General features: G+C 42.3%; 3 protein-coding genes across 3 annotated transcripts; 2 read left to right on the top strand and 1 right to left on the bottom strand.

The window, feature by feature from the left end:
* Window positions 1-19,013: 19,013 nt before the first annotated feature.
* On the top strand, window positions 19,014-21,851 carry pnp5a (purine nucleoside phosphorylase 5a; the record flags this gene model as incomplete). Its single annotated transcript, XM_079214612.1, has 6 exons — window positions 19,014-19,036; window positions 19,774-19,943; window positions 20,038-20,141; window positions 20,315-20,490; window positions 20,922-21,112; window positions 21,453-21,851. 6 exons carry the CDS (start codon window positions 19,014-19,016, stop codon window positions 21,668-21,670), a joined length of 882 nt encoding a protein of 293 aa, XP_079070738.1. The 3' UTR covers window positions 21,671-21,851.
* Window positions 21,852-22,604: 753 nt separating this feature from the next.
* On the bottom strand, window positions 22,605-43,311 carry capn1 (calpain 1; the record flags this gene model as incomplete). Its single annotated transcript, XM_079215959.1, has 21 exons — window positions 22,605-24,482; window positions 24,612-24,670; window positions 24,778-24,894; window positions 25,010-25,088; window positions 25,244-25,312; window positions 25,865-25,929; window positions 26,055-26,112; window positions 26,248-26,313; window positions 26,406-26,445; window positions 26,692-26,903; window positions 27,053-27,064; window positions 27,433-27,593; window positions 27,899-28,059; window positions 28,442-28,516; window positions 29,088-29,173; window positions 29,996-30,079; window positions 31,957-32,125; window positions 33,257-33,390; window positions 38,666-38,784; window positions 40,714-40,783; window positions 43,057-43,311. The coding sequence occupies 21 exons, from the start codon at window positions 43,309-43,311 to the stop codon at window positions 24,456-24,458; spliced, it is 2,118 nt and encodes a 705-aa protein (XP_079072085.1). The 3' UTR covers window positions 22,605-24,455.
* A 4,600-nt stretch (window positions 43,312-47,911) lies between these two features.
* On the top strand, window positions 47,912-56,496 carry sf3b2 (splicing factor 3b, subunit 2; the record flags this gene model as incomplete). Its single annotated transcript, XM_079214719.1, has 21 exons — window positions 47,912-48,041; window positions 48,492-48,538; window positions 48,787-48,837; window positions 49,165-49,395; window positions 49,979-50,069; window positions 50,520-50,614; window positions 51,020-51,128; window positions 51,238-51,335; window positions 51,577-51,834; window positions 51,956-52,078; window positions 52,168-52,248; window positions 52,359-52,586; window positions 52,700-52,849; window positions 53,003-53,092; window positions 53,495-53,602; window positions 53,707-53,814; window positions 54,124-54,266; window positions 54,645-54,746; window positions 55,390-55,489; window positions 55,584-55,775; window positions 56,196-56,496. 21 exons carry the CDS (start codon window positions 47,912-47,914, stop codon window positions 56,265-56,267), a joined length of 2,607 nt encoding a protein of 868 aa, XP_079070845.1. The 3' UTR covers window positions 56,268-56,496.
* Window positions 56,497-57,156: the final 660 nt, after the last annotated feature.

The raw sequence follows: 57,156 nt of genomic DNA, 5'->3' as shown, positions 1-57,156 counted from the left end.
GCAAATCTCTTGCAGCCAGGTTCCAAAATCTTGGAGAAGACTTTCATTGAAGGGCCATAGCAGCATATTTACGCATGTGGTTTTGGAATTAGATCTTCATTAATTAATAAAACATGCATGTCATGTTTTGGTGTCCAAATACATTTGGAAATGTTGTACTCCCACTGGATGACAGCAGCACTTATTACTCAACAACTGCTAAGTGAATGCCTATATGTCAAACAATGGTGATGTAATGGGATGGGATGGATCTGTACATAAGTGTTTGTGGGTCTCAAAGTGTCATAATGAGAAGTCCCCCACCCCACCCCTGGGTGCCATGGACACTTATTCTCACTGTATGGGTTGTCCCCTGTACACTCTTAACAGCTTTACCCTCATCGGGGCTGCAGTTTCTCCAAATCCTTCTATTTCTTTCCTTCTCTATGGCTCACACTCACTGTTCACCAAATGGCCCTTTTGTCTCAAACTGCCTCGGTTTTCCGGAGCGAATACGACAAAACCTAAAACAAAACAACACAAACAAAAGCCTAAGAAACACGACAATCTGATACGCTCTGTCCTTTCTGACCCTTCTCTCTCCCCTCTCCATGCTGGAGCTCACACTGAGTGAATGAATAGAGATCTGTGTTGATGTCTGTGCTCTGAATACTAACATGTGGAGGGGGAGCGGGGAGAGGGAGGCGGGGTCAAGAGGAGGCCCATGTGATTGGCCGTGTACATCTCCAGCTGAACTCTGAACCCTGCGTGGCTCCTTCCTACACATACAGTAAACACACACTCGTGTATTGAACATATAGACCTTTTGAACAGTTTGAGCACAACACAATACCATTGATTGTCCAAAGGAATGTTTGGTTTGCAGAGTCAGGGCTTTATACACAATAATTACAGCAACCAGCAAGAGAACATTAATCCACCTCGTATTAACAGATCTGTTTGGCCACTTGGGGGCAGCACCACAAGATGTGAACACAGCAATGACATGGAAAGCGGCAAACGTGTTGCCTATTTGCACATTCAGCAGACACTGAGCAACATTAACATTTCTTTTGAGTCACGTTTCTGGCCACTTGATGAAAGAATGTCCAACATGCTCCTTTTAGCTTTGTTTTGGTCTCCACCAACAAGCTGCTAAATGCTCCATTATGCTAACCAACTTGTCGCTAACTTTGTCTGCCTGCTGTTTGGTTCTGGGCCAGTTTATCAAAGTTTTTTGGCGGGAAAACGGCCACCTTGTTTGGCTATAAACAAGTTTGATGAGATCGGCAAACTGCATAGTCTAATTAATAGATTACAAGATAATAACCTCTGTGGATACATGGAGACTCTTTTCACGTTATACATTGTCATTTGATTCATTGTTTATATAAAAAAATACTCAGCCTGGTCTCAGATCAAGTTGAAATGTTGATGAGCACAGCTTTTTTGTTTGTTTTTAAACAAACAGCAGGTATAAAAAGGTATTGTTTCATTTAAAAATGGCTATTACACATTTGGTGCAGTAGTGGGTATTTCTGACAGAAGAGCAGTGTACGTGGGAAACTACAGGTTCATTGTAATAAAGGGACATTTCACCAAGTGCAATGTTTTGGTTAATTTTTAAGATTGTTTTCTACAACAGTAGAATATTTGCCCAATTTAGCTTAAATGAATTGTTGGTTTTGTTCTTTTCTGTGTTTATCACCCTTATCCTTTGACAGTATTTACAGCCACCACTCTTATCAATTATATAAAGCAACTTATATCAATATTAGTAGGGGCAAAATATTTAGGAAGTGTATCAGTCTCACTGACAATGTGTATTCCCTCTCTTGTGAAATGACTTTTTCCACTCAAGGTTAGGATCTCTTCCTCTCCATCCCTCTCCTTCCCTCTGTCCGGTGCGCACAAGAATCCTTTGTTTTCGAGGAGATGAAAGGGACAAAAGCCACCATTGAAAAATACCACTGGGTGAGCGAGTGAGTGAAAGAGAGAGAGAGCAAGTTAGACAGGGAGAGGAGAGCGGTACGGAGGGTTAAAGTTTTCGTGTGTGTGCGACTGCGTTTGATCGTGTGTGAGTGTGCGGTGCTTGACATTGTGAGGGGGAAGAAGGGAGAGAATAATTGGTTTTGAGGGGAGGAATGAGAAAGAATTGAGCATCGGGTGACAAAGAGAGTGAAAGAGGAAGAGGGAGGGAAATGGATGGTGTGGGAGAGAGAGGAAGGGCTATGTGGAGTGAAGGTGGAGGAAACAGATCGGTGACAAAAGACGGTCATTAGTATTCCAGAGGAGAGAGTAATCCCTTCCACTCAGTGCCCCTGTCCAGTGTCCACAGCCATAAAGAACCCCTAGCAGCCAGTACACTGCACTGAAAAGACTCAATGCAACACGGGCTGAATGGCTCGGACCACTGTCCACGGCGGAGCAGCCTCTGCACCGCGCTGAAAGGACGACCTAAATATCAACACAGGCATCACCTGACGTTAACACCACAAACTCCCCGGAGCCAAACGCAGCGCCGCACAAATGAGCCGCTGAGGTGTCAGTGTGTCTTTATTTGTATTGAAAGTATCGTGAATGATTTTAGATTCAGACTCATTAAGAGAGAGCCTCGTCTTCTAGCTGTGCTTTTGTTTGTTTTTTGTTCTATTTCCTGTTTTGTCTGTTCACTTCCGGTCATTATGATTGAGTATATGCGACAGTTCTGATTGGTTTGCACAGCCGGCTATGAGCTCTCGTCTACTGGAGACACGTCAACATGCATGTGCATGTGTGCATGGGGTGCTTAATAAACAGTAGACTGGGTTGTTGCACTGGTAGATTAGCTTGATGATGTTGGTTATTGTTGTAAGATATTAACAATATGCAGCTGCCACAAACAATCAGTAAACCAGTAGATGTTTGCTTTGTTGATTTATAAATATGAATGAAACTGCAACTTTTTACCCAGATATACAATGTTGATGGCAATGTCTATCCACACAGCCCGGCACGTCCGACCTCCAGTGCAGATGGGAAGTTAAAAGACAAAATGACAGAGTCGGAGCACTTCCTTATTGTTCAAGGTCAATATGGAAACATTGTTTAATGTAACTGTCAGGTAAGTGAGACCTACAAAAAAACCTTTTTTCAGATAATCCAATGAGTTTTTCCAATAGTTTATTTATTAAGAAGTAGAAGATGTTTCACAACCCTTTAATGAACATTTTATTGTATCTGGAAAAGTACAAATATCTACATTTGGCGAGTCACAGTTTACACTGGAGAGCCTTTCATTTCAACTAAAATAAAAAAAAAATCCCTATCTAGAGGACAGATAGATCAATACTTACAACTCTTCTGAACTGCCACGCCAAAAAGGGACAGATACAATAATCATATTGGGGATGCCGGGTCACGGATTTTGCTTGTCACACGAATAGTATTGCATATAAAAAGTGACATAATTGTGTAATAAATTAGAAATAGAGCTTGGGAGTTGAAATCCTGCTTACGTGTTTGCCTCCACACACCTGGCCAGGTGCTGCTTGAGAAAGGAGCGCACTAACACCTCAACATCCCCTGAATTGCATCTGATACTTAAAGGGAAATAAAAAAACAAGGAAAGAGTTAATTATCCTCTTTAAAATCTAACTTCTCATAAAAAGTGCAGCCGCTGTTGTAACTGAAACGTAATCATCTTGAATAGGGTTTTATACTCTGTGCGTGTTCCACGTTGACATAATTTACCTTCCCGTGCAAGTTAACAGAAGTAAAAGTAATCAGTCGCCATGGTGATCGGACGTTTGTCTCGTCTGTCCAAACCTCCATCGAAATAAATCGAAGCGCTTTGCCTCCACTTCCTCGGGCCCAGAAGTAGCAGCTGAGGAGTTACGACACCCGAAGCGAATTAAAGCACAGAGAGCAGCTGTCGGCCACCGGGCCGTGATTTAGGATTGACTTTTACCTTCTTCCTCCCAGTCAGAAGTAACCGATGCTCTGCCTCCCTGCTGTAAATCTGACCGCTCCGCCACTGCGGTGGTGCTGATGAGGGGTTCCTCAATGAGAACGTGTGATTTGTTTACACCGGATGTTTTCTGAGCCGAGACTTTCTGTGGACTCTGACTCAAAAAGCGCCATCACACCTGTATGACAACTTCTATTGTTCAGCAGAAGTTTCGGTTTTAATTGTCAGTAAACTGTTGTGAAAGCCATATGTATTAATCACGGGTTTCCGAGCAGGACAGGATGTGGAGACTCAGCTAAACGTTTCCTTTAACCCACAGCGGTACTAAATATTGTCGTATCTTATGGCTCTTTTTGCCACTAATGCTAGTAATTTGATAAAAATAGACCCAGATAATTCTGTAGTCAGATATGCACATTCGATAGTGGAACCTCCTCTATTGTTGCACACTTCCAATGTCCCTCTGCGCTGTAAACACAACACACTAGATGCAGCGAGACAGAGCACCTGTTTGAATGTTTACCTCAAGCCATGCATCGAATCCTAAAACACTTTTAGAGCTATTAATAAGATAAGGACTCAATAAAAATACCAGTGCTTACAACAGTGCTGTGTCGTAGGAAAATAACAATAAAAAATAAAGAAAAGATAAGATAAATCCATGAAGACAGACACACTTAGTACTGTAGTACTTTTAGAAATATCACACAGATGACACTATACGTAATAATCTGTCACATCTACACATTATTTCTTTTAATCAAACATTCCTTTGGTAGCTTGATAAGAAGAAGAAAAGCAACAAAAGCGACTTTAAAACATGTGTGTGTGCGTGTGTGTGTGTGTGTGTGTGTGTGTGTGTGTGTGTGTGTGTGTGTGTGTGTGTGTGTGTGTCTTACCTTTCCGTTGGCTTGTAACAGAAGTTCACTTGGACCACAGATTGGGAACTTGGAAGATTTGATTAGCTTCACTGTCCAGTATTCGATCTGTCTTGGAGGGAAAAAGAAAGTTCACGGTTTTGAACGACGCTCACTCGTTGACAGCCCCAGCATGTTTTGTACATCACCTCTCACTTTGACGTCACATTGTTTGTTTTATCTCGCGGCCCCTCTACGTCGTTGTCATCCCGTATATTTACAGAAATAGGATTTTAAAAACTCTCCGGAAGAAAAGAAAAACATGAAACCGCAGGAGAGGCCCCCCGGGATGAGGATCACAACCAGCGGTGAGTCGGTGTCTCCCAGCACACTGGCACTGGCAGTACCGGTTCTGGCTCACTGTTACTGGGTCATTATGTAATCAGACGTGCACAGTTTGCTCTTCTTCCTGCATGTGAAGCTGGGAGCCCTGTGTGTCCCGGTCAGAGAGAAGTTAAAGAAGCCTGTGCTGTCCACTCCTCCAGGACCCCCCGCCTCCACCCTGCACGCCTCTCTATATAAACCCAAAAGTCTTCAGACAGCCGCTGTTTCACGACATTTTTAATTCATTAATTCAACTCTCCTCCCAGCTTCTCCTCCTACCCTCCCTCCCCGTGTCTCTCCCTCACTGTACTCTATAAATGGGCCTCTTTGTTGCGAGGCCTCCTCCGCTGTGGCAGCCTTTGTCAACTTTCTCATGTAAATGTTTGATGGCTATAAGATACAAGCCTGGAAGTTGTTGCACTGAAACGGAGGGAATTTACAAATCAAAGACGGGGAAGGGAGGGGAGAAAAAACAACAGGGCTCTTTTCTTGTGTACTTGGCTACTTGCAGTTTTGCGTTGGCCAGCGTGCAGTGAATGGATAATGCCGGTGCACGTCTGTGAGGTTATGCCATGTCCGCCTGCGACGAGGGGGGGGGGGGTCGGTGGTGTGGAGGGCGAGAGCACATGGTCCATGGTCCTGCTGTGAATGGACAGCAAAGTAACAGTGACATGTAGTACATTTTACACAAGCACTAGGTTCCAATGTTGTACTTGTACTCTCTACTTGTACTCTGCTTCCTGTCAGAGGGAGATATTGTAGGGTTTACTCCGCTACATTTGTTTTACAGCTTTACTTACTTTGCAGATTCAAATCTTGCGTGCAACACATTTGATGAACTGAGCATCAGCATATAAAGAAGTGCAAATCAGCTCCACTTACTGACACATGAATCCATCAGTAATAAGCATACAATAAATATATACAATTACACATTCATAATCTGAATACTTTAACTTTTGTGACTCGGATTGCATTTTTCTGATAATAGTTCTGTACTTTTACTTGTAAGAGAGTTTTTCTTTACAGTGGTTGTACTACTTTTTCTTAAGTAAAGTACTCCGGTGCACCTGCAATACAAATATTATATATGCGTTTATTTTTTATTTGCAAGTCTTAAGTCCAGAGGTGCCAGGTGGGAATAAGTTACCTTTTTACATTGAAAAACAACTGTGATCAAATACATTTTAAAAAGAAGGCCAAATTATGTTGATTTCATTGAAATAAGAAAGCCATCTTGACTTTTTGATTATAGGCTACAATTACATGCGTTAAGTATAATATACAATAACATAACAAAGTCAAACCTATTGAGGTATGTACATCTCTATAGAAGCAACATTTCTTATTCTAAAGAAAGTGAAAAGGGCAGCCCATCAAAGCTCGCCTTTTAACTTTGTTTTGACGGGAGTTAAATCTACCGACTGTTCGGATGGGAGTCCCCAGGTGAGACGCAGACGCATGAATCTGCAGCCGCACAATAAACGCCGGCGCTGCACAATATTCGGCCCGGCTGCAGGTTTCACACGCACATCAATCTGCGGGGCCCCTCCAACATGCCAGCAGGGTGTTGTTCCTCCTCAGCACCCACTCCTGTCCTGCAGAGTGTGGGGCTCCCCTTTTCCCGGAGCAACGTGGCCCTGCATCCATAGGGCCCCACATTGTCTGAGTGTGTTTACCTTCTGGGTGACCATTTTTGAGAGGATTTGGCTCCTTTTAGGTCAGGGTCATCGTCGGCTTCACCTGAAGAGATGAAGCCGCTGATGAAGAGGGTGATAAAAGAGGGAAAATACATCAAGATTATTGCAACTGAGACAGATGATGAAGAACTTTTATCGCAGTTGGCAAATTGCTGCACAAACTGTGGAGGAAATTTACTGTGCTCATTTTGTCACTGACCTGAAATACCCTCCACTGTCAAAGCAACATATAACAAACAGAATTTAACCCTTGCAGCGAGAACAGGAGTGACTTGTGTCAATGCTGTATTGCTTTGTCTGTTGTCCTCATTCTCCTCTCTTAATTTAACATTTTGTTTCTTCCACACAAACTGTTTTAAGGGCAAAAATATTATCATTGGTTGATTTTAAAGGTGGAGTCAAAGTCTAACTGTGTATAAGGGATGCTGTGTGTTTCCCTGCAGCATTAACTTTTGCAAACTCGGCCTCGGATCCAAATCTTTAGACGTCAAACACTCGGGCCTACGACTAAATACTTGCAAAACTAGTGACAACCCCATCAGTCTCAGCTGCACATGTATGTTTGTGTGAAACTACCCAATGAACACTCAGGAAATCCCTGAGGACCTACCCACCCACATACGCTGCAAAGATACACTGGTTTTTATTCAGACAGAGAACACACTACCACCTGAGAAAAAAAACAACACCACTGTCCACAGAGAGACGGCAGCTCTGCTCCTCTCAGCTGTTCAGTTCTACTCTGCGCTAGACACACGACCATGCCCTGGTATAGAGTACACAGTACACACACACATGCATACAGAGTACACAGTACACACACACATGCATACAGAGTACATATGTTGTTCTTGTTCTGAAAACTGCTCTTGAAAAAACAAAACTGAAACATGCACATTGTGTAAACATTGTAAATAGTTTGTTTTTCTAGAGAACATATTTTGACTCACATATATATAGTAAATATTTTGTTTGAAAACAAAAACTGTTGTAATATTAATGTTTCATGTGCACACACCCCATGAAGCTTGATCTGCAGTATGAAGTCATTTCTCAGTCCCGAGTCTGTTGCAAATGGAATTTATTGACTTGCAGCAGAGATCTAAAAGCTAAACCAGACATATTGGACCATTTCTGAGAGAATTGCCTCCATCCTTCCCTGAAAGTGATCAGTCGGGGCATGTACCTTTTTGGAAGCATATATCTGTGAGAAACCTTTCTCCTCTATGAACTTTAATAAATGCAAGTACAGGTCCAGGCTTAGTGATGCCCATCTAAAACCTGGATCAGGATTTCACTGTGACCTGGTTCAGGGTTTATATACTATGACCTGGATCAGGGTTTCTACTGTGACCTGGATCAGGGTTTCTACTGTGACCTGGATCAGGGTTTCACTGTGACCTGGATCAGGATTTCACTGTGACCTGGATCAGGATTTCACTGTGACCTAGTTCAGGGTTTATATACTATGACCTGGTTCAGGGTTTCACTGTGACCTGGTTTAGGGTCAATGTGGCTCAGCTGTGTAAGCAGAAGCGCTGCCAGGTGTCTGGCAAGAAATAGAATAAAGTACAAATGTATTCAGGTTTTGCATTTGTTGGTTCGGTGCAGTTTCAATAAGTTATTTAAAAAAATCGAATATATTTGCACTGTTAAAAACTATTATAAAAATGTATAGAAACTGTTGGTTGCCCTTTTTATGACGAAAATATGTTATGAATGTAAAAAAAAAATTGCCGCTTTCTGTTTGGCCCTCCGATGAGATCACAATACCAGCGGTGGCCCCAAGCCAAATTGAGTTGAAGACCCCTGATGTATAGCATTTAGCCTAAAAGTTAGCCTGCATGGAAGTGAAGGAAAGCAGCCCCGTAAAATATTAAGGTACAGGAGTACAGCATTTAATATATGTTTATTCTATTTTGTTAATCATATACAGGATTTGTGACCATTTCTGTTCAACGACACCAAAATTGTGACACAAAGAAAAAGAGGAAGGAAGAGAAGGAGCAGGCGAGCGACGTTCAAGGTGGAGGAGAGAGGAGTTTGTGGAGTCTGAAAGAGGAGGTGTGGTGGAAGGAGACAAAGCAGCACATGATGCCGTAATGTGGACCGGTCAGAAGGCTCCCCTTTTTTTTCACCTCCTCCTTCCTTGTTTCCTCCCCTCTCTTTGTTGATCTGCCTCCTTGCCCGGTTTGTGTTTCCATCCCATGTTGCCCTCCCCCTTTGTTTCTTCTTTTATTCACTTTCACTTCACTGACACCTTCCCTCTTTCTGAGTGAGTCAACCTCTTCCTGCAAAGAGCAGAACAAACTTGCACACAAATGCAGACACCCAAAAAACCCACATTAACCACAGACGCACACAGAGAGACAGGTAAACAAGAAACGGGGGGGGGGGGGGGGAATTGTTATAAAACTTAATAAATTAAAATAAAAAAAATGTAATCATGTAGCATTTCATGTGCACAGATCCTTGGTTGTGATCATCCCGTTTTTGCAGAGAACATCCAGAGAGATGAAGAAGCAGATCTGAAGACAGAACTTTGGCCACCATAGAAGAAGAGGAGTTTACCAAGCTCTATTACATCAATAACTACAGAAACTTGGGGACGTCTTCTCAGAGAGCGTTTGAGGCAACAGGTTAGACAAGAGAGATGATGAACATGAGTGACGTTCATGCATGGCTGCTCATGCTTTGCATTAATGAGACACACTGTATCCAATAGGTTCTGTTTGTGTGTCTTTATTGTTAACAATTTGTCATTGGAAACCAAAATTAAAAAAAGCTGTCAAGTCCACATTAATCTCTCACGCCATCTGGTGGTTGTCTGTAACACACACACTCGTCAGAGGAACGCACAGACAGACAGAAATATAATATGCTTGTTGCAGTCAACAACAGCAGCCTCAAGAGGTCATCCTTTGCAGTTCATAAACCTGCATCGCTGGCCGGGGCCAATCCGCCACATGCATTCTTCCACCAACCCCTGTGTTCATAGACTCACACACACAGCTTTATATCTTTGAGATTCTCGAGAAGGGGTTTTTACTGACGTATATATCGTAGAACAAATTGTTGTAATATCTTAAGCTTGTGTTTACCACAGACCTTATTTCAGGCACCCAACCAAATGCAGAACACAAACTGACTTTGAGAAGAGGGAACGCCTGAATTGTCTTTCCAACTTTTTCATTTGGGGAGCCCCTATGGAGGGATGGAGGGTTGGCATCCCAAGCAATTTGCTTATACCGCCTATGTCTAAGGACGGCTCCTTAAATGAACTCTGGTCTTTTTAACCAGAAGCTGGATCTTCTTAAGACTTGATTGGGAGATTTTTTATTTTTATTCAATTATAAAGCTGTATGAAGAAAATAAAACTTCATCCTTGTGACTAAAAACTCAATGTCCACTCATGTGACATGCAGACAGGTCCCAAATTAAAAGGAAAAGCTAAAAAGAGTGTGTGTGTGTGTGTGTGTGTGTGTGTGTGTGTGTGTGTGTGTGTGTGTGTGTGTGTGTGTGTGTGTGTGTGTGTGTGTGTGTGTGTGTGTGTGTGTGTGTGTGTCAAGAAACATAATGAATGCAGATGCTTATCTATGGAGCACAAAGGCTCACATGAAAATGATGAAAATCATTTGGTACGTCCCTTCACAACATGAATATCTTGTTTTCTTTCATTTATCTGTATATATTGATATGACTTTAAAGTTTAGATTGATTCGCTTTACTTTTACTCACAAAATGTTCATTGAAATTTTGTTTTCTTCCAAAAAGTCTTTATGATAAGGTGGTAAATGATGCTAATAGGTTATGTTTCTATGGACCTCATGCAAGAACAGCTTGGTCATCTTATCTTTCTCTTCTTTTCAATATATATAGGCCTATAATTTGAATCGCAAAGTCAAACAGGATAGTGTCAACGTAATCAAGAAGTGTAATTGATATTGGGTTTTCAAACAAAAAATTGCTTCAAAGTATGAAATACATACAATCCATTGGTGAAACACTTAGGCTTGAAAAACAGCATGCTAATTGCACATGTCTCCTAAAACAGGTCTGCTCCACTAATAAATTATGTTAGTTTGTAAGAGAAAATTCAAAGGACAAGACAATTGGTCAATTTCTCCAAAATCACATGTACAAGCTAATTAAGAACAAATCTGTTTATCTAAGTGGTTCTTGCAGGAGGCCCCATATTTTCTGAAGAATTTCCACTAATCAAATAATCATGAAATGAATCACATCCGAAGAAGCATCAAATTAATGTACTGACGTGGTTCAACATATGATTTGCTAATCCTGCAGAGAAATCCCTTTTATTCACTTTTTTCACCCAAAAACTAAAACAGGAAGCTGAAAAAATGACAGGTCAAAAAGTTGACGGGCAAAACAAGATATCAAGAATATCACATCATGATTTGTCAAGTATCCTGCGGCACGTTTTCGGCACGTGCCGCAACTCCAGCTTTCAAACTGACTAACTGTGTCTTTGCTGAAAAGAACAAGCTCTTAATCTTATAACCCAGAGTTTCTAAAGAGGCTGCAGGAGGAAACAGTTATCTAAAGGGAGCACACATATACACATGCCAACAACTGATCCAGTGATTCCTCCTTCTCCATTTGTTTGACCTAATGCGCTGCAGCATGGCAGCACGCAAATAGCTTGTCTGCCTTCACAAGGTCAAGTCCCAATGATGGCAGCCTCATCTGATCTTTCCATGTCAGCACATGATTGGTGCAGACCTCAAGGCCCTCAAAAAGATATGTTATTTTAATTTGTAACTTTCATGTATGTATTCTTTAGCTGATAATATCGTATGTCTTATTTCCCTGATTTCCGAGCCTTTCTCCACTCTGAACACGATTGGTCTCGCTTCCTATCGGTTGCTCAACTGTGAGAAAATGTTTTATAAGTGCTGCTCAGACCTGATGTGATAGGATGCCACATCAGCCAAAATAAACATCGGTCATCACAGAAAGTTAGGTTTAGTCAACAAAACTTTGGGTCATGAAGAGCATGGTTGACGTCAACTGGACTGACTAACGACTCACAGGGTTAAAGGCTGGCCACAGTGACATCTCTGCTGCTAGTAACCAATGACATTGTAGCAGCCCTTGTCCAAAATATTTGACAGGTGATCATTTTATTCTTCAAAAACAAACAACTCTTGAACCATCTACATAAAACAAAAATGGGAGAAATGTAAAACAGTTGCATTCAAGATGAAGTCTGGAAAATGTTTAATGGAGTATAAGCTGAACCCCATGGCTTGCAGATGTTTTCATAATTAGCTTTCTAATAGAACTCATCATGTGGTGCAAAGCAACAAAAAAGCTGAGCAACTTACTGTATCCATAGGAGTTCCCCAAGGATCTATACTGGGTCCACTTCATTTCACCTTCTACAGAAAACACTTTGTATCACACTGTGTCACCAGAAGCTTACATCTCTATGCTGATGACATAGTCTTATATTGTTATATTCTGATTATTTCCATGACTATTTTCTTTTATTACAGTTTATTACGGTACTGTATACACATAATTATTCCCCAGTAAGACACTTTCTAGATCTCCATTATGTTGCTTCCCAGCTTTGGATCCCTCTCTCACCTACAGTGCTTCGTCTGATCACTGCTGGAAGCAACACAGCTGATAATGACCCTTGGCACAGACACACATGTAACACAGGTCATGTTACATAACTCTGACCACACAAATGATTAAGTGTATACCTACATACCAACATTATTAGTGTATCATAAGTCAATGTTGACACTCTGTGGTTTCTGTTGCATTTCCTAGCATTTCCTAGAAATGGCTGTGCGTATCTTGAAACGAAAAGATCAGGAAAAATCTGGCAACGTTTGTAAATCCTCACCACATGTATTGATCAGACAGGAGTATTTGCTACGGTAAATAACCTTCCTGCTGAATTAAATTGCAGTTGTTCTGAAGCCCAGTTTTGCTTAATATAAAGCTGCATGTCATTTTCCAGGTACAGTTTCCCATGCGGACCTCCAGCTTGTAAATGAGGTCAGTGTGTAGCGTTTCGAGAGTCCTTGAAAATCAAACCACATGATTTAGTTTTCACATGGAACCACAATGTTCCACCGATGCAAACCTTTACAGCTGCAGACCTGCGTGTGAAATGTGTCTCTGTTACACCCTGACATGTGTGGATGTACGGAACTCACGAGTGACCTGAAGATTAAATCTTCTGAATTTTTCTGAGCACCATCATGCCATAATCCCTATCAATGTAAAAACCCAACCTTTTATTTGTATACAGCCTTTGGTTAGATGGCTGTTTACCCAGTGCTATCTTTATTGAGACAAGCCATCTGCAGGTTATGTAAAACCCATTACCGTTACTTCTTTAAAAAAATATCCTTGTCAAAAAGGCATCTAAAGAGCACACTTTTGTTTCATGTTTAAATACAGGTGCAAAGATCTGCCATAGAACCGCATAGATTAGTTAAATTTTTCTCAATTAAGTTAATTATCTCATTTAAACAAGTTTCAACCAGTTATGACATTTCCATCTAATTTAAAAGCAGAATTATCTTACCCAAATGATTTTGTGACCTCATTTAAAAAACTAAAGTTAACCAATAAATCCTTGAATCACATTGTGATCGTACAATCTTTTTCATTTATTTGGCATTTAAAGAAAAGGTGTGGATTCGAAGCACACAATGTCTGAGACACGAATTTGATGACTTCAGACTCGACTTCAGACAGTCTCACACACATTTTAACACCGATAACTTGACTTCAGTTGGACTCGAGCCTTTTGACTTGAAAATATGTGATACCTTTCCTCAAGCCCAAACATTCAAACATATGTTACTTAAAAAGTGTGCCATGAATCAATTAATTTACCTACCATAGATAGTAGATAGTTGACTTTTCTATCCATCTACCCCGTTTGAGGAATGTGAGGACACTGATGGTATTTGGCACTCAGTCACCATAGATGTAAGCACTTGTCATAACCAAGCGTTCATTCACAGTTAGCACTTCAGTGTTATGTAACATGTGTTTTATTGTCCTATTTCCATTTTTACTGCTACGGGTGTCAGAGTCTGACATTCATGTAAGTCAGTAATGTATATATGCAGATATGTTTTTATGTCTTTTATCACTACATCAAACATGTTTTATCTCTTTGGACAAACACACTTTGGTTAAACACACAAGGATTCCAACGTGAAGATACCGTGGCATGTTAAATTAGGCTTATGGGGCTGCTTCAATTCATATTGTGTAAGTGTGTGTGTGTTGTATCTGTGAGACATCGAACTGTGTAATCAGTGACCTTCAGCTGTACAGTAACACCGACTGAAATCAGCTGGAGCATACGTAAGTGATACATTTCGACATAGAACAACAACAAAAAGTCGGCCTGCAGGAAGCAATGGTTTGGTTTGACGTACTTATGCATGTCTTCAGGTCTGTGTGTGTAAATCTCTCTATTTTCCTATGCTGTCCCATAGGATCAATATTGAATGTACGTTAAGTAGGTTTGTTGTGGCGACTCAACATGTCTGCTTGTCGGACACGGGATGCAGAACAACCAATTATGTATAGCGCTGGAAAAGTGTCAAAGCCATGCGAAAGGATAAGTTAGGTCTTTTCTGTGACATCAGATATCTAGAAATATTTGTACAACTTTAAAGCGCTGTACATTGTGTGTCTATTTTAATCAGCACTTAAAAAGCAAACATCAAAAATGATATGGAGGGAAAAGTAAAAATCGTTAATCGACGGCTGCTTCTTTATAAACCTTCGTAAGAATCGACTTGCAGAAAGTCGCAGACTCACCCGGCCTTACCCATGCGTTAAACCTCCACGGCAGAGTCCCGCTAGACCTCGACTGTGTCTCAAGGCAGCTGTCGAATCGGCGTTGTGACTCTGTGGCGGAGCAACAATGTGTGACGTACTCAACATCGACGTGTGCCGTGTGAGGGGAATTCCTGTGATCACGCACAATGAAATCATGATCATAATATGATCAGAGCAGCTTCCCATCGGGGGGCAAATTTCAACCTAACCCTTGTCCTGTGTATCTCATGCTTACATTTAAAAATGTGACAGCACTGTAAGAGATTCTTGTCTTGTTCGTCATTGTCAGAGTGGGATGACATTATTTCCATGACAATTGTCACCGTAAAAGATTTACAACAATCGCCTTATTCTTTTGAACTAGTCAAATGACTACGGCAACCAGTTCAATGTCCGTTGTACTCCTTTTCTATTTCTATGGTATTCATCGGGTACAATGGCGTGAAAAAATGATGAGAGATGACAGATTCCTGTGGTACTTTCTCGCTGCCATGAGCGTCTACATTGGGAGAACCTTCACACACATTTGTATTGGCTGTACAGTTCGTCTGTAAAAAACGAGAAGCAGGTTAACAGGTTGCTGTGGGCCGTCATGCTGCAGGCAGATGGTCCCCACTCATTGGCTGAGTCAAAGGTGTGTTGGCTGTAACCGAGGGGAGGGGCGACGCGGTCAACGACTGCCACCGCGTTATCAGACGTAAAACAACTGTCCTTAAAAAGAACATACGAAGACGACAGAACCCAAACAGAGCGGTGGTTGACCTCAAAGGAAGTCATGATACACACCACCGTCGATGCCGAACAACAATTCAAAGTCTAACGACGTCAGGTTGTATGTTGTGATGAAGACTCTCCATGTTTTGGTTGGTGGTAGCCTTTGACAAGCCTCTGTTGGGACGCTCTTGGGTCTGTATTTTCCTGTGCAGATGTGTACAAGGGCAAGGTTCAATAATTGGCTTGTGAATTGCATGATGACCTTCCGTAGATTATATGATTCTTGTGTTAGTAAAATAAAAACTGACAGAGTGTTATGTAATCTTTGTCGGTGACCTGTGGGATTTGCAGCAACATTTCCACATGTTCTTATGTAAGTTTCCCAGTTGCTGTGTCCCTGGAAGCTGTGGTATCCTGTGGTAGCCTCGGTTTTGGGGTCACAGTTTGGTACAAAATGATAATGATACATGCTTTTTATTGAGTGCGTCACATAAACATTGTTGAACACAACCTACCACAGCTAATGATCTTTCTATGAGAGCAATACCCCTAAAATGGTTCAGCCATTCCATTACCGATGGGGGATCAGGAGAGAACCATGAGTGTATGGTGGTCTTCTTGGCGGCAGCTGAATCGGCAAATAAGATTTTTCGAAGGGCCAACCTGGCGAGGTCATCGGTAAATAAAAAATATGTTTTTTTTGATGAAATTAATATGTTAGCCCAGATATTGTTCCAATTGAGCTCAAGGCCCTATCCCCCAAGGTCACGGTTCCAGGCCACAATCACTCTTCAAGCTTCTGGAATGAAAGTAATCCATTTCTAACATACGGATATTGAAGGCTATAGACTCCCCCAGAGGCCTAACTATCATTGAAACATGAACCAGAATGTTGTTGTAAATTGTAAGTAATATAATAGAAGAACGGTCACAGAGCTTGGCATTACAGCCCCTACGTTTCTGGACAAATTTGCAGAGAATTAGCTATAATTATACGCCCTGAACTGGGTTTCTCTCAGTAACGCTCTATCCTGATTATGATGTATTATAATTATTAACATTATTATCATTATGTAACATGGTATGTCCCTCTGAGATATCTTTTTTTCCAGGGAGCCCTGGCCAAGACAGCAGCAACTGACCTTTTGATAATTACTGGACTGGGCTGCAGCTCGTACTCGATTATACAGAGAAGGCACATTGCCTCGAGCACGTTGATCATTTTGCTTCAATTCTACGACCGAGTGTGGTTGCATGAATGCAGCGATAAACACGCTATGGCATCATTTATTCTTTTGGCACGCTCTGAATCTGCAAAGGGAGGCTCCCTGAAAGCGGCTTGGAGAAGGACTCGCCGTCCAGTCTGTTTTTGTTTCGTTGACACATTCGGGATGTTGTAAATTAAATGTTCGATGTATACCCCACTTCAGATGAACAATGTCGGCATACAGTTTGACACAAACACCGTGTCATCCTGTTAGACGTAGTATAATCTTGCCATAAACAAAATTAACCAAGCCGTATGGAGCAGCGGCTGAGTTGCTGCGAAGCACTCAGCAGTGTTGTGGTGGTTCTATCAGCTGTTAGCGGTTAGCGATTAGCCAAACACACCGTCACCTGTGTTATCATTAGCCACCTCTATTGGGGGCAATATAAAGTCGATGGCAGTATAAAACAGTAAATCAAAGTTGTTTTGACAAAGTGTGAGTCACCTCAACCACAAGACGTCCTTGAGCATGCAGCCATAACTTGGAAGAGAACACATGATGCAGTTTACTGCAGCAGATCAGCCGGGGACAGACACACAGACGCACACACACACACACACACATGTGTATTTTACATTTGTCATTTATCTTATGGAAGAAACACAGCATGCTCATTATAAAATAGCTAAAAGCATTTCTGCTATGATCAGTTGATATTAAAGTGTTGCTTACAAGTTATTACAAAAATCACATAAAAGAGCCATTCTGCATACTTTAGCTGGTAATGCTGTACTAAAAAGGTGAAATACTACTTTTCTTCATACTGTGATATTGATACTTTTACTGAAGTAAAGGATCTGAACTGGCAGTAATGTACCAGTGTGTGTTTTCTGCCGTTTCACAATTCCTTCGCTTTTCTAATGTGTGTCCATCGCTGCTGAGCGTCTCGCTCCGTTTCACATTTATGTGGGGCACATCGATTACAGGACATCCAGTAAAGGTGACAATCCTTGTGATTGTGCGTGTGTGTGTGTGTGTGTGTGTGTGTGTGTGTGTGTGTGTGTGTACGACTGGAAAAATACCCTGTGACTACAAGGTTGAGTCGTAAATGAACCAAAGAATGTTTATTTATGACTTCTGGGTTCTAATCTTCCTCATTTACAACACACACGTGGTCTAAACAAGGTGTGTCAATAAACAATCGAGTCTTACCGGCAACAATAGCGAAAACACACATCATGATGCAATCCAATGACAATATGTCTTAAACACAAAAAAGTTTCTATACAATGTGTATCAATCACATCCTTGTTCGTGTATTTCAAGTTAATGCAGTTTGTCTTTTTGTTAAATGGCAATAGTTTTAAAGCTATTCCCTTACTTTTGCTTTTTAATAAAACATCTGCAGCTCTGCTTTCAGATAATTTGAACCCTTTGGAGCAATCTTGTTCATGTCCATGAGCTCATGTTACTCTGAAAAGTCACAAATCAAAATGACGAAAGCCAGACCTCAACAAGGTACTTCACATGTTTAAAGCTCTGATCCATATGGTTTTTTATGACCTATAGAGTTCAAAGTGAGTGACAGCAAGTCACACACACACACCTGTACATTCTAGTGAAAGTGTGCATACATGTTGGGTAGTTTAATATAAAATAATGAATTGCTTAATCCATAACGAAGACAGACAATGACAATGTTTTAATGTGCACAGTTTACTGTCAGACACATGAATAATAAATAATAACTTAGTATAATATATCATAATATAATAAAGAGAAAAGGAAGAGCAACAATCAGTGCACACACGTGCGATGTTCAAAAATAAAACCTGAGTCATGCTGAGAATGCACCTCATACCTGGGATAATACTGTAATTATTATTGTCAACCGTTTCCTGTTGACAATAATAGTGGACAGCAGGATGTGTAGCGAGGTTGTGGATGCTGCTGCTGGGAATGGAGATTGCATGGGTCTGGGGGGATGAGGGGCTGCCGAGCAGGACACACATATTTCCTTGTCTAAGTCGCATGCTATTTTGAAGGTGTGTCGTCCCAGCCAATGAGGCTGCAGCATCCACATGTGTCATGTTGAGGGGGTGTGTCTCTGTGTGCCTATAATAAACCCGGCGACTGAGCCTTTTCTCCAAAGACAAGTAAGAGCTGAAGACTCTAACAGGACTCCAAACAGAAAGAAACTAAATACAATAATTGTTTGTAAACTTTTTTCAGTTTTCTATAATATTTTTTTATTCTAAACATCTGGACTCTGATTCAACGTTTTTTGTCTCTTTGGAACTTCATTTCTTGTGCTAAAAAAAAGTGCACATTTGCGTATTTTTTCTTCTCATCGACGCTTGTTGAATCGTTCGTGATGTTTCCAGAGGCAAACAAAGGGTGAGTACTCTTTTGAACAAACTGTACTTTCAGCTCTCCTCTACCCATGCTGCCCAACACATGGCCCCTTCATGGGCAGGTCGAGGCTGTGGGTGAAAGAATATACCAGGGAATGTTTGGAGACCCCCCCCCCCCCCCCCAAAAAAAAGAGCACATGCTCTGTGGGCAGAAGAGGTTTGAATGAAAAGCCATTCATGTAATCCTGTGGGATCCTACATGGTATTAAACTGTGTCGTTTACACTTAGTAGGGACTTTATAGCATATATTTACTGATAAGACTATCAGTAGTATCATATTACGGTGTGTCCAGTGGCACTAAGTGTTAATAAAGCACCACAGTATGTTTATTTATAGCACCGTCTTGTGTATCCATTGATCCATTCTTGAGTCGGGGTGAAAGCACTTTGTCATATGAGAGGAATTACACAAATTGTCAAATTGAAGGAATTAGTGTGTGTTCATGTCACCATTGAAGTGCATGAGAGGCACAGGAATGTGTGTGTGCGTTAGAGAGAAAAAGAGAGTGTGTGTTTGTCTTCAAGTCATATCTTTATTAGCAGCAGTTCTCAGATCAGGTCGGCTGCCCAGAAAAAAGTCTCTTATCCTGTAACGTAATTATATTGGCCCTCATCACATGATACGTATTTAATCAGGAGGCAGAGAGAGGTGAATAAGGACATGAGTTGACTTTTTTTGCAGTCAACCTGACCCCAGACAATCTTTGTATGTCATCCAGATACAGCTATGAGGACTGCAAGGCCACAGCCGATTGGCTGATGACCCAGACAGACCTCCGACCCACAGTGGGCATCGTGTGCGGCTCGGGGCTCGGAGGGCTGGCTGACATGCTGAAGGACCAGGTAGCCTTCAACTACAAGGACATCCCCAACTTTCCACAGAGCACTGGTGAGTTTAACCACAGCAAACCTCTCAGCTGCCGACTGGTTTCCCATTTACTGTTCATATTCACTGACCGGTGTGTGTTTTTCTTGTGTTGCAGTGCACGGACACGCAGGTCGGCTGGTATTCGGCACCTTAAAGGGGAGGCCGTGTGTTTGCATGCAGGGGCGCTTCCACTTGTACGAGGGATACCCAATCCAGAAGGTGTGTGTGTGTGTGTGTGTGTGTGTCACAGTGCATTTAAACCCTTTGAACTGGGGAGAAAATTTGCCGTGAAATATGCAGCCTTTAAAAAAATGCTATAATCCTTTTAAACCAAAGTCCACTCTGAATATTTATATAACGTCTATATTTCTATACGGTGTGTGTGTTTCCAGATTACACTGCCCATACGCATCTTCAAGCTGCTCGGGGTGGAGACGGTGATGCTGACCAACGCAGCCGGAGGCCTCAATCAGGACTTCAAAGTGGGAGACATCATGATCATCAAAGACCACCTCAACATGCCGGGCTTCGCTGGCAACAATCCGCTGTCTGGACCCAACGACGAGAGGTAAGATGGGTTTCCTGCACCGGGTCGCGAATAGCAATCCTCCTGAACCCCAGGTGGTTTTATTTTGGCTCCTGTACCTCAATGAAAACAGCACAATCATGGCTGGAAGCAGAGAGAGCTCAAGACGGCACTGTACTCAGCAGCCTGCAGTTCAGTCAAAGTTTCATGGAATTTTTGTCTGCTGACCGATGGTCTCGGGCAAATCAATTATGGCTTCCTCACTGCGGTGAGGAGCGCAGAATTTAATTTCACAGTATCTGGCTAGAGCAGAAGGTTTATTCAGGGGGAAGATTTTAAAGATGTGAATCTGGCTTTTCAATCCCGCCTGCGCGTTTTTGGTGTTCAGAAGGCCAGCAGCCCGGCAACATCCCCCTCAGGTCTCCTCCTCTCTCTAAACTCACCCCTTTTCCCTCTCCGTCTTCCTCTCGCAGGTTCGGCGTGCGTTTCCCCTGCATGTCCGACGCCTACGACAGAGGGCTGCAGCAGATGGCCATGGACGTGGGACAGGAGCTCGGCTACGGAGACTTCCTGAGGGAGGGCGTCTACTGCGTGCTGGGCGGGCCCTCGTTCGAGACAATCGCCGAGTCTCGCATGCTGCACAAACTGGGCGCTGATGCCGTTGGTGGGTAGCACTTAATGGACTTAAGATGAATTATTCACCACCAATGCAGAATAATTTTAAAAGAAAATAGTGCAGCAGTGATATTGGAAAAACTTACCTTTTTGTTCTGCTAGCTATAAAGCTAGTATGTAGCTATAAAGCTAAATAGCTAGTAGTTAGTATGTAGCTATAAAGCTAAATACAAACTGTATTTAGCTAGTAGTTAGTATGTAGCTATAAAGCTAAATACAAACAGACAATGCTGTTTCTTCTTCTGTTATACATCGTATATTTGCCTCTTTTATATCCTCTTATCTTTATCCCCAATGTTTTATATTAAACAGCCTCTTTTCCTCGTCAGGCATGAGCACAGTTCACGAGGTGATCATCGCGCGCCACTGCGGCATGCGCGTCTTCGCCCTCTCGTTGATCACCAACCAGGCGGTGATGGACTACGACAGCGAGGAGAAGGCCAACCACGAGGAGGTCCTTCAGACGGGCAAGCAGCGAGCGGAGCAGCTGGAGCGGCTGGTTTCCACCATGGTGACCAAGATCGAGCACAACAACAACTACGTCTAAGAGACGGCCATGCCAGTCAGGAGCCGGATCTTAGTATGACTTTAGTATACTAAAGTCTTGATGACTGAGGGAGACGTAAAGTGGGTTATATTGAATGCCGCTATGCCAAAGAAAACCCCAATTATTGTATTATTTCGGTGAGCATTTGGGCTGTTTTCAGTCTTTGGATCAGAAGATGATAATAAAGCAGTCCTCCGAAGAACCGCACTTAAGATTCATACAGAAAATACACAACCTTTGTTTTCATCTCACTGTGTTTTTTTCTGACGTCTTACATTCCTCTACCGAAGAAAAGTTTTTTTTGTACCATTCTAAACGAGACGTATTTGTGCTAACTTAAAACATGATCAGCTTGTGTAAATGTCGTTGATTTAACTTAACATCGAGCAAAAACTAAAAATATCCTGTAAAGTTCTAAATGTTGTGGAAATCTGTACTTTATTGGACTTAATGTATTTTACTGTGCTTGTTTTTTTTTCATATTAATGTTACTAAAAAGTATTATTTATTACTACATCAAGTGTGTTTGTGTTCTTTGGGGTGTGGAGGGGAGCCTTTTTTAATCATCGCAAACATAAGAAATTGGTAATTAATTCAGAGACCCATACAATCCCATGTTTATTTGCAAAGTATTGGAGTTTTACAGAGATGCTACACAGTAAAAGTAACTTGTTGCATGACGATTGGATCCCAGGGACCCTGAATGTGACCATTGTAAACATTGGGTAATGTTACATCAGCATGACGCTGCAAAAACTGAAGACATGAATGCTGGCATTGCCCCACTACTATATCAGGTGGAGGGTTTTTTGATTAAATGTTTCAAGTTGATTTTCTCCATTTACAAAAACACAAGAACAATTGGCAGAACAAACTATTTTGGCATTCAAAAACACTTTGTTTGATAAGAAAATGATAACACTTCACATGTGGATCCTTCTCTCTTTTTTCTTCTCCAAAAGTTACACGTTATTTTGGAATACAACCCTTTAAAAGAAGAAAAAAAACACACACTTGCTCCCGTGGTTGAATAGAAATCAGGCAGGCAGACAATATATCACATTTCACATTGCATGCTCACATCATGTTCATCCATCTTGCAAAAAAGTTTCCCTTCACCGAAAAATTGCCGGGTTCTTGTTCGCCTATAAAACAGAATTACAAGAGACTGATGCGTCTTCTTTTTTTTTTTTTTACCAACTATGACATCCATTTCCAACATGATATAAAATGATTATTGTCATATTTTTCAAAACAAGTCAGTAAGAAGAGCCATGCATAAGGATAAGCTAACTAAGATTAAAGAAATATAACTCCACACATTCCCTATGATACAGCGTTGTCTCCGCACCGCAGGGCCCGGTGAAGCTTCATGAGTGGACTCGTGATGGTGAAAGCAAAAGTTTGGCATGAGATGTAAACAGAAAGCGCCGGCTTGGCAAACAAAGGCAGAGTAGAAAACACGCATCCCGCACATTCATGTGGCACCGACACTGTGAAAGCTGCCAACAGGCTTCAGATCTTTTTGCAAACAAAAGAAATAATGACCCCCAGAAGAGCGTTTTGCAGATTGTCCTCAAGAACATTAACTCTTGGTGGACTGGCCACAGGATTGTTCTCCCTTATCAACGGATTGATTTTATCAGGATGAATGTAGCCGTGCAGAAGCATCGCATTATGTGTAAATCATTACGTATAGGAATTGTTGATTGTTAATTCTCTATAAATCACAATTTAAAAAAACTAAATTGTAACTAAAATGTCTTTGTTGACATTCTTAAAAGGAACAGTGTGCAGCATTTAGTGGGATATATTGGCAGAAATTGAATATAACATTATTAAGTATGTTTTCTTTATTGTGTGTTCGTCCTCTTAGAATGAGCCGTTTAGATTACGATTACGGAACCGGAAATTCCCGTTTTAACATCGTTCACCGTAGTTCTCAACGCTTGGCGTTCAGTTGGCTGCAACCTGCAACCTCACAGCTATTTGTCGACCAGATCCGACTCACTGCACCTTTAAAGGGTGGATAAACTCGCGGACTGGAGTTTTTGTTTTGTCCAATCATATTTGTTGAGTTTTGGTGAAACCAACATTTCTTTTTAAGTTAACTACGTGGCATTTCAGTCATGAGCTTAACTCAATTTAGCTTGGCTTTGCAGACTACCTCAGATGATGTGGAGAACCAACGCAGCCTTTTTAGGGAAAATAAACCCAGCTCAGTAAGTTACTGAAAATATGCCGATGGTCAGTTAAATCCTGCGAAAGGAAAAGAACCAATGCGTCATGAAAACACTTTTTTGTGTTTGCATTCTTAATCCATTAATTTACTTTCTTCTTATACTAAGTTTGGTCTTCTACAACCTGGTGGAAACACACTATTTACACCTAAATGACATCTAAGATAACTTTTATAAAATGATATGTCAGAATGCATAATTTGTGTTTTTTGCTGACTACAAATATTTTAGGCTTTTCGTCTCAACCGACTGGAATTTAACAAATAAATTGATTTCTGTCGCCAGGGTATCGCCGCCTCAAACACATAGCCCAAAAAACGCCAGGCTACGAGATTTGAGCGTCCCTCTGTTGGCAAAACAAACGACACATAAAGAATTGACACGTGTTTACAATGTAGGCACCATATAGACGAAATGTACAGTCTTGTAGCATCAGAGGGCCTCAGCAGCGAGAGCGGGAACTGGCGGAGGAGGAAGAAGGCACTTCTGAAACAACACCCATGGGGCCCGGAGCTGCAGCAGGATGCAGAGGGGTCCGCTCATCTCTAGGCAAACATGGTCAGGGTGATCCACTGGAGAACACAGAGAGCGTGGGCATTAAGGGGACGCCAAGTAGGAATAAATCACATGCACGGAAATGACGAGTAGATATCCGATCACAAGCAAGACAACTTGTTTGTGTGTACGGTAGCGTCTGTTACCTGATGGAAATTGAGGGACATGTAACCGTCTTTATCTGTGTCCATGGTGTGGAAGGTTTCTGCAGAAACAAGTATTTTAACTTATGTGCTGTACTGGATGTTATTCATTTGCAATTAGTGGGTGAACAGTTTGAAGACGTTGAGGTTGTGCAGCAATGGGACTCACTGAACATGGTCTCCAGCCGGACCAGACAGGTGACGAAGTTGTCGAAGTCGACAGACATGTCGGCCTCCGTGTAGCGCAGGATGATCAGCTGGAACAGTTGGTTGGTCAGCTTGAAGCCTGATGGAGAGACGACAAAAGAGTCATAAAAACAGCCTCTAAACAAGTGAAAGTGCTTCTGACTCTTGTGTGTCTCTTTCCTTTCTCCTGTAATTGAAAGGAGGAAGCGCAGTACCTGCAGAATCCAGAGCCATCCTCATCTCATAGGAGCTCATGGTGCCCGATTTGTCCAAGTCAAACTGCCTGAATATGGTCTGTCATGGCGACAGGAAAGCAGTATAAGCCAACAAGATAATAAAGAAAAGAATTGTGTCAAATAAACAAAGAGTGACGCAAGTATCGTGAAGCAGAATTTTATATATTGTTTTAGCCCGATTTCCTAATCTGAGCCAACAGTGATTCATCTCACCAGGTAGCGTTTAATCTTTTCCCAGAGGACGTGGAACTCTGTCAGGCCCAACTTCCCACTGCCGTCCGTCTGAGCCGAGAAGTTAAGGAGCAACAACAACAACAACAACAACAAGCGGACTGATTTTACTCGTCAAAGTCTGTTTTCAGGTCTTTGTTGTGCAGAGGCTGATATTTCGGGTGAAGACCATGAGTTTCAAAATGAAAAAAAACTGAGCACTCCTCATCTCTGCTCGAGGCTACGTTAGCTGCTACTAGCATAACACACCTGAATCTTTGACTGTAAAAAAGTGAGTTGCATTGTGGGTAATGTTGGCACCATGTTTCGACAAGGAAGAAGAATACAAGGAATGAAAAAGACAATATCTTTGGTACAACAGAATTGACTTTTGGATACTTTTTATAACTGTCCGTCATCACAAAGAGTGCAATGCTAAATCAGTGCCCTTTTGTTATTATGATTAAATATTATCAATATTGACATTGCTATTATTATTATTATATTTAATATATAATGTGTCATATTATTGTTATTACTTTATCATTAGTATCTTCTTTAACTATATTTTTATTTTTTACGTTAAAGATTTTTTTTAAAGTTTTGGTTCCATTCCAAGGATACGTCCATGAGGCTTATCATACTGCGGCAAGCTTCTTTAGTGAAGCCGTCAGTCTTCAGGTCTTTATCTGTTCAAGATAAAGTACGACAAAAGGAGAGAAGAATATTACATTTAACACTCTATATAGAAGCCTTTTCAAAACGGATTAAATCAAGTTAAGATCAAGCTTGTGTTTTCAGAGCTGTTACTAACGTTTGCTGATGATCCGGTTCAATATGGTCTGCAGCTCTGTGAGGCTGATCTCCATGTCCTGTTGGCACAGACAGGGACACTCAAAACAATATTCTAATAAGACTGTGTCTGGTGTGTTGTGTGTTGTGTGTGTTGTGTGTTGTGTGTGTGTGTGTGTGTGTGTGTCATGAACCGTTTCTCCAGCAGTGCTTACCGGCCCCGCCAGCTGTCTGAAGAGATTCTTGAAGGCGGCGTCGATCTGGCTCTCGTCCAGCTGAACCTGAAACACAAACACAACCACTTTCAGCCCCCGTTTGGTTTTATTTCCACGCATCATCATCAGTGGGTCTGGTGTCTGTTTCAACCCCTCACCTCTGTGGGAAGCTCTGCTGTAACGTCATCATCGAGCTCCCTGACATGGACAGAAGAAAGATTTAGTTACTTATTTAGTTCACGTTGATCATGGTTTTCTTCAAGTAGTTCTGTATGCATTTCTTTCTCTTTCTAATTTGTCTTTAACTGCATATGTATCCTATGCATTGCTAGATAAGACATTATTACTGCTGTACTGAGTAACACTGAGCCTCAACAGGTGCAACCATTGCTTATTTTCACTCATTTTCTCTCCCAAACATCCCACTGTGTAACAGCTACTCACTCTGAGTCAGCGGGCTTCTCAGAGAAAACTCTGAGGACAAAGTCGGCCTCTTTGTGCGCCTCATAGGTGGAGGGGACGATGATGTATTCCCCGGCCGGCAGCTGCAACCGCGAGCTGACCTCCCTCAGGTTGATGAAGAGCTCCGAGCGGGCGCTGGAGGCGTGGGTGAGGAAGAAGTCTCTCTTCAGGTGGACGCCCGACCTGCCCTTAAACTGAGAGGAGGGAGAGAGAGAGAGAGAGTTCAATAGATCCTTTAAAGGGGTTTGGTACTTTAAATGGTACTTCTTTTCTTGGCAATCCCTCAAGTTCTATGGTAAAAGTATTTTAGGGGTCAAAAAGTGGAAAGAAGTCAAACTCATACCTCATCTGGAACCTGTAGAAGACGAGAGAGAGAGAGAGAGAGAAAGAGAGAGAGAGATTAGATTATTGCCATCATGGATAGAAACTAAAAAGTAGATATTATTTGGCTTTACAAAATTAAAAAAAGAATCTGTGAATCCTGAAATATGAAATTATAAAAACTGAGCACGGGTGCTGATGTTGTTTTCACATTTCTCTGCTTGCTTTGGAGAAAATAAATACCGAAATTTAGTGTTTGATATTTTAATCGGAAATGTCCTGTCTGGGTGGTCAAATAAAGTAGCAAAGGCTCACAATGTTCTTTAGAAAAGGGATAACATGATGACAAGTCCCTGCAGTGGAAAAGGACATGACTTGACTTTTTGCCGGCCTGCAGCTCACCTCGTAGAGAGCAAACCCGATGGTCTCCATGTCTTTGCCCTCTTGCCGTTTCCTCCTGCGGTCCTTCTGCATGAGGCCAACCAGGAAGCTGCAGTCCGATTGGCCGGGAGTGTCCGGGTGCTGCAGCACAATCTTGAACTGAGGGTTCAGCCAAAAGGTGGCTGGGAAGAAGAATTGAAATGTTCATTTTTTTTGTACTTTAATTAGATTTCCAGTCATCCCTTGTTTTTTATTTTTAAATGTATCCTACAAAAGTAGAATCCGCATTAAGTGTCTGGAACAGACAATAACCATCTTGTGTGATCCTTAAATTGGTTTGGTCAGTGTTATGAGAAACTCTGAATTAATCTCCTGGATAAATGAAAAGAAGATCCTCACTCGTGCATCAAGCCTCCATTTCTCTCCTTTCATTCATTCCTTCCCGCTCGTTTCTTCCGCCCGTCCATCTGCTCGCTCACATTCATACCTGGGAAGTTCCTGCAGCCTCCGGCCGTGCTGCCTCTCCTCCACTCTCCCTGATAGAGCGAGGAGCTCCACTTCTTCAGCTGGCTGTTCTGCAGGGCGTCAGCCGTCAGGTTGCACAGCTCCAGGCGGGTGAACTCGCGCAGGAAGTCGCTGTACGACATCCTGCGAGACGGAGAGAGAGGCACTTAGTCAGGGAAAAGGTATTTTTCCATCACAAAGTGCAAAAGTTGTAACTCCTTTTTGACGTTTCAGACATATATCGTTGTTGTTGCTGAGAGCATCCATATATCAAACAGACATGACAAAGGGAAGCGGATGTTGGAGAAACATTCCAGCGTTAGAAGTGTCTTTGGGGAATCCGACCACATTCACAGTGTTGTTGGCTCATTGGTGGGATAATGTGAGTTTGAGGGGGTTAGAAATGAATTCATAACACGTAAATGGATGCAAATAGGCACAAAAGTTTGCAAATGTAATCTTTGGGAGGCGGGTTGCATCAGCAGATTGTCCCTCAGCGAGAGTCGGCGTGCACAAGAAGACTCACCAGAATTCACCGTCCTCGCTGCGGTTTTGTAGCCGACCTCTGACGGAGCGATCCACATTCTCCCACTCTCTGGAGCTGAGGAGGAACCAGCATTAACTACAGCAGAATTTATTTCTGTAAATCACATACATTTTTTTTACATTGCTTAACATAGACTTACAGCAATCTCTAGAATAATGGAAGTTATGCATGTGGTTTTGGATCTTTACATTTTCTTTTCTCTGACATGAACAACTGGACTGTGACATAATGTCTGGTATTTGTACTTTCATGACTATGGTGACATGATATTATGTAAGCCCACCTATTTCTCCACTCTGTCTGACCTTTCTTCCCACTGCCCCTACCCCATTGATTTGTTTGTCTTTTTTCTTTCTGCGATCAGAACGCATGCTTTGGCAACTTATTTACAAAGAAGTATACAAAAAAAAAGTTTTTCAACCTATGAAGTATGAAGACACGAGGTAAGAATGACAATTTGATGTGAAAAGAAAAGCACAAAATAATCAGAAACAGCATTTAAATACTGCAAATGATCCGTTTGTCTCATTCGCTTATGAGAAATTGGGATGTGTGTGTATTTTTCCCATCATGTGTGGTGAAATTTAACGTCAACATGTCAATGTGGGTCGGTGTGAAGTCGTACTTGTCGCTCCAGGCGCCGGTCCACTCCACTTCCCCCCACGGGTTCCTGATGCGGACCAGCTTGGTCATGTTCCCTCTGTACACCACCTGACGGCAAAGGAGAGGTTCACACTTCCTCACCGCTAAAGTCTTTTAGTCGTATTCACTGTGTTGTATAGTCCAGTCTGTTTATTAGTATTATTGTATTAGTAATCTCCTGATTACCACATCTAAATTACTGAAATACAGTTATCAACAAGGGCACATGCTGCAGACCAGAACTGTATTATCTACGTTTGGCCTATTTTTGCAGTTTAGTTGATTTTTTAACCAGATTATTTAATAATAACCTTTTTAAAAAAAATGACAAACCACTACGAACCCAATTCACAGCAGTCCTCATCGATAAATTGTAAGAAGATCAAATTTGGGCGTAAATGAAGGATCCGGGCCATTTTTAATGACATTTCTGCATCACTTTATTTATTTATTATCTCGAAAAGGTAAACCTGTCATTTTTAAGATCCACAAGTTTGATAAATCGTGAATGTTTTATGCATGCGTTATTGAAAACATAGGCACGCGTTAAATACTTTGTTATTGAGAACAGATAAAAGCCTTCAGGCGGAGTTAACATCTCGTTCTTTTAATTTCAGTGAAACAAACTGAAGTTTTGGGTTGTTAGCCTTCCCATTACATTCAATGTTAGAAGTAGGATACAATCATCAGAACAATAAATGTTGTCTAATCAATTTGATGAAATATGAATGCAAAAATCATCCTTAAAGTTTCCTTCCAGTGTCATCGATGGGTGAAGGGCTATAAATAGCAGTGATTTTTTTAGTTTTCTTCCTTTACCTACACTTCATACTGTATTCCTGAAACCTTGTTTTGACCGTTTTGAATAATAACCGCGCTGCCGGCGCTCACCTCGTCCACGCCGGTCAAAGAGTAGGCGTGTCCCTTCACCAGCTTCTTGAACGTGACGGCCTCCATGTCCACCGAGCTGGTGATCTGAGGACGAGGGAGCAAGCGGAGGTTAGTGACGTCTGCAGCGCCGTTCACGCGGCCGGGAGGATGCCGACGGAGACGGGGGAGGAAGCGATCTGCTCCGCCTGTGACGGGGTCAGAGACATCCGCAGTCGAGTCACCTCTTTCCCATTAACATCGGCACACTTTACAAGGCGAGGAATCTATTTAGGGAGATGACTGTCACTGGTTGTTTAAAAAAAAAAAAAAGGGACACGCAATAACAATTAAATCAATTAAGTGGCACACCAGCACATCTTTGTTCCGCGAGGTAAAAATCACTGTTTTTGTCAATGGAGTGCAAACTAAATGGAAAGGTTACAGTTCTTTATTAGGGATCTTCTGACCTTGTCTCAGTATTTCACTTTTTCATCATCTCCTGTTCCGACAGCTCTTTAATCTTTGGTATTTTTTTTTCATGTTTCCTGACAAGATGAGCTGAACAGGCAGTTTTACCTCCCCAAACTGAGCAACATTGATAACAGAAAATGACCTTCAACAAGGCAGACTAAAGGGTTCAATCCCCTCTGTCTGTAAACACAGAGTGTCCTGGAGGATCATGTTGAATTTCTGCCAGCGTCAACTCTTTCACTCACAAGCTTCCCACTCTTTACTGCCCTCTTTTGGTCCCGGGTCAAATCTACTTAATGTTTCTCCTCTCACAGCCGCTTACACTCAACCTGCCCTATTTAAAGACTGAGAAGAGCTCTAAAATGGACAAATATATCTTGTTAACAACAATTCTCTTTTCTGACAAAACATTCAATATATGCAATGTAAAACAGGACAGTCAATGATGTTAGTGTAATTTCAATCCGTATAGTTTCCCTGATCCCCACCACCCCAACACCCTTTTGAACATCCAAACTCTATATGGCTCTTTTGACCTTTGACCTCCTCTTAGAGGGGGTAAAGCTAAAGTATGGGTCAGACAGTAAGCCACAGTCTAGCATTATTAACTTGACTAATAAATGTATTCTAACCATTCATTATTTAGTTTAGAAAACACAAATAAGTGTCTTTTACAAGTTAACAGAAACCACAGATTTGTCTCTACTTCACAGCAATATAAGGCAGAGAAGGCCTTCATATTTGAGAGATAATTTGCACTACTTTAAATTTGTTGTATAAAAGGAAATTCATCATGAAAAATTCCCGTTTTCCAGCACTTGTGAACCTATACTGTATATTGGGTATCTGAAATGTCTATCAACCCACACACTCTTAAATAAGACAGTCCAGTCAGGAGGCGGTCTTAAAGAGACAGGCGCTAAAACGGAGCGTTTCAGACAGAGGGTGAATACAGGTATGAGACAAATTAAGTGTTTTATATATTATTAAAGCATTTAAGCGTTCTAGTAGAAACCTAAAATACAAACTAAACCTGAAAATTAGCATGATCTGTCCCATTTAATGAACGATTGATCAGTTAATAAAGTCAGCAATGTATTTGCTTTAGGGTTAATATTTGACGTGTGAGTTTTTTAAGAGTGTGTGGGAAGAAATTCATTACCACCAAGAGCACTGAGACTATAAAAGGCTGACTTCAGCTGCATGACTTGATCTATGTTGAAAGTAAAACCCAGCTGGAGGTAATGAAAACTGAGATGATGGCTCTTTTTCATTATGTGCTCCAGCACTACTGTTGAACCTGTTAATCCCACAGAAATTAAACCCATTTTGGGTAAAAGTTTATTTGCTTTTTCCCCCCAAATTACGACGACTGTACGGTAGAGATATATATATACATATCACGCTAGCACAAGTATCTTAGCTTAGCACAAAGACTGGAAACAGGGGGAAACAGCTAGCCTGGCTCTGTAAAGCTAAAGCAAAGGATGCATGGATGTTGCAGTACTGACGTCGATGGAGCAGCCCAGCAGGGATCCTCTGTCTATGGCCCTGCTGATGATGCTGTAGAGGTCGGCGGGGGCTTTCTTCAGCTCGAACATCTCCGTCACGCCGCCTGTGAAGTCCTCGAAGCCCTCGGAGGTGCTGCCGCCTGACAGGGCCTCATAACAGCCGTTCAGCCTGGGACACAACAAGAGATTAATGAGGGGAATAAATCCTTCAAAGAGTATAGATATAATCATCAGATACATGAGCAGGCCTTAAATGGAGCCAACGGTACCTGAGTGAAAAGTTTAGAGTATGAACTCCACACTACCATTTATGAACACGAACCTACACATAAGCAAATGTGACTGCATACATCTTCCCGTTCCAGCTGGGAAGCTTTCTTAATTGTCGCACATTTCCAGAAACAATGCTCCGCTTCTCTCTAACAGCTAACCAGATTTACAGCTGTCTGTTGGAGCAGCTGCAGTCTCAAGTTTCTCAATAGTGCCGTAAGGAATTCAAAGTGTTTATCTGTTCCTAACAGACTTCTTCTACGTCCAGAAGGTCTCTGGTCCGGTCAGAGGCGTCTTTGTACGAAATCCTGCCAGAACTCACATTCTTCAATAAGCCTTAACTTGTGATCGTCTGAGAGTTGAGGTCTGAGCAGACCCCATGTTTACGTCATGTTTATATCATGATGGATTTAACATAATATATATGATCTGCTACCTGGAATAAACTTGCGAGAACTTTCCCTTTAGCCTCACGGTGGGATCAAAAGTAGGACGTGAATGTGTGACATCAACACAGGGCCCAAACAGAGTTGGACGATATATATCGACCCGGGTATAATTGTGGTAAACGATATTATTGTCATCTTTAGACCTTTTTATGCCACTGATATAATGATAATATACTATATATATATTTTATTATTAAAAATGTATTCTGGCATCATGTTGGCTAAAATGCTGGTGGCATTCTCGAGTAAACAAACAAACATGTAAACACAACGGGTAATATCAAGGTCATGTCCCTATATGGTCCAATAAGTCGATAACGTAAAGACTATCGTGGTCATGTCCATATATTTCTGAGTAAATTAATAATGTAGAAACAATAGCATGATAGGTTGATAACGTAATAATGCTTAAGGTCATGTCCCATTATCCTACGATAATGTAATCCGTATTTTAAATGTACACATCCTGAAAAGGCAACGACCACATATCATTCGACATCAAGCGCTGTCTGACGTGACATTAATTGAAGTTAACCTCGACTCAGAGGACATGCAGTGCTCATGATGTCAGGCGGTCTCACTTTGCGTAGGCCTTTTCCAGCAGCGCGCTCCAGAACTCCGTCCCCTCGGCCGAGTGGACAAACAGCAGCTTCCCGTCCTTCACCGGCAGCCGGTCGTCGATCACCACCTCCACCCACTCGCCAAACTGCCAGAACTGCATGACGGAGAGAAGAAAACACCAATATCACATATGTACGGTGCACGGCGTTTCATTCATCAAACTCCCAGGATTACAAAAGATATTCTGAGTCGTATTCACACAAAAAAAGGGGTAAAGAAAAAGGACAGTAGTTGAGTAAAAGTAGAAAGAACCACAAAATGGAACGCATAGGTACCTTGGAATAATGTACCAGTACAAGTCTGATCTGTCTGGCTGGTTTAAAAATAGTACAAAATGCATTTGATCACGGATCAGTTAGCACTGTCTTATTTCTGCCACATATATCGTGCAGCCGACTGGATTTAATGACGCTTCACTCAGCTCTAATTTCCATTTGTTTGAAATATATATTATAGGAGACGGACAAAGGAGTTGTATCAGCTGACATTGAGCAATGCTATAGTTCCAGCTTGCTTTCATGTAACAACCCTAAAATAAATACAGAGACTAAAATAGGCAACACTTAACTCCAGCACCCCAACCGATAATTTAAACACCTCCAAACCAGTCCTGCAAGCAAACCATTGCTTTACAAGGCAAAGTAGCTGCACCTTGTTGAGCTGCTGTTATTAAAAGGAGATACATTATTAGTAGCAGAGAGACTTCCAGGGAATTTATATCCAGAATAACAAATGAGAGAAAGTCAAGACGAGTTTGGATTTCGGGAGACTCCCTCTCCCTGTGTCTTTTCAATCTCTCTGACAAGATGAGGCCTCGGGGGACCAAACACCGAGGTTACTGTTCTCAGAGGAGAATGAAAGATGAATGTTGTCTGAATTGTTTCCCCACATGAGGCCCAAACAGGAGGCTGTGTGCCTGTTGGCCAGCAGGGAGCACAAGAGAGCTACACAACATAGAGTGTATATACAGTACTGCATACACTGAATACAAGCTGAAGTCATGCTCTGAATTTTAAAATCCTTAAAGATGCCATCCGAGTCTGACTGAGTCTAATAGGAATTTGCTCGTATAAAACCAAACACCTCGGGACATCCCATCCTGTAATTATGAGACCAAAAAAAAAAGCAGGAGTTAACCTTTAGCTATTTTTCCCACATGAAAATACTTCTTTGCCAGGTGTGTTTTTCAGCGTTGGCCTTTTCATGTCGCGTTTCTGTTTTGAGAGAGTTTGTGAAAGTGCAGAAAAACACTGACGGCAAACGGGTCGACTCATACAGAAAAACCTCGAGGCGGTAACACGGCGTTGCTCGAGAAAGATTTTTCTGTCAAAGTTAATTGGGTTTGTAGAATGGAGAACGACGGGGAAGGAAGTTACATGGTTGTCATAAAAAGCAGATAAAAAGTCGCAGCTGGAGCGTGTGTGTGTGTGTGTGTGTGTATACAGCGGGAAGATAGACAGATGGATGGATGGAGGAATTCTGCATGCTCTGCAGAGCTGAATCCTCTGGGAGGAGCTGTGTCACAAAACCGCAGACTGAAGACAGCAGCGTGTACACACACACACACACACACACACACACACACACACACACACACACACACACACACACACACACACACACACACACACACACACACTTTACTCTGACACGCAGCAACACCTAGCCTCGCTGAGGGAAACCAACACCTCTCATGACTTGCAGTTCACTGCCCTTAAAGGGGACACACACATCATGCTCATTTTCAGGTTCATACTTAACACTCATACATATTTTGGGTTTGTACTTGAACATGTTTACATGATTAAATGCTCAAAAAACACATTATTTGTCTGAATATACTTGTATACTCTGTTTTAGCGCCTCTCCCTTAAAGCCACGCCCCCCCCAGCGACGCCCTGTCTGATTGGCTTGCAAAAGAAAAATATGGCGCACATTTGCAAAAGGAATGTCAAACTATATATTCTGTATATTCCAATGAGTCTGCATGTGACAAGAAAGAGGGAATTTTTCCCGATATGTCCCCTATAGAGCGCGAGAAATCCTTCAACACAATTCAACAAGCAGTTCCGGCTTTCAGTGTGAAACACCTGCTATAATAAGAATATGATTCTGCCCCAGTTAGGTTTCATTTGTTTCCGACTGAGACGGCTGAGATTGCCTATTTTATAATTTATTCTCCCTCCCTTTGTTTGCCTCCCTCGCTCGCACAGACTCCCTTCCTTCTCTGTCCTACTTCAATTAAGATTCTCACTGCACTGCACTCATAATTACATTTTTGGGGATGACTCATCCAGGTCCAGGGTAATTTTTCCAGAGGCTTAAAGGATCAGAACTGTCACAAAAGGGAATCCCTGGAAGACTCGACCGCGCACAAAAGAGAATGGAAACATGCCCGGGCAGAAAAAGCTAAATGAGAAACTGCAAGTAATGGAAACATGCGAGCATGAAAACATCCACTGGCTGCAAGTACAAACACAATGACGAGAGGCTGAAACAAACGACAACACACAGGCGTGATGGAAAAAGAGAGCGATGAAAGTAGGGCAGCTCTTTCTCTGCTGAACGGAGAGCGGCCGCATGTATGTTTACGAGCCATCGCATGCATGTGCGTTCAACACGTGCACGCATGTACGAGCCCTTCAGAGCAAATTAAAGTATTAGTTCCACTCATTCTAGCAGAGAGAAGAACAAGTATGTCTATATCTGTAAAAAAAAATGAACACAGAGTCTCTGGAAATAATCAGTGAAAAGGCCGGGTCAAATATTCTGCTTTCCCTTGGCTGCCTTCTCTGTCGTTGAGTCAGCAGCCCCAGCGTGTGTGTGTGTGTGTGTGTGTGTGTGTGTGTGTGTGTGTGTGTGTGTGTGTGTGTGTGTGTGTGTGTGTGTGTGTGTGTATTCATTGATCCTCCGATACCAGATGAGTCAGCGCGGCATGGAGCTGGAAAATGTTTCTTCTTTTTTGTCTTCAGGGTTAACGGATGGATTTCCCTACTACACTATATAGACTAACATGCGTCTGTGTGTCTGTGTGTGTGTGTGTGTGTGTGTGTGTGTGTGTGTGTGTGTGTGTGTCTGTGTCTGTGTGTTAATGTTTCACTTCCTCGTTCGCTTCCTTGTTAACAGGCCAACAGTCTAGTCAGCAAACACTCCTCACTGCATCAGAGAGTGCGTGGTGCTCTGTGACACACAGCAGGTGGAGATGGTGGAAAATTGAAGTTTCCACAAAAGAATGAAATATCAAATCATAAAAAAATGTGTGTGTGCTCAGTTTGGAATCTTTTTTTTTTCTGCAGCTGTTTTCTGAGCAGCACATTTTTCTGAGCAGCGAAGAGCTTGAACGTGGGTCCGTTAATTAGTTTTAAAAGTATCCTGTCGTGAACTGAAGTAAAATTTTAAAAAAGTATATTTTTATATTTCACACTATAGCAAAGAGCTTGCCATCACCTCAGGCAAAACAAGATAGATATATATAAAATCAATTATTTAGCATTCAAATACTTTAACGTTCGGCTGTAATATATTATAAAAGTAGATGTGTGCACATCCACGATCCCTCAGTGGGACTACTTCCCCTTCTTGCTGGGTCGAAATGTGGCCACACACAGTTTCTGACTGCACTGTGGTGCAGGTTTTTCTTCTTTTGCATTCGTTTTGGTTGTAAAACACACAACAGTCAAATCGAGCTTCTCATAAATCCAAACAATGATTTCCCTCCCTCACGCTGCACTGAATGCACGCATTGTTCACCTGCTCAACAACTGCAGCAGCTACTGTTTTGTGTACAAAGCAAAGTTCAGCTGATAAGGCCCGCAGAGATAGAAGAAATACGACACATATTTGAAATTTAGGACACAAAGCAGCAGCACTGGTCCCTGACACCCGGCTCCATTAGACACATCAGCGGTTGGTTGTCAACGGGGGTTTTGTCCTGATAGACGTGACTGAATGATGTAATAATCGCCTTCTTCTTTGTGTGATAAAGACATGGGTGTGTGTTTAAATCAGTTTTGACAGGTGACTCAAATCCTCCAGGGTTGAGTTTATAGATTTACAGACGGACCGGGTGTGGCTCTGAAAGGTCAGTTATCACGGGTGACTCAGTGAGGTGTAACGAAGCGAAAAGAGGAGATTATGAAAGAAAGATTGTTGTTATGAGTCCTTATTCTTTCTGGGCAAACCTGGAGAAAGGCAGAATCATTTTTATTGGAAAATAATCCATAAATATTGTTGGGGAATCCCCAACAATATTTATGGATTACGGTGTCATCCTGAAAAATTATTATTTTGTCAAAACAGATCCCCCAAAAGGATTCAGTTTAAAATTAAATGAGATGACGAAAAGCAGGAATGCCTCACTTTTCTTAAAATCTCTTTAAATCATTATTTTCAATAAATTTATCATTTCAGCACTACTTCACATACACTTCATGGCCAGTAGCAGGAATTCCTTTAATTGCAATAAAAGATAAATAAAATCGCTCAGCTGCTCGGTGTTTCTTGACGTAAAAAACAAACAAAGGTCTGAATAAAGGGAGAGGAATGATGGGGCTCCTCCTGTGACTCGGTTTCAAAACTGAAATGACATCATGGATCCAACCACAGCGGGAGATCAACACAGAAAACTCTCAGCTGAACGCGACTAACAGTTTGCTCGTGACGGATCAGTGTAAAGTCAAACGCTGCGACGCACAAAGATGCAGCAAAATAAGCTTTTGAAACCAACGAAAACCAACAGTTTGCACAACCGGTGGTGCACCAAACAGGAAATGACACAACAGAGGCCTCCGGGCAAAGACATGCAGAAAGGACCCACCATCTTTACCACTTTGTCGTGCTTTTGCCCCTATTTCAGTGTTTTGTGTCGCTTTGGGGTCATTTTGTGTCTCTTTGTCGTCATTTAGTGGCTCTATATGGTCTTTTTACTTCTCTTTGTTCTCATTATGTGTCACTTCAAGGTTGTTTTGTGTCTCTTTGTAGTCAATTAGTGGCTCTATATGGTCTTGTTGTGTCTCCTTGTGGTTGGTTTGCCCCTTCTCTCTTTGCAGTTGCATTGCATCTCTTTGTGGTCATTTTATGTTTCTTTGCCATCCTTTTTGGGGGTAGGCACATTCAATAATGTCTCCATGGCATCTTTGAAAACACTACGAGGTTGGTTAAATGGACAGGAGAGACAATTCATATCCATAGAAAGGAGTTTGGTCTGAAGCAGAAACATGGTGGCCCAGTGCTCATGCAGACATGACATAACTAAGAACAGGTCATGCTGCATCTGACACCATGCGAGAGCTGTCGGCTGTCGGCTGTCGGCTCTGCCCTCAGACGTGTACAAGCATGTGTGTAAATGCAGGAAGTGAAGCGGCTGTCACCTGGAAGTGAAAGATGCCGGCATAGCCCTGCTGGAAGTCCTGCCCGTGAGGAACCACTCGGTGCAGGAGGTTGTCGTTTAAGGTCAGCGAGGCGATGGCTGCCAGCAGCCAGCAGTCCCCTGAGGACACACACACACACACACACACACACACACACACACACACACACACACACACACACACACACACACACACACACGGGATCAGCCCTGAATGCCAAAACCTACCATAATATATTTGCATCCCAACTACTCAGCGAGAAAGAAACTCATAAAACTGGACCCCCACTTGTGATCTTTGTCGTGTTATCTGGAAGTAGCTCAACATTTTGATTGGTCTACTAGTCTCATATCTTGAATGTTAACGCCAAAGGTTTCATCATAACCTGTTTCGTCTATAAATGCTGGTTAACGCACACGGTAATAATTTAAAAAAAAACTAAAGCGCAGGACGCTTCACTTTTTTGTCGCCGTATTTATAACCCCAGTATGTCATATAATCCATAAACGGCCCCTGATAGCAGCTGGTGAGTCGTCTAACTGATAACCCACACACAGATAAAGGCTTCTCCTTCATGGTGCATTTGGGCTGTAAAACAAAGCGAAGCATCATGTTTTCTGGCTCAACATTTTTTGGGGTTGTTGTTTTGCATCTTAGCTGCTCCTGTGGGAGCGAGGGAGGAGTCATTGCATTCGGAGATGGGGGGAAGTCGCGTCCTGCGCTGCCAGAGCGACTGGAGCGGAGGCCCGGTGGCCTTGTTTACAGATGTGAGGCAGAGAAACAAAGCATGAATTATAGATGGAGCTCTGTGTCGGGCAGGAAGCATCTCTGGCAATTAACTGTTACTGGTTACGCTGAATTGACTGTTAGCAGTCCATCTCCATCGGTCATCGTGACCTCATTCCGTTGACTCTGTTTTTTTATCTGGCATGTTTTCCAAAGGGCTCAGTCTCCTTTCCACAGGGAAGGAGGATTCTTGACATGTATGCAATGAGAGCTGATTAATGGGTATGAATAGTAGGTAAACATATTCAAGGTAATTAACTTGACTGAAATGATCATAATATAGAATATTTAAAAGGGGAATTCCCTAATTTTAACCCATTAAGTTTCGTTAAAGAGCGATATTCAGTCTGTATAAACAGATGTTTCATTACTTCTGTGGCTGTGGAGAAGCTAAAGTCTGAAAAAAGAAATCACCCCACAATCCTAAATTATAAAGTAGTGTTTGACAAACGCTATCGAGTTGCATCATGGAAAGTGGAGCCATTTAGCGAAGGGATTTAGTGTTTTCAGCTTCTTTTGCTTCACTTTTCAAAAATAAATTTAAAAAAAATGTATTGTAGTGTAATTAGAATTTTGTGCACCTTTATTGACTATTAAATCTCACCTCTGCTGTTTCGGAAGGCAACTGAATCACAATAGTAAACCAAACAGGTTAACACATGCACAGAATTTGCCATTGCGTTTACTGCATACAATAAACACATTATGAGATAAAAAATGTAATGCAAATTTTTGCTTTTAAAAATTACAAATAGGAAAAATACAATAAAAAGTGTGTACATTTATAATTTAATATTAAACTGAGAGACCTGTGCATTTGTGTGCAAAAACATTAAAGAGGGGATCTGGAAAGGTTTACAGTATGAAACTATTAACAGAACTTTAGAGCTGTGAAGCTGTGAGGACGTTAATGTGACATCACATCACTTCATATTTTATTCGAAACTAACCTTTTCATTTAAACTTGTGTCAGTCTGATAATAGTTCATCGTTAAGGGAATATCATATTTTATTGTGGGGGATTACGTTCTCTGTGGTTCTGGAGGAAGATGTAAGCTTAACTTATTAATGTTTCTACATCCAGACTGCTACACTTGGGAATGCAACCTGGCGAGCCTCCAGTCAATCGCCGGTTTCTTTTGGCTTCCGCCACCATTTCTCACTTTTGTCTTTTTACCAGATTAAATATGAAGGGTTCCTCTCCTCCCCTGTCCTCTAATAGCTGAATCATGCAGCAGTGAAACAGATGGGGACCCTCTTACCCAGAGCTCCCTGACAGATGTCCGTGCGAGTAGCTCCGTCGACGATGAACTCAGGGCGCTTGCAAAACTCCTGCAGAGTGGAGAAAACACAAACAAACACATTATTGCATGTTTCAGAAACCCACTTTTTCTGTCTTTTCTCATGCCGAGTGTGTCGACCACAGGGCCTCATCCATGGAAAGTACACAATGCATGGTTTATACAGGATTCAACAAGTCCAAGTGCTTTTGAAAGCCTCCACAGTGCCTTTATTAGAATATCCTTTGAGATTGTTTTCTGAGAAAGAATACAGGTCTTAGACTTTAAAAATTAGTCTTAAATAATTATCTACAGGATGCAGTTGGTCACTCACTAGTCTGCTTTGAAGTGACTTGAAAGATGGGCTTTCATACGGAGACCTGAAGCAGGGGCGAAGCAGGTAGCATCTGCAAAGCCGCCTCATTTAGATTTTCAAGAGCTGGTCACTTTGGTTTTGCTTCCATTTGACGCTAGCACGGACATCTGTCCGCCCGACAACAAACGTCTGCAATGCTAAAGTTGTTGGTCCAGAAAAAGTTCCTCAAACCACAATGTCTCACTTTCAGATTGTTGTTGCTTTAGTAACACCTAAGATACAGTCCACACACACAGTACTGTATGAGACTATACACGCTTTGAAGTTGTTCAATAGTCATTTTTGACATAGCTAGGCAATGACTTAGCTAGGTTAGCTTCTTTCTCTTGTTTCTAGTGTCTGTGCTAAGCTAACATCTCAATGTTATCGCGTGTTCTTAACAAAACCGAGTTCAGCACACAAGTATAAAGCTGAAAATATTAGTCGATTTGACAGATAATACATTAACGGATTAGCTAAGTTAGTTAGTAATTAGTTAAGTTTTCAGTGGTTTACAAAATGTGAATATTTGTAAGTTTTCTTACCGATATCAATCAAATTCCACAAACGTGAAACTGCTTGCTTGCTTTTTTGAAATTTCACAGCTAAAATAGACACCAGTCTATTTAAGGACCAGCAAAGGTCACTAAAAAAAATTAACATTTTAGTGCAAAAACAATGTTTCTTTCTAGCGTTTCTTGTCCACGTCTATTTTCGCAGTATTTCCTTCTTGGTAAACCATCTTCAACTCAACGTGTGGAGCGTGAGAAACCCTACATGAAGCTATAAAAAGAAATAATCCATTTCTTCTTGTGCACCCCCCCCCCCCCCCCCACACACACACACACACACACACACACACACACACACACAGCATCATGCACATGGTTGAATTCACAGAAACAGTCGCCATTACATACACAGATTTAAATTCTAGCTTTCGGGCTCACACACAGCACAGATTTTTTGGGGGGAGAAATGAGAAACACCACGAACCCTCTTAGTCTTATACAGCGTAAATATTACAGATCCCAGGGTGCAGGCGAGAGACACATGAATTATACAACGTCAGACTTTTTGGAGAAACGAGACCCCGGGAAGCATTGGAGCACACTCAAACAGAAGCTGCAGGAGGAGCTAACAGGCCGCAGTCACGCTAATGATCACGGCCCAGAGAGCTTCTCAGATCCCCATTCGTCTCGCTGCTCTTTTGACAGCAGCGACCTGTCACGGTATGTGCGAATCAAACAGTAATGAGAGAGTGTGCCGTCTTCAGGGGCTGCCGTGATAACACCCAATCAAGACAGCCCCACTTGGTTCTCTGGTGTCACACTCGGCTACATGGAGCACCCTGATGTATTTATAATGTAGCGAGCAGTGATGAGAGACTGAGACCGGCTGGGAAGGACTGGCGGTCTGGAGAGATACATGGTCGGATGAAAGGCAGCAAGACGAGAAAGAAACCTCTCTGAGACACTTGCAATGTTGAAATGATATCGACCAATCGTTCATGAGAGAAAGTTTTGTTGCCAAGCAACAGATGAAATTAAGTCTGTGAGGAAAAGTTGCTGAGGAGGTAAAAAATGTGATTATAGAAGGTAATAAAAAAGAATGGATATGCAGTCATTATCTGCGGACTCCTGGAGTCATCAGTCAATGTCTGATGGATTTAGAAGGATCTTCAAACACAGAGAAAGTTCGTACTTCACAGCTTTCTCCAAAACTCGTAGAGTTGAAGGACAACGTCTGCTTTTGCAGTGAAATGAAAAGGAAAAAGCAAATAAATCCTGTATATTCGATGTTTTCTTGCATTGAAAATGATGTTGTTTCCAACCGTAAAACACACCAACTAGATAGTTGATACTAAGGGTCAGAGGTAGATGTGTTACCATACAAAGAAAATGTAACTTTGACATAGCATGTAATAGTTTGAACTGCTCCATTAACATTGATATGTTGTTATTTCTCACCGGGGGCCTCAACCAGCGAACTCCGGAGGTTTTGGTGGATCTCGGGCCGAGCTCTTTGAATCCCAGAGACGACGCGGCACAAGGGAACAAGTTGTCCTCGAACAGCCTCCGACCCTGGACGCTCTGGGCCTTCAGACTCTCGAAGTCCTGACCCTGAAACTTCACCGCCTTGTGATACTGTCCCAGGCCTTCGTCGCGATCCCACTTGCTCCTCAGCTTGGAGGCCATGCCCGTCGCATAAATGTGCTCCTCCATCCTGAACTCTGGGAGTCAGCTGTGAGGTCAGCTGTCACTCTCTGTTGGATGTTTGTATGTGTGGCACTACAATAAGATGTTAGGATGTGTCAATAATGAATGAGGCAACTGTGACTTGCTCTAGCTACAGTTTGGCTTAAAAGTGCTGCAGCAGAGCTGATGTAAATCTGATATAAGAAGGTGGTAATGGCTTCAAGGCTCAATCATATATCAGAATGAAACATCAGTGGGCATTAAGAGGCTATAAAATAGACTGCTTGTGATTCTGCAGTAGCTGGATGCTCCGAATGCAATAACAATCACAAGCGTAGGGGTTTCAAAATGCTCCGGAGAGAGACGTCTTCCTCGCAGCGAAAGGCAGATCTTGTCCCGGTGAGCACCAATCACAGTTTGTTGCTATCCGTTTTCAGTCCTTCCTCCTCCCACCAGCAGGTAAAACCTAAAAGAAAGAAAGTTGAAATGAGATCCAGAGGAAGGAAGTATGCAGAGATGAACGTCGCCCGCATAGCTCGACATACCTGTGCATGAAACACGGACAGAAAGTAGGACCTATAGACGCTCTGTACACACATTTAAGCTTTAAAAAAGCACATGTGCACTGCCCATTTCTTTTCAGTCGACCATACACAGACACACACACACATGCATAGCAAAGGGATTAGTAACAATGGGCACATCCGGGGTTACTTTTACTGTGTGGCTGCTGTGAATGTGCTCACAGTGTCAGACAGAAACGTTTCAAAGTCGATGTTTAATCAAAGAGGTGTATGAACAAAGTGGTGTGTGTGTCCATGTGTCTGTGTGTGTGTGTGTGTGTGTGTGTGTGTGTGTGTGTGTGTGTGTGTGTGTGTGTGTGTGTGTGTGTGTGTGTGTGTGTGTGTGTGTGTGTGTGTGTGTGTGTGTGGGAGGAGGTATTTATTGTGCCAAGTGCAAACAGAGGGTGCGGTTTTGTGTGAATCTTGATGCACAATGAAGGCAGCGCGAGGCCCAGAACAAGCAAAAGCTCTCCTCGACTCTTCAATTAAGCAAGACGGGGACGAGGAAGTGAAAACTTCCATTAGAGCCGAAGCTCTTGACAGAACTGGAGCTTCTGAAGCGGTGCATCTCAGTTCGAGTAACATATGGTGTATTTTTAACACTTCTTCAGCTCCGTCTCTTTCTTTTCTTTTCCTTTTTTTTAAACCACCTCATCTCCCTGAACTGAACACTCTTCCTGTTTGGAGGCTCGGCTGTCTGTCACAACAGAGGCTGAAAAAGAGTTTGTCTCTTATTGGCTCAGAGGAACTCCAGCTTCCACGGCTCTCTGTGAACCGCACCCTCTGAAAACATCCCAGCTCACGGACGGAACAATGTTCCTGCTCACGAGAGCCGCAGAACAGAACATGTGGCCACAGCGACGCGTTTACAGGCTGTGAAGAATCGTTTTATTGTCAGAAACTACATGAAAGATTCAACGATTTTATGACCACTTCCGCTACTGCCGCTATTAAGTGCTAAGTACTTATACCACACTAGCCAGAGTACTACAATTATACTAATATATATATATATAGCAGTACTGAGTTATTGTACTGCTGTTTTGTGTTTTTATCCTTGCACTGCTTTAGCATTGCTACCAAAACTTGTATTAGCACTATCAAAAATGCTCAATTAATAGGTCTGCATATCACTGTATATGGCACTTATTTTCATTTTTAAGCTACTTTAATACCAGTTATTAAAGAAAATATCATGTCAAAGTTGGTGTGCCATGTAGCTCTCCTGTAAGCAACAACAACACATACCATATTCCAGTAACAACACAACCATTTGGTGCTTTTATTCTCTGCTGCGTGTTATGGGGTCGCACTCTGCCCAACAGGAGTTCAATCTGGCTGTAATGAATATTTCATTTCCCCTCACATGTGAAATACACTTACATACCCCCCCCCCCCCCCCAACACACACACACACACACGAATATATCCTCCACCTCAGTGCAGGTAGTGACATCTATGAGAAATGACTAGCAGTAGACTGCATGTCCAGACGCATAAAGAAAAGCCACCACACTTTTTCACCAGCAGCTCCAGTCAAACAGAGAGTCAACAGAGAGCTAAATCACAATCCAGAAGAAAAAAAATCCCCAAGACTCTGCTGCAGCTAATTCCACTATACGAGTAATTAATATCCTCGCACCCAAACCAAAACACATCCTGTTTGTGTGCACATGTGTGTATTGAGATGACTTCATCATGATATACACACTGTGGATGAATTGCATAAGGTGACATACATAATATGCTGGTATTATACAATTTGTGACATGATATGCAGCTGTAAAATGAAAAGCAGACAAGATATGGGACACTGGGGGTCACATGAGTTTACCAGCCGACCCCCAACGTCAGTGCAGTCTGTGTCACTGCTGCTTTTCTGCTGATGTGTGTGTTTGAGTCTGGTGTGCCAGTGGTTTTTCAGCAGTCTGCTAAATACACGCTGCGTGTAACTAAGTAATGCCTGTGGTGGGTGTGGGGTCCAGTGTGTGTGTGTGTGCAGTGAGTAAGCATTCTGACCTGCCTCCGGTGACCTTCTACACACAGGGTTCATATTCCGAACACTGCGAAATTAAATATCCCCAAAAAGTGTTCGCTTTAAAAGCCGTGGAGAAAAAAAATAGAGCTGCAGAGAAACCAGACACAGGCTGTGTCTGCTGAGGAGAATTAATGATGCTGACTCTTGGGAGTGATCATTATCAAAGTAGGATGCAGAAAATTGGCATCACACGCACATATACACTTAAAAACAGGCGGTTCCTGTAGATAACACTTACTCCACCATCTTACATTGAGTGTTGGATCATAGTATATATCAAGCCACATGAGTGTATTTTATTTAAAGCATGCCCTTGTGCATGGCTCACACAGATAAGCATGCAATAGTGAATATCAAGCCACATGAGTGTATTTTAAAGCATGCTCACACAGATAGGCCCTGCTGGTGGGTGTGGTCCCCGGGAGGAGATCCAGTATCCAGCTGTCAGGCTGCAACTTTTCTCAAGTTGACCAACACAAACAGCTGGCGAGACCCGTTTCGTTTCGCCACACCTCTCATCAGAGATATTATCCGTATTGCAGCCGAGGGGAAATGCGCACGATAACAAGAGATTTTACGCGCAAGCAATTGGCAGATTTCACGATTTTGTAAGTTGGAACGCGGCTGCGAGGAGTTTGCTTTGCGTGATTGGTTCCAGCTTTCACAACAGGACTCACAAACTTCCGAGTTGTTTGTCGTGTCACAAAAAAAAAGAAGGAAAAAAAAAGTTCAGGCTAGGAAGTCAAAAGCAGTTTAATAAATGTATCTGGCTGCAGCGCGACGCAAACTGCAGACGAAACGAGTGTCAAGGAAGGGGTTGTATATTTACCTTTTGCCAGATGTTTCCTTTAGAAGGCAGTTTTTTAGACATGCAATATCCAGCTTAGCTTTCCTTCCATGTTTAGTGAAGGTTCAACTCCTCCCCTGCTCTCTACCAGTACGTATTATTTAGAAACAAACGCCCTGCTGCCTCTTCTCTGAACTGGATCTAATGTGCACCCTTCCCACTGCGTCTGCGCAATGTCCGCTAGTCATAAAACCCATTCCACTGAGAGGGAGGGCTCTAAACACGCTGTGCTTTCCTGCACTTGTAGTTGTCCTCACACGGGGCCAGATCAAGAAGTTCAATCTTTTTGGGGGTGGATTTATATATAGACTGTAGGGACTTACTATGACATACAATATGCATGTTGTGCATTATTATGGGAGTTGATGTATTCGGATGTGGCCTTTCACTGTTCAGTGCTGGGATGTAAAGTACTTCAAATATAATTTTTAACTTGACTTACAGTTGATTTGAAACTACTGATAACTTAATTTCCGAGGATATTATTGTCCCTTTTGCTCCACAACATGCAATCGACTGCTGCAGTTTACAAATTAATATTTTACAACCAGTAGGCCTTTTTTTGTAGCATCGGTATCATCTCCTAATTAAATATTATAGACTATATTCTCAAACTACACAACAGTAGGTTAAATAGTTAGGTCAATCTCGACCAGATGCAACATCAAGAGGATGCATGCATGCATGTATATATGTGTGTGTGTGTGTGTGTGTGTGTGTGTGTGTGTGTGTGTGTGTGTGTGTGTGTGTGTGTGGTATTGTTACTTTTATTTCAGTAATACATCTCAATACTTCTACCAACGTTAACATTTGGAATTATAATATATTTAATAATATATTTAATGTTTTTTTGTTTTTGTTCATAAATACATGTTTTATTTAAAGTTTGTTTTAGCAAGTAAGATGAAAGTAAGATAAACGTATAAGCTTTTAAAACAGAACGTTTTAAACAATCATACTAAGACATAATGAACGATTAGAGGGATGTCACACAAGATTAAAGCTGTCAACAAGGACATCTAGAGGCTATATTTAGTCAATGCGGTGTTAATTTTTCGGACTACATATCCCAGCAGGCAGCGCTGCGGGTCACTTCCCGTCGTACTTAGCGCTCGTCCCGTTCTACGTCGCTACGCGTGTCCTCCGCAGCCGCCGTTGTCCCATTGAGAGAACCTGAACATGGCATCCGACGGACCGCCGGGCACCGAATCCCTCCAGTCCGATTTAGGCAGCGCTATTGCGGCACTGAACACATGGAGCCACCCGGAGCTTCACGCCAAGCTGGCGGAGCTGGGAGCCCCCACGATGGGTAAGAAAAGACCGGGAAAAACCGGAGAGGGCAGCGGAGGAAGGACTGTGTTTAGCTAACAGTAGCTAGTCAGGTGCTAACGCTAGCTAGCAAAACGCAACATGTCCGTTGGTTAAAGTTAAGCCCGCGGTATGTTTACACTTTGAATTGTAGACTCAGTATCTAAAGTAATGCATGTTAACGTTGCTGAACGGTGTTGAAAGCAGCAGCAACTGCACATACATGGTCCCGTAGGTAAGTAGCGCATTGCTGTAGCTGTTAGCTTGCTAGCTAACTTCATATAACGTGAAGCACTTGTCAGGGTTAACGTTAGCTAGCTTCTCTGGTAGTCCGTTTGGTGTTAAAGGGGCTCATCCTCGGTGCGATGTTATACCACGACTGTGGTATTGTTGTTGACAGCAGACTCTGCATTTCTTCCTTTTTTAAAGTAAGTGTTTTGTCATTCGTCAGGTCCCAGAGAGGAGCTGATGGACAGACTGAAGGGGTACATGATCCAGGTACATGCAACTACTAAGTACTACTACTAAGTCGGTGCCCGGCAGTTTTAACTCGTCTGATTCAAGTTACCTATAGCATTGTTGACCACCTTGCCAACTGCATACATTTGTGCATTCAAACGTAGTTGTGAAGAGAGGCTAATGTCGACTATTTGAACCCTTTGCCTTCTTAATGCGGTTAATTAAACGATTTACTTCTCAGACTGTTGCTCATAAAGTCACCTATTTGTTTGCATTTCTTTCTGTAGACTGGGATCCTCCTCAGCAAACCCAATGACGACAAATCAATGGGCTCCCAGGTAAATGTCAAATATCAAAGGGAAAACACAGCTGAACATGTGTGGATGTTTTTATATGTAGATTACATTTTATCACGTGCTGTTTTCTCACATTGCTTTCTTATTTGTTTTTAAGTGGAAATATATAGTGGATGTGATCACGCATACTGCTGTTGGATCTGCCCAGAATTCTTGCACATGAGGGCTTTATCAGCTTAGTGTGTATTAGTATAGTATACACCTACACATTAGTAACACCTAATGTCAAATACAATTTGTATTTTATAACATGTTTATAATAGTTCCCGTCATACCTCCCATTCTCCTCCTGTGTTTCCTTCTCTCCAGATGTCAGGTATCCCTCCCATGCCCCCGATGCCCATGCCACCCATGCCTCCTGGTATTGGCATGCTCCAGGCTATGAGCATGATGCCCGGAGGGCCCCCTCCACCTGGCATCCACATGGGCATGGAGCCCCCAGGCTTGCCCCCTCCTGGCCTATCGCAGGATGATCAGCTGAAGATGGTCCAGCACAGAGCAGCCATGGTGTTACAGCAGGAAGAGAGAGCCAAGCAGCAGGTGAAGTTTACTGACTGTGTAATCCACTTCTTGCTTTCCCTTTCAAGCACAAACACAACACTGAGATGCAATCAGTCTGCGAGCTGATAGGATTAAGGAAAACAACACAAGCAGGTCCTTAAATCCCTCCTCAAAGCACAAATTATATAAAGCAACATAAAATATCTGCTTTGATTTGTAGAATCTGTCAGAAACCACTGCAACTCCTGTCGTAGTCACTACAGAGCACACAGACAGACTGTTGCTCAGTCATTCATTGATTCTGTGTATCACAGGGTGAGTCCCGTGTCATGGATGAACAGGATCTCCTGGAGCAGGAACTGGTGAGACGGTAGAGATAGTCCACCTCGTCAGATAGAACTTCCCTTCAGATTTAGAGATTTAATCAAATGTAACAAAGACTCTTAGGAAAGCGTTTTTGTACATTTCCAAATTGTATTACCGTTTCAAAATAGTCACCTCCATATTAGTTATGGAGCATCCTTTTACCTCTCTTTTTTGTTGTTGTTCGTACACCCTCGATTCTACTCCTTTTCCTTAACTGTGTATTTTAAGTCTCATCTTCTTCTTCCTCGACTATCAGGCGCTAATGGAACAGGAGCGTCAGCATGAGATGGTTAAGATGCATCAGGGTCAGGGGCCCAGACCCATGCTTCCTATCGGCGCAGTGAGAGGTATGTTGGTCATGTTTATGTTTCGATTTATTATTCCTGCTGCACGTCATCATAGCCATAATATGTATTTTTAATGTAATTCCGGCGAAGCCACAGAGTGAAAAGATTATTACATTTCCAGATACATTTGTGTGAGCTCATTGTCTACAGTCCAATTAGCAACTTGAGGCACAGGACTGGTGTTGGAGTTGAGAGATGACCTCTATAGCCGGATCGTTTTACAAGTAGCCTGTTAACACGCTGCTTTCAAACCAATAAAAAGCTTAATCAATGCTGCATGTAAATGTTGAATCCGTTTGGAGATTGTAGTGATAGTGGTTTCATCTGCACTCTGAGGCAAAGCCTGGCTTCTCCAGTGAGGTTTTAGGGCGGACTTTTTGTACCACGTTTGGTGTAAATGATCACACATCGTCGGTGAGGTTTTATCGCCTGCACTCTGTCTTTTTGCAGGTTTAGATCCACGTGGGCCGCTGCCTCCTGGTGTCAGTATGATGCCAACCCAAAAAATGAGAGTGCCACCACCTCCAGGAGAAGATAACAGAGAGGTAAGCAGACATTTCCCCCATGTGTTCTTTTATTTGTAATGCGTTGAAGGGAAATGCTTGGAGATTTCATTTGAGCTTTCATAATTATTTTTGTTGCTTTATCCCTATTCCTGACAGGCTAAACAATGAGAATGTGTTTTGTTAGAAATATAACACTTTTGATGATTAGTTTCAGACAAAAAACGTTGACAATATAAAGCACACTTTTTTTTTGTCTTATATGATTACACATGTACATACATTCATGTTTCAGTTAAAGCGGAGAAGTAGATTGGACATTTGCTTTAGAATCAATGCAAATTTCTAGTTTTTATTGGGCGACACAGATCTCTCATTGATTGATAGCGAGATACGACCTGTGCTATATTTTAAGTCACATGTTGTGTTTTTTTGCTTTCATTCCAGGTGTGGCAGAGCGAGGAGGTGAGCATCAGTGGGCCCAAGATCCCTCAAGCTCTGGAGAAGATCCTCCAGCTGAAGGAGATCCGACAGGAGCAGCTCACCGACCCCGCAGGTCAGTACAGCTGCTACTCAATGGTTTACTGCATTATATGTCCACTGGGATGCTGTAGCATCTGGTTTTATAATCAGATTTGTCGGTGTCGGTTTCTGTTTCTTATCAGAAGAGGAAGATGATGAGGGAGCCGATACAGACATGAACTCCTCTGCACCAGTCATGTCTGAGACAGAAGATGATGACAGTCAGATATCTAAGAAAGATGTAAGTCTTTTCTCCTCCTGTCCTGTAGTACGACTGTACTTGTGATATCACAGTTGTTTCGTGTTACTAATTCACTGTTGAGAAAACAAAACCTAAACTGACGGTACATTTTCACATCTGATTGTACTGCGTGTGTTGTAATCAAGATAAGCATGTGCTTATTAATGCCGAAATAGACATTTTGAACATAACGTTTTTTTTTTAACTCTAATTTAAAAAATCTAATCGACCTTCATTTCAGAAAAATCGCAAACGCAGAAACCGCAAGAAGAAGAGCAAGAAGAAGCGAGCCCTGGAGAAGAAGGAGCAGGCGGAGCATGAGAAGAAGGCGGATGGCAGTGACAAAGAGAAGGAGACAGAGAAAGACAAGGACACGGACAAAGAGAAGGAAAAAGACAAAGAGAAGGAGCCCGAGGTGGAGATCGAGTACATCACAGAGGAGCCGGAGATCTACGACCCCAACTACATCTTCTTCAAGAGGATCTTTGATGCGTTCAAGGTGGCTACGGAGAACTATTGGCTTGCTGCACTCCGGCAAAGAGTGTTTATGTTTCTTTCAGGTGTATTATGTTATTCGCTTTTGTTGTGCTGTAACAAAGCCATTTCCTTGTCTCTCCCAGCTGACTGACGATGTGAAGAAGGAGAAGGAGAAGGAGCCCGAGAAGGCAACTCTGCTGGAGACGGCCGTGCTGCGGAAAAAGGGCTTTGAGGACGAGAAGAAAGACAGCGACGATAGTGATGATGTGAGGATCCTTCCTTTTGTTATGAAAATGAAAAAATTAATATCCTGTTGGTTTACATGTACGGTTTTTAAATATTGTTTTCTGTACAGGACATGAGATCAGACTTGCCAAAACTCTCAAAGAAGAAAATGAGGAGGATGAACAGGCTGACTGTGGCTGAACTTAAACAGGTAAATGAAGGCTAATAGTCATCATTATTCATGGTTCCACCTGTCACCTGAATAATGGTGATTTGTTTTTGTTTGAATTGTTTTAACCTCTCCCTGTGTCTTTGCTCCAGCTGGTGGCTCGTCCCGATGTAGTGGAGATGCACGACGTGACGGCCCACGAGCCCAAGCTGCTGGTGCACCTGAAGGCCACCAGGAACACGGTGCCGGTGCCCCGCCACTGGTGCTTCAAGCGGAAGTATCTGCAGGGCAAGAGAGGTATCGAGAAGCCTCCATTTGAGCTGCCCGAGTTCATCAAGAAAACAGGGATCCAGGAGATGAGGGAGGCCCTACAGGAGAAGGTGGGACACCAGAGTGACTCTCGTTCATTTTCCATACGCTCCTTTCAACTTGAAAGAACAAGAGGTGAACTTCAGATGCAGCCTTTTCATTTGTGTTCTTCTTCCGTTTACAGGAGGACGCCAAAACCATGAAAACCAAAATGAGGGAGAAGGTTCGTCCCAAGATGGGAAAGATCGACATCGACTACCAGAAGCTCCACGACGCCTTCTTCAAATGGCAGATCAAACCCAAGCTCACTATCCACGGAGACCTTTACTACGAGGTACTAGATCTTTTGAGTAAATCAGTCAAATCTCCTTCATTATCCCGTGGGAATAAACTGTTTTATTTTTTTATGGCAATCACGCTTGCTGGAAATGAAGTGCTGCTTTTAAAATGCCAACAAAATGACCTGTCTGTGTTTTTGTGTCTTCAGGGGAAAGAATTTGAAACTCGTCTGAAAGAGAAGAAGCCGGGCGATCTGTCTGATGAGCTGCGTATCGCTCTGGGCATGCCAGTCGGACCTGTAAGATCCACTAACGTTATATTTCCTTGTGAAAGTTAGCAAACCACTGAAAGGAGTTGCAATTTCTCTGCACAAATATACACCAATAGGATCATATACAGTGTTTGCTCACTAGCATGAGGTTCAACTTGTGCTCCTTGCTGTTAAATTACATAAATTAATCTCAAACACATAAATAAGTAGAGGAAGACAACAACTGAGATCATAACAGCTAAAAAAAACAATAAATGCCTTTTATTTATATCTGCAATAAACCCTCAGAGAATGATCCCAGCGCCCCACAACGGATCCAAATAGACTTGTTTTGGCTTTGTTGGTTAAGAGGAGCGCTCTCTGCTGTTTTGAAAGCATCTAGTGAGGAAACATTGCTGTCAGTGAACTTACGTGTCTCTTCCTCCCCAGAACGCCCACAAGGTGCCTCCTCCCTGGTTGATAGCCATGCAGAGGTACGGCCCCCCTCCCTCCTACCCCAACCTCAAGATCCCCGGACTCAACTCCCCAATTCCAGACGTAAGACATCGACACTTAGTTTTTTCTTTTTATATCAATAATAACAAAAAAAATTGTGTGTCAGTTTGTTTGATTTTCTTCATCTTGCTCCTCTTCTCTGTCAGAACTGTACGTTTGGTTATCACGCTGGAGGCTGGGGGAAGCCGCCTGTAGATGAAATGGGCAAACCGCTTTACGGCGACGTGTTCGGGACCAATGCTGCAGACTTCCAGGTCAGGACTACACACATGCAACACTGTGGGCATCTTCTAGTTTTATTTTTTTACCGAAAAAAAGTAAATATTAGGTCTGGTGGATGGGCTTCTTCTTCCTGGAAATGTCACCACCGTTCTTTTTCTGTGTCCTAATTTAAAACGAAAATATTTAAGGTGTTGTTTTTTTTTATTTATTTTTTTAAGAACTGAATATGAAGAAAACTATCAAAATCTTAAACAGAAAATATACACATGTTAATTGCCCGACCTCTAGGCGAACTTGTGGAATGAATGTATGTCTTAACAATATGTGGAATGTGTGATCAGGCCAAAGCGGAGGAGGAGGAGGTGGATCACGCGCCGTGGGGAGAACTGGAGCCGTCAGATGAAGAGTCGTCGGAGGAAGAGGAGGAGGAGGAGAGCGACGAGGAGAAACCAGACGAGACCGGATTCGTCACACCGGCAGACAGGTGCTTGACACTGCCGATTTGTGGTCAACATTTTAATCAAGAAGTCTCTAAATCTCCAGGAACAGTTTTTTTTAATTTATTCTTTGCATAGAGCTGCAAAGTTGAATGCCTGTTTTTCTTAATCTTATCAATGCACACAGATTAGTGACTGCTGGCTGCATGTTCTCGTCCTCCTGTGTCAGTCGCTTTCTCTGTATGCATGAATGAGTGAATGAGGCCATTTCTGCCTATATGTTCCAGATTACTCTCAAAGCTCCAAGTGCTCAATATTCATAGAAGCACACGGAAGATGCATTCATGGAGATGCACACGCACGGATAAACTCATGTGCTGCGTTTCTGTCGTCTCCCCCCCCCCCCCCCCACTCCTGTGTTTCAGTGGGCTGATCACCCCCGGAGGCTTCTCCTCAGTACCCGCCGGCATGGAGACCCCGGAGCTGATTGAGTTGAGGAAGAAGAAAATCGAGGAGGCCATGGACGGGTGAGTGACGCTCTTTATTGTCACAACAATGCCGCCGTTTAAATCTCCCATTTACTCCCAGGAGTGCGGCTCCTGCTGTGACGCCGCGCCGCGCCGCACGCTGGGAACAGACGGAGCGCTTTGGCATTTCATTTTCGGTTAATGAACTGAACGAGCTCGGAATATGAAAAATAAAAAAACAGAATGTAGCATTTACATAAACATCTCTTTAAATAACTGCATAGTTCACCTGAAAAATGAACGGACACCCACTGCTAATCTTAGAGTAAAGAAAGATATTGAATTGAAGCAGAATATTTCGTTACATTAAAAAAAACATTATTACGAAACATGATAATTATTACGTCAATAATATTACGTGCATTTTTGCCTTTATGACTACAAGTATAATACTAATAATATTAGTGTCTCCTGATCTTTATCTGCAGCTGAGCCAAAATGCTTTGTTTAAACAATAAAAAGCTGTGCAGCATTCGATTACAGATTTTAGAATTTGCTTCATAAGCTGACAGCTAATATCAAAGCTGGAAGTGATCACCAACCACAATAGCCTGTAACCAACAGTCATTTAGAGGCTGTGTCATATCAATAGAAAACATTCTGCCGTGTTTTCTGGGTTTGACCACGCTCTTTGTGTTCGTAGAAACGAGACGCCACAGCTGTTCACGGTGCTCCCAGAGAGACGGACTGGGCCCGTAGGAGCCGCCATGATGGCCTCAACGCACATCTACGACGTGTCGGGGGTAAGGCCGCTCTGTTGTGTGTTTTTTGTTTTGTGTGTGTGTATATTGTCAAACGTCCGCGACCATTGCTTACATCTCTCGTTCTTCCTCTCAGGCCATGGCGGCTCGTAAGGCGGGCGGCGGGCAGGAGTCGCAGGGCGTAGAGGTGGCCCTGGCGCCGGAGGAGCTGGAGCTGGACCCCATGGCCATGACGCAGAAGTACGAGGAGCACGTCAGAGAACAGCAGGCCCAGGTGGAGAAGGAGGACTTCAGCGACATGGTGGCTGAGCACGCTGCCAAACAGAAGGTACAGACTCAACGCGCACGCCCGTCCTCAAACATGTACTTCAGAAGGTTTTTAGAGATAAAACACAACAAATCTCCAGATGTAGTTTCAGATGTTACAATACATTAAAGTTTAAGCCACATTGTCAGAAACTCTTCTACAACAAAAGACATCAGTTTTTACATCTGATGAAGAGGCTGGTTCTTACGTCTCAGCTCGTGTAGTGAAAACCTTTCCAGTGTGTATGTGATACTTAACTACCTCAATAACGATTAATAGAAATGAAAAGGTCGGCCTTATTAAAGCCCCACGTGACAAACTATTATTTAAATATTAAAAGGAAGTGAGACTGTCATTTCACTTTTTCTTTTTGTGGTGACATGAATATTAATAACGTGGTTTTTACTTCTTTTTTTTTTTACCTCTCCCGTCACCGTACAGCAAAAGAAGAGGAAGGCCCAGCCGCAGGACACACGGGGCGGTGCCAAGAAATACAAAGAGTTCAAGTTCTAGAGCACAAGCGGCGAGAGAGGAAGAGCTGTCAAGAGTTTCAACTTTGGAGGATGCCGACTGCAACGTCGATCATCTGTTAGACCAGTAACCGTAAACAGTTTTGTTCCTCTTTTCTTTTTTTTAAAACTATAATTAGATAATGCTTTCGTGACGTAATCAGTGTCACATGAGAATGCTGACGCGTTCCCTCCGTTTGACCCTATGTTTTTCGTAGCCATGTTTCTTTTTCAGGTTTTTTTTTTTTTTTTTTGTAAATAAATGATAAAACTTTACAGCTGTGCTGCCCCCGGTTTCCTTTTAATTATATTCCATCTCATGACTTTGTGGGGAGTTACTGTAAGCAGCGTTCATCTTGCATTAGATAATCATGGGCTGGTGGTAAAATCCAAGGTAGCTGCCAAGTCTGAGTCAGCTGATCCGTCACAAGCAGAGTGACTACAGGCGGGAAGAGGAGCTCTCGCTCTGCTCCATATTTACTGGTAGAATGAAGGACGTGGCCTGAGCTACCATTTAGGACACTCAACGATGTTCTCTGTAATACCATAAGGAATTCATATTGTTGGATTGCAACCATAATGCAACATAATATTTACATAAAACATAACTGAACTGTCCATCGATTCTAAAAGGAATAGATTGAATAGTAAATTATCAAAATGTGGGGCATTACTGGAAATGTTCTGCATCTAAAATAAGTACAGATTATTTCTAGTGAGGAACACAAGGTATTTTAAATGTTCATAAAGCGAAGCAATGGCCTTCTCGTATCCACTTGCTCGACTGCTACGGTAACGCTTACGTCGCTATCGCTGAAACCAGGATGTCAGGGGAGCACAACGTGCACGAGGGGCCGTTTTAATGTTAAGCAATCGCTCCTTAATTCCCAGAC

Source organism: Taurulus bubalis, assembly GCF_910589615.1.
Source record: "Taurulus bubalis genome assembly, chromosome: 3".
NCBI classification, from domain to species: Eukaryota; Metazoa; Chordata; class Actinopteri; order Perciformes; family Cottidae; genus Taurulus; species Taurulus bubalis.
Note: the sequence above shows the minus strand (reverse complement) of the source record. Positions and strands in the feature narration are given on the sequence as shown.